A 72,089-nucleotide genomic window follows, 5' to 3' on the forward strand; every position below is an offset into this window, starting at 1 on the left:
GCAGTCTTCTTACTGAAGAAACTAACAGAAAGACAATGGACAAAGGCAGAGGAATAGCCTTAGTTGTCAGGGGAGGACCAAAGAAAAGGACACAGGTGGAAAGAGGAATCAGTCTCGTAGCAAGTCCCGCAGTGCTAAAGGCAAGAGTGACAGAATGCTACCATTGTGGCAAGAAGGGTCACATGAAAAGAGACTACAGAGAATGGAAAGCAGAAAAAGGCAAAGAGAAAGCTGAAGACCATGGTGAGAAGAACAAGTCCTCAGTGAAGATTCAAGAAATAAATGTGACAAACACTGTTGCAGAGAATGATAGTCTAGTGTCAAGAGACATCTACTTCTTGAAGAATACAATGGACTCAGCTCTTCTTACAACATCTGATGGAAATGCACTGAGTGACTGGATTATAGACTCAGGGGCATCACTTCATGTGTCTCCAAACAAGGAGTGGTTTACCTCTTATGTGACCACTAAAGATCATGTTCGGCTAGGCAATGGGCAGACATGTGAGATCTTAAGTGTTGGAGATGTTCAATTGAATTTTCAGAATGGCTCTTCTTTCACGCTGAAAAATGTGAGACATGTTCCCGCAATTACAAAGAGCTTGATCAGCACAGGTTTACTTGATGATGTTGGCTACGTCACCACTTTTGGGCAGAACATGTGGAAGATATCCAAGGGTTCTATGACAGTAGCACATGGAGTAAAGTCTGGAGGACTTTACATGATTTATGTATCAAATGTCTCTAAAAATATAATCAATGTAACCGAGCAGCCGAACGTTTCTTTGTGGCATAGCCGGTTAGGACATATGTCCAAGAAGGGAATGGAAATCTTGTCTCGTTCTGGTTATTTTCCTGGCTTTTCATTTAATGATTTTGAATTCTGTGAACATTTTTTGTATGGTAAGCAAGCACAACAGCCACATAAGCATAGAAGTAGTAGAAGAGATACACAGTTGGCACTTGTTCATAATGATTTGTGTGGACCTATGCCTAACCTATCTCTAGGGGGAGCTTCTTACTTTATGACATTTACAGATGATTACTCGAGGAAAGTATGGGTTTACTTTCTCAAGCACAAGGATGAAGCGTTTACTGTTTTCAAAACGTTTGTGACACTTGTGGAGAATCAGAGTGGCAAGAAGCTTAAATGCTTACGCACTGACAATGGTGGAGAGTATGTTTCAAAGGCCTTTCAGGACTTTTGTGAGTCAAAAGGTATAAAACGTGAACTTACTGCTCCTTACAATCCTCCTCAAAATGGTGTTGCTGAGAGGATGAATAGGACCATACAAGAGAAGGTCAGAAGTATGTTGTCTAATGCACAACTGCCAAATGGGTTTTGGACTGAAGCTGTACAGATGTTCATCTTATAAATAGATCTCCTAGAAAAATTTTGCAGAAGGATTCAGTGGCAGAGATGGTATGGTCAGGCAAAATGCCCTCATACAAGCATCTCAGAGTCTTTGGCTGTGAGGTATATACTCATGTTCCAAAGGAATTTAGGAACAAACTTGAGCCAAAGAGTAGAAAGTGCATCTTTCTAGGCTATGGTAATTATGGTGAGATGGGGTACAGACTTTGGGATCTCGAATCTAGAAAGGTTATCCGCAGCAATGATGTTCACTTTAATGAAACCAAATATCATTCTAAACCAGAGAGGGTTGAGGAGATTAGAAGAGTTGTCTTCCAAGAAGATGGACCTGCACGTGCAAGACAAAATGTCCGGGCTCAAGAGGAGCAAGGACATGATAGAGTGGAACCACAGGTTGTGGCTGAGCCTCAGCCACCTATTTTGCGTAAATCGGGACGTATCTCACGACCTCCTAATCGGTTTTTTCCATCTATGAACTATGTCATGTTGACTGATTGCAATGAGCCTTCATGTTACAAGGAAGCAGTGCAAATGAAGGACTTAGGGAATTGGCAATTGGCCATGCAGTCAGAGATGACAGCTCTGCATAAAAACTAAACATGGAAGCTAGTTAAATTACCACAGGGCAAAAAGGCTCTACCTTGTAAATGGGTTTACAGGTATAAGATCACCACTCATGATAGTCAGCCAAAGTACAAAGCAAGGCTTGTTGCCAAGGGCTTTAAGCAAGAACAAGGAATTGACTTTGATGCAGTCTTCTCTCCGGTGGTCAAGATGACTACATTGAGATGATTTCTTGCATTGGTTGCCACATTAGATTTGGTGTTGCACCAAATGGATGTCAAGACAGCATTCTTGCATGGTGATTTAGATGTGGAAATTTACATGCAGCAGCCAGAAGGGTTTGTTGAGAAAGGCAAGGAAGATTTGGTATGCCAGTTGTTAAAGAGTCTTTATGGCTTAAAACAATCACCGAGGGAATGGTACCATAAGTTCCACAAGTTTATGCTTTCTCAAGGCTACAAACGTAGTGAGTTCAATCATTGTCTATATACAAAGAAGGCTAAGGATGGCATTTGGCTGATCCTTATTTTGTATGTGGATGACATGTTGATTGCTGGCAAGCACTTGGAAGAAATTTCAGCTTTGAAGTCATAGATGGCAAAATCATTTGACATGAAAGACATGGGTGAGGCAAGTCATATTCTTGGTATGCGCATTGAGAGAGACTAATCAAAGAAGTTGATTTGGTTATCTCAAACATAGTATATCGACAAGGTTTTGCAATGTTTCAATATGGAGAAGGGAAAGGCATTGAGTGTTCCACTGCCACCATATGTGAAACTTAGCAAACAAGATTTTCATGTGTCTAGGAAGAACAGGCTGAAATGGATAAGATTCCATATGCGTCTGCAGTGGGTAGTTTGATGTATGCAATGATTGCTACTCGCCCAGACATTGCATTTGCAGTGGGAGTAGTAAGTCGATACATGTCAAACCCAGGCAAGAAACATTGGGAGGCAGTGAAAGGAATATTGAGATACCTGAAAGCTACAAAGAGTATGCGTATATGCTATGGGAGTCAGGAGCTAAATGTAAAGGGTTTTACAGACTCAGATTATGCAGGTGACTTAGACAACCGAAGGTCTACGTCAGGGTATGTCTTTACATTGGCTGGTGGAGTAGTATCATGGCGTTCTAGATTACAAGATTGTGTTACTCAGTCTACTACAAAGGCTGAATATGTTGCAGCATCAAAGGCATGCAAAGAATCAATTTGGCTTAATCGACTAGTAACACATTTGGGAATCAAAGAAGAGATGCTTGTGTTATATTGTGATAGTCAGAGTGCTATACAATTAGCTCGCAATCCAGTTTATCACTCAAAGACAAAGCATGTGGATGTGAAATATCATTTCATAAGGGAAATGATCGAGGATAAGCAAATTCAGCTTGTCAAAGTTCACACCACAGAAAATCCTGTTGATCTACTTACAAAAGGACTTCCCTCAGAGAGCTTTGCGCATTTTCGCAAGCAGTTAGGTGTAGGGTAGTACATCACTTCTCTACATCTCTTGTATATTAGCTTGTATAGTAGCTTCTCTCACACTTAAAGTGCCACATTGGACTTTAAGTGGGAGGTTGTTGGGGTATAAATCCCAATGTGGTCGCCCAGGTAAGTGGGTGGGCCGCCAGGTATGTACAGATATTCTTTTGTTAAAACCTAATAAGAACTCACTATGCTCTACACATTACAATAGAGCGAGTTCACCATATCGTCGTGCTCTTCTTCTCGCACTCTCTCTCGCGTCGCACTTTTGCTCGTACTCCTTCATAGAGCACCAAGGAAAGAATTGGGATTTGGAATTGCCTAGTGCATTATGGGCTTACCGTACTTCGGTGAAGACAGGTACAGGGTTTACTCCATTTCATTTGGTGTATGGAAAGGAAGCACTATTGCCTATGGAAGTAGAGTTGCCTACGGTAAAGATGTTAGAAAAGTTTCTTGGGCCACCTGGTGATGCATTCAAAGAGAGGCTCTTACAGTTACAAGTGGTTCAGCTAGATAGGATGAGTGCATTGGAATATTATGGGCAGATGCAGGATAAGGCTTTGGCAAAGATAAATAAAAAAGTCAAAAGTAAGGGTATCAAGAAGCATGACTTGGTTTTGTGCTACAACAGTAAGCTGGACAACACCTTCCAAAAGAAGTTTCAAATTAAGTGGGAAGGCCCTTTCAAGGTAGTGGAATGTTTTTCGAATGGTACTTATCAGTGGGCTAACCTGGATGGAATTTTACATAAGTCAAGGGTAAATGGATTGCGTCTTAAATTATATCATGCCAGGTTGATGATGGTGGAGCAAGATGAGTTGTCTGCAGTCGAATGGTACTTATCAGTGGGCTAACCTGGATGGAATTTTACATAAGTCAAGGGTAAATGGATTGCGTCTTAAATTATATCATGCCAGGTTGATGATGGTGGAGCAAGATGAGTTGTCTGCAGAACAAGGAATGTTGGTGAAGGATGAGGAGACTTGTGACGCTGCGAGTCTCGTATCGCTTTTTGTTGCTGAGTCTGTTGATCATGAATGATCTAGCAGACTAGGGGATGGGCAAATTATGTCAGGAGTTTTTTTGTGGCAAGGGATTGCGCATATGTACATACACATGCATGGTGCATCAAATAAGGAATTGCCCATTTTCCAGAGCCAGGTGGTTACGTAGGGCCCACATGTGTACAGGTAGGACAACATGTACATAGTGCATCGATTTCCACTATCACCAGTACCAGTGTGTTTTTCCTATAATAATGAGGAGTTGGTAGTGTGTAAAACTTCTCGAGGAAGCTATCTGCAGGCCGACGACATGAGGTAAGCAGGTGCGTCAGATGGCATCTAGTGGCGTCAGGAGGTCGAATGGGGTCAATACTTGCACGTGGATAAGTACGGACACAACGTGGGTGTTTTCTTGTGGTAATTATGCAGAGAGGTCATCATGAGGACCATCTTTTGAGGCCACTTCACGTGGTGGAGGGATGCATTATTGGAAAAAGTTGAGTGCCAGGTGTGCGGATGGATGCAGCAAGGTGACAACTATGCACTACGAGGTCAGTTTTTGGCATGTTCGGGGTCCGTTTGAGGTCAACTAAAAGGCCAAGGGTGCCCAACTAATAAAGCTAAGTGTGGGAACTGAAAAACCAGAGAGAAGACCAAAAAAAACGTGGAGAGAAGAGGAGGAACAACCGCAACTGTGTTTTTGCTGTTTTTGGAGCCTGTTTTGGCCATAAACTGCTCATCCGAGGTCGGATTTGAGCACTTTGACATTGGAGACTGGGGTTTTGGGCCGTTCTGGACGTGATGGCGCTGTCCATTTTGACAAATTTCTCACTATTTTTTTGTTGTTTTGGCTGTGTAAGTTTCTCCTATGAGCGAAGCTTCTGCTCCAATTTGTGATTGTATCTGGCATATTTTACCCATATTGTGTGAGCTATTTGCCCCATTGGTGTTGGCCCAAGCTCAATTGTATCTAAATATCAAAAATTATCTTCTTTTGAGCTGATTTTTTTGGGTGTGTGTGTGTGTGTGTGTGTATGTCTCTCTATGTATAGTGGGTAAATGGGTAGTCTCTCTCCTCTCACTCCATAGGTGTGTTCCCTGTCTCGGCCAGGTGGGTTGTGTAAGCCAAGTGATTCCCCATAGTGTGTGTGTATATCATCCCAAGAGTGTGTGTCGGGTCATTATAGAGGCGTTGTGTGTGTTTTCATCCCGCTCACAACATAAAACATCTAAGAGGAGAATGCATCTATACAATATTTACAAGAGAACCACAAGGCACAATCATCAAGTAGGATTGCCCATAGGGACATCCGCCTCCATATTAACAATTAATAAAACAGATTCCATATGCGTTCCTCGCTAGGGATTTTGATACATCGGCAATGACGCAAATGTCGACCAAAGCAGAGTGTCTTTGCACGAATAAACCACTCTATCCCATGCTTCAACTAGCGACTTATGATCATGGGATACGGATGCAGAAGTCCACCACCTCTCTCGTCCAAATTAGCTACATTTCCTCGAGACAGGCGAAACACGAGGTTTTGCAGTTTTCTTGGGAGTTTGTCAACCATCAGTGGAATCTGCCAGTTTGGCTTTACCTTTGGTATCAACCTTTGCAACAAGCTGCACATTAGCCAAGCTCTTACTCAAGTCTTTACCTTGTTTGGCCTGCATGCTTCCATTAGAATCCCCCATCTTCGGCGTCACAGACGAAGAGGAGGGAGAAGCAAGACAAATTCTAGCCGTAGGAATAGCAGATGGTGGCAATTTAAACAAAGACTCTTGGCATTTAGACTACATATGGCCAAATTTGCCACTTCTAAAACATGCACCTACAAACTTCCCCCATTTAAGTTTAAAAGGCCTTTTGCCTACCATTGGATCACCAGAGTCAACCGTGATACCTGATGGCGCCGGCTTGTCTGTATCCCACTGTTGGAAGCTGGACACACCCCACGGCATCTAACTATTCGGAGGATTATTATTTTTGTAATTATTCATTCATTGAGGAAAACCTGATTTTTCACCTTGTAATTAGTGGGACTTACAGAAGTTTCCGGATTGTATCCCAGTTTTGATAGTTAGATTGAGTAGATGGTTGATTTTGGAACTTTAGGGTTTGAGAAATTGTAAGGTATATATACCACTTTTTGACCTTAATGAAAGGACCTTTTGTCATTTTGAAAACAAGTTTTGAAGTCTGTCAGTGAGCGTACTGTGTACGAGAGAGAGAGAGTCTGAGCTTCATCTTGACTCTATGTGTGCTCCGGTGGTCGAAATCGAGTGCGGAGAAGTGCAACGTGTTGCCCCCGACGAGAGCTACGCGCCGATACCTACATTGCGCGTGTACAGTCTGGTTTTGCGAGCTCCTTCTTCGAGTTTCATCAGGTGTTTGGGTGAGCATACGTTGTCCGATTTTGCATTGCAGCATATCCACGCGTTCACATTGAGTAGAACTACACATTAGGTACTTTAGATTTCAAAAACGAAGACTTGCAGATTTCGGCCAGACATCCTACATGTTTCTGCACCGGGTGTTTTGGGTTGGGTTTTTGGTTCTTAGACCTTAGGGAGAGCGACCTATTGGTATTAGTAGGGTCTCCTTCAAGTTCTATGGTGTTTCGAGATTGTTGATGGGTGTTCGGCTCTAGAAAGCGTTGTAGAAAGTTCCCTCTTATGCACTCTTGAAGGCTGTGACTTAGACAATTGGTAGAGATCTCTGCAGGAATTAGTTAGGAGTCGGTCGAGTGTAGGTTGATACCTTATGCTTGCTTCCACTTGCCTGCGGGTCGAGCTTCGTCCTTAGCTGACATTACATGTTAGGTGAGTTCTCGTTGTGCTGACGTCTGTCGCGGCGTATCCGTCCAACATTGGCGCCGCTGCCGGGGACGAAAACCTTAGGTAGGTGACTGAAACTCATCCTTGAGGATTGGGATTTTTGGCTTGCCAAGAGTCTCACTTTACATTTAGATAGGATCAGAGGGTGGAGGACTCTCTAGGTCTTAGAGGGAGTCTAGGAAGCGTGTGCCTAGCCTAGATCCTTCGACTTAGGTAGATTAGGTAGACCAAGGTAATTTTAGGGAGTAGTCGAGTTCTAGAGTAGGAGTTGGAGTGGTAGAAGCGGTGAGAGGAGAGCTTGAGAGTCCGGAGAGGCCAAAAAGCAACCAAAAACACCATTATCACCATTTCACATGATAAGTAGGAGTAGAGTAAGTAGGATATTATGATTCAGGATCTAGAGCATTTCATGCATGTACACTTGCTTGGGAAAGTCATCACAAGTTTGTAAAAGACGCAAAAGTGTGTTTGAAAGCCTAATTGAAGTCCAAAAGATACTGTGAGTGTTTCTGATAGATCTACAGAGCATCATAAGCATTTTTGTCAGAAAAAATAAATAAATTAATTTCAAGTCAGGAGACATCCTACACGTAGGATGTCTACAGACTAATCTAGGAGGAATTTTGGGATTTTGAGTTGACCAGTGTGTTCAGAAGGTAGGGTTTACCCTAATTTCAACTGGAAAGTGGAAATTTGGCCATATCTTGATAGGATAAGGCCAGATAGACTGAAATTGCCAAACATCCTACCCAAATAGTGCCAAAACATTATTTTGATACCAAAACCATAAGAGGGCTGCATGAGCATGTCCTGCATGATATATTGAGTGACTGAAAGGGGGTTTCACCTCATTTGGGTGAGAAAATTGGGTTCAAAGCGGACTTTAGCACTTTTGACTGAAAAAGGCAAGAACATCTTAAATTTGGGACTTTTGACATCCAAACCAAAATCTAAGCATACCACTGGGTTACTGACATCAAAGGGAAGCTGTGGGAAAAGTCTGGGGTCAAACAGGCCAAAAAGACATCCTACGCGTAGGATGTCTTCTGAGTGATTTTGGACTCCAAACTAAATTTTGAGTATACCAAAGTGACCAGCAACTCAAGGGGAGCCTGGGCTTTGAGTTTGAAGCCATTCTGATAAAAAATACATCCTACGTGTAGGATGTCTAAAGCAAGAAATTGAAGCCAGACTTTGACAGTGAGCATAGCCAGGTGTTGTATAGCCTAAGGCAAGCCTCCTAGTCAATTTTGGTCCAAATTGGAGTTGATTAGACTGATCAATATCAGCAACAGGCTGTCGAAACAGATTTCTGACTCATTGACCAGCTAATAGGTGTCCAAATCAAAAAGTAAAAGCAGCTGTAGGCTTAGCACAACAAGGGGAAACCACAGTGCAAAAATCCATGCAAAACATAGCAAGAGACATCCTACATGTAGGATGTCTATTGGGACATACTGCAAAGAAAATTTGACTGGGCATAGACAGTGAGATTCCATTTGTCTTAAGGATTCCATAACTTCTTTCAGAAGTGAATTTGGACCTTGTTTGCCCATTTGACGAAGCAAAGACTGAAATCAGACTTTTTCGCGTAAATTGACCAACATTGAGGGTAGTACAGTTTCAGATTAGCAGACCTAATCCAGAATATCAGCAGTGTATAAAATACAGTAGTGGTTGAGATTAACTCTTCAGTTATACCAATCATTACTAAGATAACCTCTAGCAGATAAATGCTTTGACTCGATTGTCGAAATTAAAACACTTGTGTACAGGTATATTCAGCAACAAAGCAAGAAGTTATGCAGAAACTGACCCTTTGCTAGGTGAGTGGTTGGATTTGTGATAAATTGCATTGATAAGTTTGATGAATTTAAGATCACGAAGATACATTGTTAGAGACCAGAAGGTGGCAGGCGACCAAGGTAGCTTAGTGGTTGGATTTGTGATAAATTGCATTGATAAGTTTGATGAATTTAAGATCAGGAAGATACATTGTTAGAGACCAGAAGGTGGCAGGCGACCAAGGTAGCTTAGTATCCACCGAAGAGAGTGTAACTCAGGCAAGGCTAGATCCACTAGCACCGATTATTGAGGAAGGTAGTGATACTGACACTTCGTCAGACAAATCTTTCTTCATGATGGGTAGTCAACAGCCAGGAGGTTTCACCTATGATGGACCTATGCGAGGAGGAAGCACCTCCCAAAATCCTTTGAATGCTTCCAAGCTCACTGTGATCTTCTTAGAGGGAACAAACTCGAGGGGAGCCCTAGTCTATTCTGACTATCGAGGACGCAAGTGCATTTGTATCGAAGAGAGGCCAGCTCAAAGATTGGAGATAATCCGAGTCTATGATGGAGATAGATTCCGAGACGAAAAGGGGAACCACTATCTGATAGTTAGTAACCCTGAAGATTACAACAGATATGGAGATAATGTGGTGAAAGGGAAAATGGTTTCAGAAACTCAAGAACCGCCACCAAACATTGATCGGCTCGGAGCTATTTTTATGTATGATAAGAAAACAACCAGGGTTCCAACTTATAACGAGAACATGGGAATCTACAAGCATAAGAGTGAGGGTATAGTCTCTTACTTTCGCAGCAAAGAACCATATGTAAACGAATTAAGCAAAGACAAGGTTCTTTACTTATTCTCTTATGAAACTACTACGGGGAAGGGTATAGTTTTTGTTGACAAATACGGGCGAGAATACCAACGTATTCTCCCAGAGGAGGTAGAAAGGGCAACAGATCCAGGAGCATCATATGCCCCTGAGGAAGTGCCAAGAGCCACCTACACCGCGAGCAAGTCAACGAATCCTTTTTCAGATGAGTATGACGCTACCTCACATTCCACCAGACCACAAGCATTCAACAACCAAGACCAACCGACAAACCGGGCTTCATTGCAGGCATGGCTTCGACAGAGTGCAACATTGGAACAAGACCAGAACTGAGATGGTTATCAAGCCGCACGAGGGCTAAGGGATTTGCAAGAACCACCACTCTATTCAAGGTATCAGGCAGAGAGTAAGCCAAAGACTCAAGGGTCGACAGAGCCTGGAGGACCACCCATAGAACGAGTTCGAAGAGAAGAACCACCTCCAGCGAGAACCGTTAGAAATTATGGCTTAGGAGCACCACTAGGAGAGGAACCAGCCTATTACAGAAGACCTGAGGAGGTATATCGATTAGGACGGGGAGATCCAATGATGAGGTTTGTAGACCATCGAAGAATTAGGCCTTCTCAAGTGCAAAAATGTGTAAACAAGAAATACACAGGAAGCAGAGACCCAAGAGATCATGTAGCAGCCTTTGTGCGTGTAATTAGAGCCGAAGAGGTGTTAGACTTTCCTACCCAATTTGCAGGGTTTGGTCTAACCCTAGAGGATGATGCTACCACTTGGTTTGACTTTGTAGATCGTAGAGACTTTGAGTCTATGGAGGAAGTGTTTGACGAGTTTATCGAGGAATTCTCACAAAAGGGAATAGCTCATAATACCGTCTCACAGATCCATAAATTCAAACAGAAAGATGGAGAATCTGTACGAAAGTCAGCCCTAAGGCTAAAAAGATATGTTAAGTTCTGTCCTGTTGAAGAACTCCCAACTCAGTCCAGACTTATGCTGATATTCATCCAAGGACTAAGGAATGCAGATCTCCAGAAAGACTTATATATGAAGAGGAGCACGACGTTGAATGAATTGACCAAGGAAGCTCTTTACCTGGTGGACAATTGTGCGGTCTACAAAGAGGGGGAGTTCAAGGACCTTGATGACGATTCGTCTTCACAACAAAGTGGAAGCAAGTCTTCTAAGACAGCACCGAAAGGAGAAGTAGCTGTAAATCAGGAGCAGCTTGTAGATGAAGTGCTAAAAAAGATCAACTTGTACGCCAAACCCCAGGCTAAACAGCCCAAGTGGTGTGCTATTGAACAAAAATGGACAAACCATGGGACCGAGGAATGTTATTATAACAAGGGATATGTGAGAGAGAGACCTTACGCTCCCCAAGCTCCGATAGCTTCTCCTCAAGTTCCACCGATGCCTAGATATCAAGCAGGCAACCTACCAGGACCTGTAGGTGTAGAAAGACCACAACCGGTGTTGGGGCAACAACCACCCCTACCAGGATTACGACCAGTTGGTATAAGATACACACCAACAGTAATTGAATCAGAGGATAAGGCTTTGGTACCTATGCATGCATAGCATGAAGATCCCAATGGATATGTGGCAAACCCTGTCTATTATCCACCGGAAGAACCCTCGACACCAGAACCATGGAGTATGTTAGGAAATACAGGACCACCAACTGCTACACAGGCAGCAGGAGAAGGAAGATATAGCCTAGATGAACGAACATTGTTGTTCATAGCCAATGGAGGCATGGGCGGACAGAGACATGCTTACCAACAAAGAGGAGCTCAAGGAGCACCTCCACAAACCAAGGGACCCTGTTACAAGTGTTGTGGAGAACATTGGCTGAGAGACTGTCCTCATGATGAAATCATTAGAGTCAATGCGTATTGTCCAAAATGTGGAATTACTCATTTGATTCCCGATTGCCCTAAAAACCCGATCAAAGGAGCAAAAGCCACCTTGAACATGCTAGAAATAGTACCTTCCAGTGGAGGATCGGAAAATGAAACAATCATACCCATCCAGGCGGTAACACGAGCCCAAACCCAAAGAAGGACGAACGAACCCATAGTTGAAGAACCAAAAACCGATGCCCAAAGTTCAAAAACGAGAAATCAGAGAAGCACTTGGAAAGCTAGAAAGGCACGTAGGAAAGCCAGGAAGGAACGAGAGCAAACAGCCCTATCCGAGGAGTTGAAACATACAAAGGATATATTGGAGCGGTTAGAGGATCTAGCTAGCTTAAGCTCACACACCACGGCAACCATAGCACCCAAGGAAATAGCAAAGCCCAAAAGTGCAAGATCAGGATGATCTATACTGGCAGACAAGGTAAATGAGCAGTTGGATGCGCTTCTAAAAGCTTATGAAGCTCGACTTAAAAAGAACCAAACCCAGGAGCAAAGGTGGATGACTTATCCATATGCCGAAATAGAAAAACAGAGGTTGGAAATGTGTAAAAAGATGATCGAGACAGCTCAATCATTGATGGAAAACCCGCTGGGTAAACCTGCGAATTGGCATGAGGCACCAGCTCCAACCCCTATCTAACCAACTTTGGAGAAACATGTGGAAACCAAGGAAAGACTCACGCATGCCTATGAGTCCAGAGGAGAGCCTATCATAGTGCCAAATACCACAGATGAGACAAGTGACGGGTTCCAGCCTAAAATATTGGCAGAAATGGGTAAGGAATGTAACGGTCTAGACGATCTGTGGAAGCAAATCCGTGAGGCCAACGAGGTTAATAGGATGAGTAACCACATGAATAGCACGAGAAAAGAAAAGAATGTGATCTTACCTCCTATTGAAGAATTTGAGGCAAGATCACAAATGAACTTTGAGATACATTCACAAGGGGGAGACCAAGGATCAATTAGTTCGGGGCACAGCCAACCAGACCCGCTGAGAACTTTACCCTCTTACCTAGGAGAGTATGAAGCTAAGTCGGAAGTGAGAGCAATTCCATCTCAAAGACTTTCTTCTAACAAAGTGATGGATTCGCAAGGATTGATTGAGTTGTTGTCCACTCCGGTCGCATGCACAATCACATTAGCAAAACTCCTAAGGTTACGACCAAACATGTGGACCACAGTAGGTAAGTGCCTAGAAAAATTTGGAGTGAAAGACCCCACCTTGAAGCTACAGGAAGGGATCAGAGAGTTGGACAGGCCTCAACTAAACACTATGCAAGTACCATCGAACAAGGTTGGAGAGTACTGCGAAGGGGAAGATGGAAACACCACGCTACCAGTAGAATTCCAAGGAGTAGTTTCCAAAGCTATTCTTGACAATGGAGCAGAAGTTGCTATCGCCACCAAGGAAATCTGGAAAAAATGGGGAAAACCAGCTTTGAGGGCTACCAGAATGAAACTGCAATTAGCAGATGGGTTCATGGAGAAGCCATTAGGACTCTTAGAAAAAGTGATTGTCACTTCGTGCGGAATAGAGTATGAGCATACATTTGCAAAAGTCGATTTCGACAAAAAGAACAATTATGAGATCATCTTGGGACAACCATTCATGCGACAATTGAAGATGGTCCAAGATTGGGGTTATGACCACATATACCTCAGATATGGCGAGACAACAACTAAAATACACATGAAAGACCATAGTTACAAAGATGTGAACCAAACACCTGTGGAAGAGTTTGATTCGGCTACAGTAGCAGGATCAGAACTCCCAGCATGGTTAGGGCAACCAAAAGAGCTATGGATGTGCGGAGCTTCACATTGTGGAAGCTTAAGAAGAGAGGAATGCGTCTTAGAAAGAGCAATTGAGGACAAAGAGTATATTCCGGAACCTTTCCCTGAAGATGCCTTGGAACCTCTCGAATGTGTACACATACTAGCAACATTGGATGTCTGTGCCATTACCAACAATCCAACAACAAAATTTTGCGATAAGGATGGCTATGATGTATTACCCTATTACATGGTAAGCGTTATACCAGAAAAAGAGACGGTAGACTACCAAAACAAGAAGAGTTTTACAACTCCTCTGAACATTTGGAAGTAAATGATGATGCAGATAATGAGTGTTCAGACACCTCAAGTGAGTGTAGAAATGAAACCGAGAATATCAAGTTTTATGATTTTGCTAATTAACATCCTAGACGCCATGAACGCTATAGGAGGAAACGAGCAGAAAACAAAGCGAGAGAGAACCTGATGCCCAGGATTAAAGGTAAAACTCACTATTTGATGCTTGTAAAAGCAGAGGATTGTGTAAAAGATCAAATATCAGGAAGATTCTCAAAAGATCGAAAAGAAAGAACGCGAGAGAAAATAAAACAAGTACGAAAGCTAAAACTGAAACAAAATCTCAAAAATCAAAAAAAAAAAAAACAAAAGACCAAGAGTGTACCAAATTGGAGCGTAAACAGAAATACCAAGAACTGAAACAGTCTTTACGTGAGATATGGACTACTGAAGAAGATAGTGATGGTAAAGGGGAGTCAGAAAAGGGAAACATGCATGTACCATCACAGTATCGAAAATTTACTATCCAAGACAGAAAAATCATCATGACACCACCAGTAAGGGAAAGAACCAACCAAGAATCTTACGATGGACCTGAAAATGCAAAAAAAGATAGACCTCGCAGAACCAGGTGAAAAGCCTCAGCCGGTCTATATAGCTAACGATTTAGAGCCTGAAGAAGAAGAATGGCTAACACAACTTCTCAAGAAGTATAAAGATGTGTTCGCTTGGTCCTATAAAGACCTCAAAGGAGTTGATCCATCGATATGCCAACATACAATTCCTTTAAAATCAAATGCAAAACCTAGCAAACAACGTCCTTATACATATAATGACACATTTGCTAAACGAATCAAAGAAGAGATTGATAAACTGATGGAAGCTGAATTCATCTATGAAATTGAACATATAGATTGGGTGTCACCCATTGTGGTTGTTCCCAAAAAGAATGAGAAATTGCGAGTGTGTGTAAACCTCAAAAAGGTAAATGCAACCACCATAAGGGATAATTATCCCTTACCAATCACAGAACATGTACTTGAGCGAGTGACCGGGAAACGGGCTTATTCCTTTCTGGATGGGTTTTCAGGATACAACCAAGTGGCAATAGCAAGGGAGGATCAATACAAAACAGCGTTTGCCACAAAATGGGGGATTTATGCGTATCGAGTTATGCCATTTGGCTTAACTAATGCCCCAGCCACTTTCCAAAGGTTAATGACTCCCGCATTCAAGGAATACCTAAGAATATTCTTAGAAATTTACATGGATGATCTTTGTGTACACTCTCTTCTACGGGAGCATATCGACCATTTGCAAAAGGTCTTTGAAAAATGCAGGACGTATCGAATCTGTCTTAACCCGGAAAAGTGTGTATTCATGGTTAAGCAAGGCCGAATCTTAGGACACATTGTCTCAAGAAATGGCATAACCACAGACCTAGACATAGTCAAAGTCATTGTAGACCTACCCAGGCCTACTAATGCGAAACAAGTGCAATCCTTCATGGGACACTACGGATATTATCGAAGATTCATATACATATATACGGTTATCGTACAACCTCTGTATCGTTTACTAGTCAATTTCGATTGGACCGAGTGTGAAACTTCATTCCAAAAGCTGAAGGAAAACCTTATATCAGCACCTGTACTAAAAGCACCAGATTGGGAAAAGATATTCCATGTGCACATTGATGCTTCAGCATATGCCATTGGAAGTATTCTGGCTCAACCTGGAGACGGAACAATGGATTTTCCGGTTTGCTATGCAAGCCGACAGTTAAACAGTGCAGAAAAGAACTACACAACCACCGAGCGGGAAGGGTTAGGAATGATTTATGTTGTAAAGAAATTTTGGCATTATTTGCTCGCCAATAAATTTGTGTTCTTCACAGATCATCAAGCTCTTTTGTATATGGTAAATAAACCTTGCAATACAGGGAGAATCGTACGCTGGTTTATTATATTGCTAGAATTTGACTTCACAGTGGTAGTCAAAAAGAGTAAAACCCATCTACGAGCGGATCATCTTTCAAGGATACACAACGGGGAAGCTCTTGAAGGAGTAGATGATGATATACCAGATGCGTATCTTTTCAATATTGAAATGGTACCCAAATGGTCTCAGGAAATTGTTAGCATTCTTTCCTTTGGAAGTAGGTCTGATAATATGGAATGTAAATCCAAACAACAAACAATTCGACAAACAAAAAACTTCCAGTTGATAGCAGGACGGCTGTATCATCTTGGATCGGACCTAATCCTACGATTATGTATAAATCCGAAAGAATTCAAGTGCTACCTTGAAGAGGCACATGTCCAGGGTTGTGCATTTCATTGTTCAACAGTGAAAACACACTAGAGATTGAAACAGTTAGGGGTTTATTGGCCAACTATGTATGCGGACACACATTCTTATGTTACCAATTGTACTATATGTAGTGCCAAAAGACCAGTGGATCACGCAACTTTGTTTCAGATAAACATAGCACCTGCATGGAGTCAAAATAACATTGACTTCTTAACTACCAAGACGTTCCCTGGGAACATCACAAGAGCACGGAAAAAAGCTATAGAGCTGGAAGCTCGTGACTTTCACTTAATTGGGAACCAACTCTATAAGCGAGGAAAGGACAATCAACTTAGAATCTGTGCAAGTGAAAGCGAATACCTGCTGATTTTAGAACATGCACATAACAGAATAAGTGGAGGCCATTTTTCGGGCAATAAGACGGCAAAAATTATCTTAACCGCAGGAATTTGGTGGCCTACATTACACATGGATGCTGAAGAGTTTGTAAAGCGTTGTGACGCATGTCAACGCACCAAGGTGCCAATAAAAAGAGATGAGATGCCATTACGGTCAATGATGGGAGCAAGAGCATTTGCAAAATGGGGCATTGATTTTGTGGGACCTATATCACCCCCTGCATATCGCACCCATACCCAATATATCATTGTGACTATGGACTATCTCACAAAATGGGTCGAAGCCAAGGCAACACAAAAAGCTGATGCACGCACCACTGCACAATTTTTGTATGAGAATGTTTTTGTACATTACGAGTTACCAATAGAAATTGTCAGTGATCGTGGGACACATTTTCTCAATGAAGTGATTGAATACCTACTAGAGGAATTCATGGTCATACATAGAAAATCTACACCATACCATCCACAGTCCAATAGACAAGCTGAGGCCACAAATAAAACACTATGCACGGTTCTCACTAAAATAGTGTCAGAATCAAGAACGGATTGGGATCAACAGCTATACTCAACACTATGGGCATACAGGGTGGCTTACAAAACATCAATCGGAACAACACCATACAACATGGTGTTTGGCCTAAATGCTATACTACCCATAGAGTTTTTAATTCCAACTCTACGAGTAGCAAAAAGCTTAGAATGGACAGGGCATGAGCTCTCTTCAAGAATTGATGATCTTGAAAAGCTAGATGAACTCCGCTTACGAGCTGTGGCTTCAACCTATGCTAAAAACAGAAGACAAAAAGAATTTTTTGACAAACATGTGCGTACCAAAGAGTTCAAAACAGGTGATTACGTACTTGTTTATACTTTGAAGCAACATGCCAAGAAACTTAAAAAGCAAGGGATGGGACCATTTGTGATTAGTGATCTATCACAAAGTGGAGTTGTCAAGCTTGCTACATTAGCAGGTGAAGAAATGCCAAACTGGATTAGTGGATGTCGACTGAAGAGATATCATCTACCACTCACACAGGAGATGCTCCAACAAATTCATCAAGGAAAACAACGAATGAAGGAAAAACAAAGAGTACGGGAAGAAGCTCAAGCAGAAGCAAAAGAACTCATTGCAAAAAGAAGACTTCTGCGACAACAACAACAAAATGGACCACCATTGCGAATCAATGCCATTCGATTGACGAAGTTAGATGAAGAAACAGTGGAGCCAATAATTGCGGTCAAAGTGGGCAGCAATCCAGTTGAATCAACAGCCTTGCTTGACTTTGGAGCTCAAGCAAATTTGATCTCTTACGGATTATACCAACAGCTCAAAGTCACAGGTCAACTTCATCCTACTCCTCAAGTGCTGGAAAGTAGCACATCACACCCGTTGAAAACATTGGGATGGACTATATTGCATGTATAGATACATCAATATATTTACCCACACAAATTCTATGTGGTGTTGGATGAAAGCACACAACACCAATTGATGTTGGGGCAATCTTGGCAAAAAGAGTACAATGTGCAGATAGATTGGAGTGCAAAGGCAGTCAAAATCCAACATGAACATGAACAACAGGTGATAGCCTTTGCTCAGCAATACCAGAATGATCAGCTGCAAGCCATGCAATCACTGAACAGAAGCCAAAAGCAAAAATGCCATCAAAGAACCACCTGATACCCGAGACCAACAATCGTGTAAAAGCCAACCATGCTAATTACAGACATATGAAGTCACCGGCCGCAATGCAAAGATCTAGGTTACCAAAACAAAGCAAACAAGTATGGATGCAGAAGGATAGAAATGCCATGGCGGACAAACAACAATGCAACAACAAAATTCCAACAAAGCACATGGTTCAACCACAAACCAAGGGCATAAAACAGATATGGATCCCAAAGAAAATGCTTAGCCATAACCCAAATGTCACTCACATTTGGATACCAAAGCCAAAGCAAAAGGAACTCCCTTCAGTACAAGCAACAACGGAAGGCAGACAGCTGCATTTCAAAAAGGAAAACCGACTTATGTGGAGGCCAATCAACAGCAAACCAGTGGCAAACAAGAAAGTGCCAAACCGTCTACAAAAACTGGCAGCAACAAAATACCAATGGAAAGCAAAGGCCATACGGGCCATAGTCATTTCGGCCCAGCCAATTCTCTCCTTAGACACAGCTACGGCTCTATCAACAGTGTCGGCAAAGCAAGTGCCTTTTGCAAAAAAGACAATTAAACAGAGGGCAATAGAGTTACAGTTGTTACTTGCAAAGAAAACAGAAAACCTCGACGGCGAATGCCAATAAGCATCTTGCTTATTCCCTTCTCTTGCACAGCATTAATTTTTCCATGCATTGATCGAGTATGCATAAAATAGGGCCACATTAAAATTTCAGGCATTAGCACAACTTTTCAACCTATGTACGGCACATACTCCGAGGTGATACCTTGTCGTCTGGGAGGACTCCGGCTAGGAGGGGGGGAGGCATTCTCAAATGCAGAACCAATAACAGAAACGGCAAAAAAGGGCATGATTTTCGACTATTTTAAGGGTTGTTGTTTGATTGCGGAATTTTCTGGAGTAACCCAAGTATAGATGCCCTTATACAGCATGCATCTACAGGTATATGGGGCCAAACGCCAAATCAAGCCCCTAGGTGTGTGTATATAAGTAGAAATAGCCATTTTTCGGGCAAAATATTGATAAAACGGAGAAATCCGGCCATAAAAATTGCATGCGAGTGTAAATAATGTTTTGCGGTGATGTTTGTGATTTATTATGATTTTTGGGGATTTTCTGGGTTTGATTTGCTATTTTCCTTTTAATTTTGCTAATTTTCGGCAGAAAAACTTCAAAATTACAAAAAGTAGGTGAAAAACAATCGTAATGAAAAAAAAAATATGGGGATGATCAGTGACTATAGGACAACCTATGGTACAGTGGGGGTGCAATTATGAGACTGGAGCGGAAAGCGTGTTTTGGCCAGGTTTTGACCGAAATGCCAAATTTTTGGTAAACAGAGCAAATGGAGTCCAAATCAAGAAATTTTTGAGCATAAACCGCATCTCGCAAGAAGATAGGAGCACATATCAAATTTCATGAAAAATGGTTCGGGGACCTCCATTATAAGAAATTTTCACCTCATTTTTACCTCATTCTCACTATTGACTTTGTGGAGAGAGCTTCTGCCACCTAGAGCGGATCGACCTTCCAGCAGCTTCTACGACGCGCACGACTACCCGACGAGCTCCAGACATGAGAGGTAGGCTCAGCACCTTGAGCTTTTCGCGCATGTTTGTCATTATGTCGCGAAAACTAGCGTAGGGGTCACACACAAAGCAGGTGGTAGAGACCTACAAGTAGAGACGGCGGCCTAACGGCTAACCCGAAAGCAACAAGACTTCATCAGCAGCTTACCCTAGTCTAGGAGACCAGTCTTGGATGTCCAAAGGCAGTAGGAAACCATCAAGAAAAACCCTAATTCCGAGAAACCCGCAAGAGGCCACCAAATGGAAAATCGGCGAAACCGCGACCAAATGCTACCAAAATTCATGGGTAGGAGCATCTCGACATGCTCGACAAGTCTATATGACCCGCATGACCAAAAAGTGATCCGAAGCGGCACTAAACTTCAGAAACAGCATTAGACACACAAAGTGTCAAATTGCACTTGCGGCCAAACCGCAAGTCCGTTTGCCACCAAACTTCACAAGTGGCCTTCCTAGACCATCAACAACCAAGTTCTGTGGTGGTAGACCACCACAAATCATCAAAGGTATGTAAACGCAACCACGGGTGCTTCTAGAGCGACAAATTGCCAAATGGAGCTCCGGTGAAGCCAAAGTCAACAAAAACCATACGGCAAGGATCCCCAAGGGATCAGGAAGCTATGGAGACCAACATCAAGAAATTTCATCGCCAAAAAGCACTCCAAAAGTCAGAAAATGGCTCGGAGGCTCTGAAGTCCACAGAGAGAGTTATTCTCTATCCATTTGACTTTTTTGTTGAAATTAGGCTCAAAAGGGACTTAGGGGGGCCAAGGGCAAGCACTGGGAGCACCAGCAATGAAAAAATCACCAGGAGACATCCTACGCGTAGGATGTCTCAAGGGCACTTTTGGACACAAACTCCAACATTTTTCATCATGCACATTTTCTGAATGACATTTACAAGCTATCCACCAAATCTCATCACATTTGGACCAAATTTGACCTCATATGCATGGAAAAACGCAAAGTTAGGGCATAGAGGCAATAATGGGCCATAGACCTACCAAATCTTGTCCAAATCCAATGAAACTTGCACAACACATTCACCAACACATCAACAACCAATCTATGTGGTCAGAAGGAAAAAATGATGAAATAGACATCCTACGCGTAGAATGTCTATTTGACTTTTTTGACCAGCAGGGGATGTTTGATCATTCTAGATCCAATCACCTCATCATCAGGAGCTCATATATCAAGTTTGAAGCCATTCTAATCACTTTTGAACCCCAACACTATCAAGATACACTTTTTGAGCCCAAAAACACCACATAGACCCTTAGTGAAGGGGATCGGGGAGCACCACAGACGAAGAGTGAGAGAGAGAGAGAAGGAGACACACGACACATATATGGGTGGGGAGACTCCAAAGAGTGAGCAGCCCCCTATACACTTATGCTATGTATAAGGTATACAAGTCAGTGGGCGCCCAGACTTTGGGCGGCCGGGCAAGGCACAGACGCCTATACCCCAACAACCTCCCACTTAAAGGCGACTGTGCCTTTAAGCAAGAGAACCTAGTTCAAAGACTACAAAAGGCGAGAGAAAACCGCTCTACCTGTCTATCCTGCATAGAAGTATCTCGCACAACTGACTCTCCGCTTTGCTCATTCACTAGCAAAGCATGCATGTCTGACTCTGTCACCTCTCTATGTGACTGCTCAAGTCGTGCCCCAACTGTGTGCACAACGAGCTCACTACTCTGCACTCCATGCAAAGCACCCTGCAACCCATGAGCAAAAGAGACTCGCCTACTCTCTCGCTCTCTACCTAGCTGCATGATCACAGAGACAACACCGTCTCTCGCGTGATCCACATGCAATGGGTAACCTGTACCACTCCTGGCACCTCTCGCAATCACTAGCGAACCCAAATGCATCACAAAATCTTGCTCTCGTAGCAAAATTTGACATCCACTATCCCGTAACTGTCTGACTGAGATCAAATCCCGTCTCAGATCTGGCACATAACGCACATGACGCAGGGTAAATCTCATACCACTGGGCAAGGACAAACATACATCTCCTGTACCCTCAATGGCATACACAGCACCATCAGCCATGTGCACACAACCAAGTCTCCCACTAGAAAACGTGCTAAACCACTCACGATGCGACGTGACATGGAAAGTAGCATCTGAATCTAGTAACCAATGTGAAGACAATGTGCAATCCGGTATGCAATCCGTAGACATAAGATCGTCTGAAGACAAGCTAGATGTAAATGTGACATCGCCGTCACAAGCATACTCAGTAACCACCGTACTGATCTCACTAGCATCTGTCATGCCCAAATCTGCATCACACATCTGTCGCCTCCGTTGTCTCAAACACAAGAAACATCGACGCCTAATGTGCCCTTTATGTCCACAATGCCAACATGTCAAGTCTCTATGCCGTCGAGACTTGCGTGTGGGACCAATCTCTCCCATGGACATAGAAGTGGGACTAGACTCCCCTGTAGACATGGATGTCGCGTACATAGCATGTAAACTCTGCCATAAAGCATGAGTTGTAGTCTCCCTCGAGACCTGCCAGTCAACAGACTCAACCAGATGCAAACAAATCGTAGACATTGCCAACTCATCAAGATCCTGCCAATCATCATCACGCATAAACTTGGGCTTCGCCGATAAACCACGCAAGGGTTTATCCTGCCCCAAATCCGCCAATGCAACAAGCATATGTTCCTTCCAAGCAACAAAATCTACACCATCAAACTGTGTCAGACCATAACGTTGGAAGTCAAATGAAAAATCAGCCATAATGCTCGCAAAAGAGCAACCAACAATGAGTAGCAAATGTCAACCAAATCAGCCCTAAACTGGCTCGAATCGCATCAACAAAAGTCTGCAAATATGGCTGTAAAATATGGCTGCAAATCAGCCCCAAAATTCAACTCTTAAACAACTGCATAAACAAGTCACAAACGTGTCCCAGATCACAGCCTACAACTCAGCCATACATGGACACCTGCAAAGAGGAAACAATGGCTGAAAATTCAGCGCCCAAATAAGCCCTCAAACCTGCCTGTAAACTTGTAAATCTATAGTTGAAACCTGCTGAAAAACCTCAAGCCATTAGTGCTCGAATCCGGCTACCTAGCTCGTAGCCACACAAGCATACATCACAATACTCACAAATGTCAGTGTGCCAAGATAACTGTACGCTTGTCAAACCATGAGCTAATCACCAAGCCCACACTGTGCGGTATCGATGCATACACACGCACAAATCTCCCACCTACAGAGAACACCGCACGTAAATGCTGAGTGCAACCCGCAATCTCTACCTAGATCGCATAAATGATACGCATAAAACTCCTGGGGAAATTTCGCCAGAGTTTCGTCAGTAAAACGGCCACAAAACCAATAACCAAACTGACTGCACGCTCAAAACCATGAGCAACCAAAGCGCATCAAACCGCACTCCAAATGCATGCACCAATCTCCACACTTTGCATACATCATTGCAAACACCTGCAAATCTAGTAAACAAATATCTGCTCTACCTGTGACTGCCAAAAAACATGCTCGAGGCATACATTGCCGAGCTCAAAATGCAATCACATTAGTCTCCCTGAGCATCAAACCACATAAGGCATACATTGTATCCTCCCACCTGTGAGGAAACTTGTAGCAAATATCACTCTCACATCTGAGAGCAAACCATGTGTGGAATCCTCGACACACAATAAACAACTGCTGCTGCAGAAAATTCAGTGTTCAGAATTTTAAAATTCTAATATGACGAGCGCATCCGGAGCGTGCCAAAACCCCAAGGTAGACTCCTGGATCACATGTATCCGAGTCCGAGTGTGAAAGCTACGCCAAAAAACCTCCGTTTCGACCCAAAACGCAGCATAAACTGCCAAAAGAGGGCTGAAAAATGCAGCTCCTCAACCGTAGCTCGAATGAGGTTTCTGATGGCTCGAATGGGGGGTAAAACGCCAGGACGCCTGGTGGAAATGCTCTCGAAAAGCTAAATTTGCCGATGCCGAAGTCGAAACCCTGTTTGCACTCTTGAAAGTGCGCGCGAGCGGACGCGATTTCGGGAATGAAACTGGCTCTCCGCTGTCGTCGTGACTGTGCACACATGCGCTCCCTCCGCACCTACACTCCGATACCAATTGAAGGGGATCGGGGAGCACCACAGACGAAGAGTGAGAGAGAGAGAGAGAAAGAGACACACGACACATATATGGGTGGGGAGACTCCAAAGAGTGAGCAGCCCCCTATACACTTATGCTATGTATAAGGTATACAAGTCAGTGGGCGCCCAGACTCTGGGCAGCCGGGCAAGGCACAGACGCCTATACCCCAACACTTACAAGCATAAAACCTTGTCCAAATTCAAATCCAAGAACATGGCCATGTTCCATAGGCCAAGGACAACCCACAGGACAAGTTTCATGTCATTTTGATGAAAAAGACATCCTACGCGTAGGATGTCTCCAGCATAAATTTAGCCTTCTGTGCAGAGAGTGACATCATGGGAGCCAATACCATGGTGCAATGAGCCCATACACCAATTTTCAACCCATTTGGACATCAATTGCTACCTATGATGGACATTCTACCCAAATTGTGACCTAAAGCCTGAATCAGCCCAAAAATCCACTTTTTGATATCCAAATTCAAATCCAAGCACATAGCCATGTTCCATGGGCCATACACTACCAGCATATCAAGTATGAACCAATTCTGATGAAAAAGACATCCTACACGTAGGATGTCTAGATGAAATTTTTTGGCCAGATTTGCACTATGAGCACATGCACAGCTTCACAAGTTCCTTTTAAGCTTCATTTTCAATTTTCAAGTCATTTGGATAAGTAAAACTCAGTTTCACAGCTAATATGGAAAAAATGCTAACTTCGGACTACTGAGTGCAACAGGATCTATGGCAGCCTCGAAGTCACCGGCAAAGAAGAAAAGAATGACCATCAAGGATTACCTGGAAGAAGTGGAACCCTTCGTCATTCTAGAAGGAACACTAAAGCCCACCAACACATGGATACAAGAGGATCTGTTAGAGTCCAACGACCTAAAGATCTACCAAGGAGTGTTCAAAGACACTGAAGGCAATGTTATTGAGCTACCTATGCTGCCGAGAGAACTCAATGAGTTTGTACGAAGCAAGATGGCCGGATACTTGGAGAAGATTGACCTCCACAACTACTTTGAAGCAATACCAGCAGGGGTGGACATCAAGAGAGTCTGGGAGTTTGTAACAACCATCAAGGAGGATGGAGTGGCCAAAGTAACAGATCTACAAGGCAGACCAGAAACAGACATAATAATCACTGAGAGGGTTGTAGCAGATGCACTAGACCTCTCCAACGAGGGGGATAGTGTAACAAAAAGAAGGGATGAGGTCAAGGTGTACAAAGAGAAGAAGGGGAATTACACCTTTGAAGATATTGCCAACCCAAGAGTGGCAGTCATGAGCCAATTATACAACCAGTACTTCCACATGTGCACGAAGAGGCCACAAAAGTACACGATGTTTCCAGGTGCAATTGCCACGACATTCACGTGGGCAATGACGAAAGGCACCCCAAAGATAATCAACTATGCGGCATATATACATGACAGCCTAGTTAAGGTGGGCAACAAGAAGCCAACCTATATAGTGCCAGGAGAACTGATCACCAAGGTGATTTATGGAGCACTACACGCAAAAGGAAGGTGGCCTGACCCCCCGTCTCAGAATGATTTGGCTGAGGTTAAAAGAAGACAAGGAAGACGAGCCGCAACAAGCACCAAAGGTGGCAACAAGATTGAAAAGACGGCTAGAGCCAGTTCAAGAGGAGCAGCCCAAGCAGAAGAAAGGGAAGAAGGAGTTTGCTCAAGTGCCGGCCAAAGAAACAAGGTCATAGAAAGCGGCAAGACTAGAGAGGCTGATGGAGAGCTTCCGAGCAGAGAGAGTCCTCAAAGGCGACTTAAGTGAACTCTGGAAGCCTTCACTAGAGTCTATGTCAGGATCGTCCAGAAGAGTGCAAAGGGACCGATTTGAAGACTATATCAAGAATTTTGAGATTCTTGATGCTGCATCAGAGAACATTCCACATGTCCCTTTCACATAGGAAGAAGTACAACAAATACGACAGAAACTGCTAGATGAACAAGAGAGCCAGGAAAGAGAAATAAAAACAAAAGCAGACAGGGACTTAAAGGGCAAACCTGAATCTCTACCAGCCAGCCCTAAACCCAGCCCACTGCCATCACCACCGCCCTCACCACCTCCTAGCAGCCCTCCACCAAAAGATAAGGAGGCTGAGGACAAACACGAAGAAAATCAAGCAGAAGAGCAAGAACACAGACGAGAGCCGGAGCCAAAAGAAGAGGCTAACCCTCAAAGTGAGCAAAAAGAATTCGAAGATTCTTACTATGCATTTTTTGACCTGCTAGCTGCAGGATACGAAAGAAGAGGCCGCCATAGTCGCATTCGACTTGGCGAGGACAGGGCCTAAAGAACAGATGCAAGGCATCAGGCTAGTGGAGTTAAAGGAAATTGCTACAGATATAGTGGACCTGCACCCGCCCTCCAATGACTGGGACGTGGTGATGACAAAGCTAACAGGATTGAGAGCACAATCCATGGCTTCAGAGAAAGAGATGACAACTCTACAGGCCACTGAAGAAAATATCAAAATGGAAGTAGATTCTCTGCAAGCACAAAGCCAAAGGCAAAAGGAGAGAGAAGCTGACCTACAGGCCAGCTTAGCAAGGGCACTACAAAGCTGCCAGGCAATGGAGGAAGCCAATCAAGAAGCCGCAAAAAGAATGCAAGCAGTTGAAGAAGAGTGTCAGCAGCTTAGCAAGTCACTGCTAGATGCCGAGAAGGAAAGAGATAATTTGAGACTACAGCTGGCAGAAGAATCTAAAGAAGTAGAAGCCATGAGGAACGCCAAGGAAAGAGCAGAGATAGATCAAGAAGCAAGCCAGGATGAGGTCCTAGAGCTCAAAGACCAACTCAAGGTCAAAGATCAGACCATCCAGAGGCTGCGAGCATCACCTGCTAGAGTCAGAGCTACTAGCTTGACTCAAATCACGACTGAGAGTCAACTCTATGAAGAGCAAATGCAAGAACTTTAGAAAGAGCTGACTCTAGAGAAGAAGCAGAGATTGATGATGGCAAAAGGCTCTATAGTCATGCAAACGAGAATGGAAGAAGGCCAAAAAGCCCTGCAAGAAGAAGTAGAAAACATGAAGAGAAAGCTCGAGAAGGCGGAAAGAATAAACGCCGAACTTAATGACCTCCTCATGAATATGGGCGAAGAAGCTGAAATGGAAAAGCAAAAACTCCTCAGGCAAATTGAGGAGTTGAAAGGCTAGCAAGGAGGAGAGGCAGAGAGCACAGGGCCAGCCGCCACTGAGGGCATTGACCTAGAAAATGTGGTAGATCCGGTGGACACGCCTATGCAAGAGGAAATCCTAGAAGGATCCTCTCAAGAGCCACAGGATCTAACACAAGAAGAGGAAGAAAAATTGCGTAAAGCAATAGAGGTGGAGCTCAGATAAACCACAAAGGAAGCCTTGGAGTGGGAGCAGAGGGTCTTCAAGTCTATGACTATTTAGAAGATTGACGCCAGCAACCTTAGGTGCGAGTGGCTTCAACCCTCTCTCCCATATCCATTGTTGAAATATGAGACAGCTACCATAAACAAGCGGATTAGAGAAGAGCCAGCTGTACCTCTTTACAATGCAGATACCTCAAAACCAGAAGGGGTCAAGCTCATTGTGGATTCTCAGCCAAAGTGGAGGAAGGCCTGGCTTACAAAGTACCCACAATACCTAATCCACTTGGTAGAGGCACCTAAAAATATCAGAGACAACCTCAGCTTCTGTCCTCTACCAAGGATTAGGACGTGGAAAGCACAGGAAATTTTGCAAAGAAGCCAACCCACTTGGCTGAACTACCCCAAGCTGCCGGGCTTGAAGGCAGGTGAGAGAATAAGTGTCCAATACATGGTGAAAACCCTAACGGGCGCCATAAAGTTGTTCACTGGCTCACCTGACCTTACATCCATTATGATGAGGAAAATCTGCAGAACCATCTTAGCAGTGTTCGAGACCTTCAAGCCAGGCCAGGTGATTGACAACATCTTTTTCTTCCAAGATACATATAGATGCGCTTATGATCTGTCAGGTCAGCCTTCCAAGGAGGTGATACATGCGCTGTATCAAAGGATAACGTTTCTACCATCCTATCACCTCCAGGCTTTTGAAGAAGCGTTCTACACAGGCTTCTTCACCATAAATACTGACATTTTTGGCCCAACAATGCTGAACCTGCATGCCAGATACGAATCATTGCTAAAGATGCGAGAAACGATACGATAAAGAAGCAGATCAACGGCCATGTCGGGGACGACATGAGCAAGGAGGGGGGGAGTGTTAGAAGCTGGACACACCCCACGTCATCTAACTATTCGGAGCATTATTATTTTTGTAATTATTCATTCATTGAAGAAAACCTGATTTTTCACCTTGTAATTAGTGGGACTTACAGAAGTTTCCGGATTGTATCCCAGTTTTGATAGTTAGATTGAGTAGATGGTTGATTTTGGAACTTTAGGGTTTGAGAAATTGTAAGGTATATATACCACTTTTTGACCTTAATGAAAGGACCTTTTGTCATTTTTAGAACAAGTTTTGAAGTCTATGAGTGAGCGTATTGTGTACGAGAGAGAGAGTGTGAGCTTCATCTTGACGCTACGTATGCTCCGGTGGTTGGAATCGAGTGCGGAGAAGTGTAGCATGTTGCCCCCGACGAGAGCTACGCGCCGATACCTACATTGCGCGCGTACGGTCTGGTTTTGCGAGCTCCTTCTACGAGCTTCATCGGGTGTTTGGGTGAGCATACGTTGTCCGATTTTGCATTGCAGCATATCCACGCGTTCACATTGAGTAGAACTACACATTAGGCACTTTAGATTTCGAAAACGAAGACCTGCAGATTTCGGCCAGACATCCTACGTGTTTCTGCACCGGGTGTTTTGGGTTGGGTTTTTGGTTCTTAGACCTTAGGGAGAGCGATCTATTGGTATTGGTAGGGTCTCCTTCAAGTTCTATGTTGTTTCGAGATTGTTGATGGGTGTTCGGCTCTAGAAAGCGTTGTAGAAAGTTCCCTCTTATGCACTCTTGAAGGCTGTGACTTAGACAATTGGTAGAGATCTCTGCAGGAATTAGTTAGGAGTCGGTCGAGTGTAGGTTGACACCTTATGATTGCTTCCACGCGCCTGCGGGTCGAGCTTCGTCCTTAGCTGACATTACATGTTAGGTGAGTTCTCGCTGTGCTGACGTCCGTCGTGGCGTATCCATCCAACATTGGATCACCAGAGTCAACCGTGATACCTGATGGCGCCGGCTTGTCTGTATCCCACAACACACAAAATCTATTGGAATTAGTATCCAAGTTTGGGGGGCAAATCACTTTGCCCAACTGCGCAGCCAGAAGAGGCAAAAAATGCTTCCAAGCGCGCGAAAATCCGACTATTTTCACCTAGACCAGGCAGCTGTCTCATATCAAACTCTGATAGTCTTTAGTAAGCACCCATGGCAGTACATGTGTCATTTGCATGTTGAAAAACAAAGGTGACATTTCCAAAAAACGCGAACGAGCATCCATGTCTGCCAGTAGCACCTCATTAAACCCGCGGGCACCAAAATATACCCCTCGGACTGCTTGTCTTTTCAGTAGAAAATCAACCCATTGACCTACATCTTGTGCCGAGGGCATTTTTCCGGGGAAAAACAAAATAACTGCATTCAACGCATACTGTGCAACTGGATCCATCAACTGCTGAACCGGAATGACCACTTCAGTATCAGGATGTTGGCCTTACCAAGAATTTCTAGTGTCTGCAAAATCCTCCGACAAACACTCTTTAATGATGCTTGCGGCATCCATCGAGGAAAGATCTACATGTTTCATATGCTTATATACAACTTCTTCTGCCATGACCAACTGAAACCACACTTTCTACTCACAAATATGATCTTTAATTAGAGAGTAGTACTTAAAAGACACTAGACTGTCACTCACTTTTTTGTTTTTTCAAAGTATCTTTGTACAAACCACAAAACTATACATGAAATTATCTATGTTCTACAAAACTTTGAACACAATTGCAACAGGACTAACAACACAAAAATCCAGAACACTGCATAGGCAATTACTGGAGGGCTAACCAAACCTACTGAAAAACATTCTGCGCAGGCTAAAATCTGCACTCTGTTGAGCCACGCTGTGGCACTGGTTGCCTGATTGTGTTTAGATCACGCGGAGAGCAGTCTGAACAGGCAGTTCGCACGAGGTTGATGGGCGCGCAAGTGTTGAAAACTGAGCAAAGCTGAAATCCGTGCAGGTCCAAGGGCAAGCAGGACAGTATGTAGTTCTCGCTGACACACACACACACACGCACACACACGCATGCACGTTGAGCGCTGGAGAAGAACACGCAGGCACAGAGAACAACTTCTCGTGCTCGACTTTCTCTCCTCGCTACACACACCACGCACTCGCTCACTCACATACCACACACACACACACACACACACACACACACACACACACACACACACACACACACACACACACACGTGTGTGTGTGTGTGCGCGCGCGTCGCAGGTGTTAGGGGATGAGCAAGCAGGGCTGAGTGAGGGAGGATGGGTCAAACAAGGGCAGAGGGTGGGGGAAGCAGTGGCAAGGGTGGCACTGTCGCCACCGACTGGGGAAGGCAAGTGAAGGGGGGGGGGGGGGATCCAGGGCACACATGTACGTGATCTCTCTCTCTCTCTCTCCGTAGTTGCAACATTAGGTTCTCACGTGGAGAGGGGTGGGGAATATCCACGAGCATGCTACTTATTTATTGGATTTATATTTACTCGTGCCAAGTAGGGGTAACGATTTTCATAAAAGAAAGAAAGAGGAGAATCGAGGAGATGCTGTCTTCAAAAATAAAAGGTTAAAGCAGTGGCGGCAGTGTACTGCTATGAATAGGAGGTGGAAGAAATAAGAGGAGACGTGGCCTCTCTCTCTCTCTCAGAATAATATCAAAATTCTCTCTCTCTCTCTCTCTCTCCCCCTTCCTGAGAAGCTTTGAGCAGTGTCATCGCCTCTCTCTCTCTCTCTCTCTCTCTCTCTCTCTCTCTCTCTCTCTCTCTCTCTCTCTCTCTCTCTCTCTCGTTTGTGGCATCGCAAGCCTGCAAGTTACCGATTTACTTCATGGGAAGGAAAGATGTTGGCAAGGGCTATTCGAGAAATCTTGGCGATGCTGGTTTGTTGGGGAGGGGGGGGGCTGGAGCGATAGGACTGCAGACACAGAAGCTATGGGTTTTCACAGAGGCTGCTAATGTTGGAGCAAAACCTTGGAAGATAAAGGGAGGAATATTCGAAAAAAATGAATTTCTTTAAAGTAGAGCTAGTATGTGCCTACGATTTTCGAAAAAGAAAATCGTGGCGAATCTTGGTAGACGTGGGCAGAAAAAAGCCAAACTGGGGGTCTTCACTGGAGCTGGAAGGTATGAGCGCAGAGCACCTCTCTCTCTCTCTCTAATTGGGACAATTGGTGTAGAATGCAGAATGGAAACAGTCATCGCAGCTTCTTGCTCGCATCTGATGTAGGCACCAAGAGGAGGTGGAGCGTCTCATAGGCAATGGGAGAGAGCAGGGTAAGATGCAGGGCACGAGGGAACACACATTTTTTCTTTGGGGGGGAGGGGGGGGGGAGTTTGGCAGACGCCATGGACACCATCTAGTTTTGTTTGCAAGTTACTAGCATGGAAGGGAAAGCATGGCAGTCATGTAAGGGGAAGCAAGACTCGGGGAGAAGATAATGCGCAGGCGTTGAGGGAGAAGGTAAACATGGCAGAGCAATGGGGGGAGGGAGTATGGCGAATGTCGACGAGGCATTAAGAGTAGGGAGACAGACAATCTACAAAATCTTCTCACATATGATTTTTTTAAAACGTTTACCAGTATGTATGTACCAATAAGGAACAACTAGTACGGCCGGCTGCCGAAGGCGGCCACTCTCTCTCCCCCTCACTCATATAAACCGGAACTCATCGGTGGCACTTAAAAACCAGTCTCCTTAATATATAGTATAGAAGGAGAGAGGTATCAACATAACGGAAGTTTCAAGAACAAACCTATTATTTCTTTCTGAAGTCAAGACTCAAGAGGCCCTTTAAACCTTTCCCCCAATCCCGCGATTTATGATTGCTGCGCCTCGCTTCCATTGGACAACAGCACCTAATTTACCGGCAGCTCTGATTAGCTAAAACAGCAGAGCTCTCTCTCTCTCTCTCTCTCTCTCTCGATCGGTTGAAATGGTGAGCTTGTCTTCTACGCGGTCCGTTGCTTTGATGAGGGATTGAAATGGGCTGTCTTTGTTGACAGGGTTATTCCGCCTGGACCGAGAGGACCAAGGCACGATCGCACCCTACGGATGAGCAGAGGCAGGAGATTCGTGAAGCCTTTGATCTATTCGACACTGATGGTTCTGGTAGGTGCTTTGCGTTTTCTTAGTTCTTCATGGTGTGCGCATACATGGCAAACTTGTTCACAATGAAGCGAAGGGCTTTTTAGTTTCTTTGAGAAGTCGATGGACCTTACGTTTTATCAGCCTTGCCCCATTGTTTTCTTCTTACTTAGTGATCTCTGGGGCCAGGTACCATTGACGGCAGGGAGCTTGAAGTTGCCATGAGGTGGGTGAAAGTCTTCTGTCCAACTAGGATAGCACCTGGCATCTCATTTTGAGTTTGGTCATAAAAAGCTGAAAGGTGTGCAACTGTGCATTTTTCAGGGCTTTGGGTTTTGAAGCTGGTGAAGAGGTTGGTACTTGAGTTTTTTGTTCGTGTGCATTTGTTTGTGAAGAAGGCTAGACATTTACTTCGTGTTCAAATGTTTAAGAAACACGCCGAATCAAATAAGAGGAGACTGAAAGGAGTGAAGACAGAGGGATAAAATTAGTTTTGACTACCATAAACCGTGCAAATTAAATTTTTAGATACCATGCCTTGTTGCCATCTTTTAATAGTTTTAGCATACCCACTTTTTGGTAACCATGCACTCTGAGGGGATTCAAGTTAAACTTGGTGTGCCGAAGGCGTGGATGAGTATATCTACAACAAATCTCTGAAGTCAAATAGTATGTGGCGAGTATCCTGTCACAAAAGTGATGACATGGCATTAGGACCTCTAAATAGTGGTTAGAGAGAAAGTGACATTCAAATGATGATGTAACAGTTCGTTCATACCTTTGATGTGGCAATGTAAATCGCGGTGAAAATTGGCAAGCCCTATACCTATAGAGATAAAAGGAGAAGATGAGGCACCAATTTTAGTAGGTGCTTTTGAAACCTAGCGCTAGCTTTTGTATCTGTTGCTTTTTGGCCAAGTGCCTTTAAATATGAGCCTTGAGTGCATGGTTGCATAGTTGGAGAGCAACTTCCTTGGCAATTGTACTCTGCGATTACTAATATAAGACGAAGTACTAAAAGGTATGCTTGACTCTTGGACCAACGCATCTGGGAGCTTCGTGTCGCGATTACTTTGAGTTTTGAAGTTCAAGTGTTAAGTGTCCTAGTTCTTTTCATGTGTTGGTATGAGATTACTGTCTTGTCAGTCCCAAGCTGTTCACAGCGGCATTAGAGTTTCAACCGACTCTTCTTGTATTGAGGATCCGGCTTGACTTTTCATAGCACTCCATGGATTACGACAGAGAATTTGACTAAGAAGTTTTGCAAGAAGATGACTCCAATGGTAATGGAGATTCATACAACAACAAATTAACAAATGATTTGATGATTTACTCGGCGAAACTCCGAACGAGGATCCACAATATACAAATCTTTGCCGGCAATTACAATTTAGCACTTATGCGAAGCGGTTGATGAAGTTTGTGAAGGATTCAATGCAGTTGTCGGTTTGTCTTTAGGTGTAAATTCAAGTCTTCTCTTCATGACTTTATAGCCAACAATCTTTAGTCATGAGCTCTTGGATTGTGTAGACTTGCTTGGACAAACAATATGCGTGTAATGGCGAAGGTAATCCTACCGTTCATACTTGTCCTCCAAGGTGATCAGCTTGAATAAAGACACGGGGTATCTAAAAACGTATGATTGTAGTCTTCCATAGTTTTAGCGGCCAGCATTTTCAAGTTACTCCATTTTACCAGAAGTTGCTCTGCAAACAAGAAGGTCAGTAACTTCGGACAAACATATCCTTGAAAGCTTACCAAGTCCTTGGAGCGTAAGGCTTGGTACCTATAGAATTCCACCACTGCATAGCATTGCTCGAGAGATTTTGGATTCTTCTGTACAGTTTCCAAGTGTCACGTGCACATGGCTTTGTGTGCCACGTGGACATACTTCATTGACTTCCAGAGCCAATTTTCCCCTTCTTCCTAGATAGGGATGTTTATATCCTAGGAGGATTAGTCCGGCAATTTTGTGAGCCTGTTCACAGGACCTGCATGTTCGGACAAGTCCATTAGATTAGGTTTTGCAGTTTGGAACCCTGTTGCATAAATGGTTTGTATACGCGCTTTGACGGATGTTAGAGGAATCTGACGTGCCAGACAGCTCGTCGATCGGATTCCCGGGTGGGCGGATGTGCGACAGTTGCACCTAGATATGAACCCCCTGGACCTATTTTTAAAATAAATCATTTATGATTTATTTGTTGAAAAAGCTGGTGGACAATTGCCCTACCTGAAGCCTAATAAGTATTTAACGAGTGATATGCACCCATGAAGCGAGCCATCTGAAGACAAGTGCAGGAGATAACCTCAGCCTACGGGCATTTTCAGCCCTGCACAGCAGCCAGCGTTTTGGGACAGCTGCAGATCAGCAGCGTTTTAGCAAAGGAACAGCCAGTGTTTCCTCAGCAAGAGCATCTAGCGTTCTGCAGAGTTCAGCCAGCAGTCAGCGTTTCCAGAATTCTTGGTTGAGCAGGATTGATTTGAAAATCGGATATCATGAGATCAGAATGGCTCCGGGAGATGTCTACAGACAATAAGATAGCCTTTCGGATAAGCTTTGATTTATACGAATTTTTGGTGATGCCTTTTGGACTTACCAATGCTCCAACAACTTTCAACCGAATGATGGATAGGATTATCCGAGAGCATCGATCTTTTGTAGGCACTTTCTTTGATGATATTATCCTTTTCTCCAAGGATGAAGCAGAGCACGCCACCATCTGCTACAGGTCTTTCAGGCATTGCATGATCACAGATTGGTTATCAATGCCAAAAAGAGCGAGTTTTTCTTGTCAGAGATACACTTCTTGGGGCACATCGTCTTTGCAGCGAGAGTACAAATGGATGCGACCAAAAATTGCAACTATCCGCGATTGGCCGGGCTCGAAGAATGTTCATGAAGTTAGAAGCTTTTTGGGCTTGTGTTCCTACTACCGGCGGTTCATTTGGAAGTTTGCAGAGGTAGCTTCACCTTTGCACTTATTGACTTAGAAAGGAGTCCCTTTCTCGTGGGGATCGACAGAGGTGATTGCCTTTCAGACACTCAAGGAAAAATTGACTACTGGACCAGTGTTGGCTTTGCCAGGCTTGCAAAAGCCATTCGAAAGTTTATTGTGATGCATGTGGTCGTAGTCTGGGAGCGATCTTGATGCAAGAAGGCCATGTGATTACTTATGAAAGCAGAATGTTTTCAAGGCCTGAATTGGTAGCACAAGATTTATGAGAAAGAGCTATTGGGAGTGATCCATGCTCTTACTCAGTGGCGACATTATCTACTTGGAGCCAATTTCACGGTCTTTATTGATCATCAGAGTTTACACTACTTCTTGTCACAGAAGCAGCTTTCGGAAAAGCAGATGCGGTAGGCTAACATTTTGTCACAGTTTCACTTCCAGATTGTCCATGTTCAGGGACATAAAAACTTAGTGGTAGATGCATTGTCTCGGAAGCCCCTCGTCTTGGCTATTTCCGCGATCCATCATAGAAGCTTCGAAGATACGATTGACCAGTATGCCACCGATCCGGATTTTTTCGATGTTTTTACTCGGATACAGAATGGGGAGATAACTACCAGGATGTTCCATACGGGATAGCTACTTGATGAAGAAAGCAATGTTGTGTGTTACACAGCCGTTGAGGGAAAAGGTTTTGACTGAGTGTCATTGTCCACCTTATACGGGTCACCGCGGCATTAATACCACCTTCAAAAGTGTGGAGCGTTATTTCTTTTGGCCCAGACTCAAGAAGGATGTGGATGACTTTGTTCGCAGTTGTTTAGTATGCCAGAAGGTCAAGTTTGATAGGCATAAGGCACAAGGATTACTACAGCCTTTACCCATTCTCACCCGCCCCTGGGAAAGTATTGCAATGGATTTTATCTTTGATCTCCCGAAGACACAGAGTGGGCACGATGGCATTTGGACTGTCATTAACACATTTAGCAAGCAAGCTCACTTCATTCTAGTGAAGAAAATAGTCAAGACGGGCCATTTAGCGAGACTATTCATTGCACAGATATTTCGGATACATGGCATGCCTGAGACAATAGTCTCCGACAGAGTCCCTGATTCACGAGTTTGTTTCTGAGGGCTATTTGGAAGAACATTGGCACGCGGTTGCAGTTCTTGTCATCATTCCACCTGCAGACAGATGGGCAATCTGAGATCGCAAATTTAGTTGTTTTGGATTTGTTGAAGTCTTACATCGATGAGTGAACCGTGTTATTGTAGGCAAATTCCACCAAAGGCAATTTTTTTTTTTCCCATTGAGTCTTCTGATTAGAGACGGGGAAGGCGCCATTTGAGATAATTGAAGGTGCTCAGAATGTTCCACCATTTCTCAGCACTAAAGACAAGAATTTTGAAGCTTACCAGTACACGAAGGACTTGGACACTGCTTTTGCCAAGGTCCGTGAGGCTTTAGAGAGGTCTCAAGAACGACATAAGAAGGCAGCAAATCGACATCGACGAGACTTGAAACTAAAGGAAGACGATTTGGTGCTCTTACGTTTTGAGAAGGCACGCCTTAGGAAACGAAAGGGAAAGGAGCGGCTTTTTCCAAAGCTTAGCATGAAGTATTATGGCCCTTTCCAGATTAAAGAAAAGATAAACGATGTCTCCTTTCTACTCAAGTTGCTCGATACTTGGAAGATTCACAATGCATTCTATGTGAGTCTCTTGAAACCTTTCAAAGGTGAGGTGCGAGTTGATGGGAAGCTTGATAAGCAACCCGAAGTGGAAGAGAGCGAGGAGATACTCGTTCTTGAACAGATTTTGGCACACAAGGAAAGAAAGATGAAAGGTAAAGTGATTCGGTGGTTCTTGGTTAAATTTAAGAACTATTCGGCATTAGATGCGAAGTGGATGGAGGAGGACCTAGCAGATACTCCTCAGATTTTGGAACTGTACCTTGAAGCATTCGGTTTAGCATCGTCTACTCCGATAAATCCCGCAGATCAGCAAGGTTGAATCTTGTGCAGAGGGATTGCACATGTCACGTGACACATCCAACCCTATGTGTCCGTGTACAAGCTACAACATGACCAAGGTTCAGTTCAGTCAAGTCAGTCTAGAATAGGAAGTGATCTGGCACTTTTGTGAGTCTGTTCGCAGACCGTGCATGTCCAAACACTTATATTAGATGCATATCCTCTGGTTGCACACAACATGATCATCAGATTTCCATCAGTACTCATCAATAGCATTTTTATAGTGCATAGACCTATTTTTCCTATTTTTGACATTTTTCACTTATTATTTTTAAGTGACTTTTGTTGGAAAGTAGGTAGGGCAATTTTGCTAAGTTTTTATATAAGCAAACCAAAGTTAGCACTTTCTGGCAGAAGAGGCAGTAGGAGCACCTTGCTCAACAGGCAACTTCTCAGCAGGACACCCCCAGATGGCCTAGCGTTTTTGCATCCCCAGCAATGACCTAGCGTTTTGGACAAGATAAGCCTAGCGTTTTGCTTCTGCATCAGCTTGGCGACAGAACCACAGCAGCAAGACCAATCAAGAAGCCTAGCGTTTTGCATTTGCAAGACAACCGGCCGCAACAGACAGAATTCAGCCCTAGCGTTTTTGGTTTGCAGATCAACCTCAACGTTTTTGCAGATCTTTGCGACGAAGTCAGCCCTAGGACCAGCGTTTTCAGTTTTCAGCCTTTAGACACAGTAGAACAAGTCCCAAACCTCGTAGACCTCACCTTCCCGCAGCAGATCCTCGCCGCACGGTCAGATCCCGCGCAGTTTGCAGTTTCAGCCTGGAAAACGCAGATTTCAGCATCTATGTTTTTAGCGTGTCGTCGTCGCATCGTCGCCATCGACATCCTCACCGACATAGAGTCAGAATTCAAGAGATAAAGATTTGCAGATTTCAGCCCTTAGCGATTTCAGTTTTCAGGCTGTCTCGTCGTCGTCGACATCGTCGGCAAGTCCAAGCATTGTAGAGATTTGTGCAATCAATAGTAGACCGCTCTCGCTATAGAGAGTGGGGCCTTCGGAGGAGGGTTTGACAACATCTCTGGTGTCGTATTCTTCTCTCTCTATCTCTCAGTCTCATGCACTTTCACGCACATTGTCCATTCACTTTGTTTGTGTCCATTGCACTCTTTCATTAAGAACGAAAGGCTCTCCCTTCCATAAGAACAAAAGGAACCTTGAGCACAGTTCGGAGCACTCATCTTGAGCAAAGTTCAACATTCATTCCGCTGCACCTTACATTGGTATCAGAGCTTTGGCAATGTTTTGTATCACTCAAGGAAAGAACCACATAATTTTTTTTGCTTGTTGAGGTCGCACGTAACCCAAGACCTCTTGGGCGTGACGATTCCTAATTGTGTTTTTGAAGAGTGACAGGAAACCCAAGAAAGAAGGGCTTGTCTAGCCTCCCCTTGTGCCTCTTTTCACTCATTGAGAGCGGACCGTGCACTTAGCGGCCGGCCAATCGCAAGGCCGCCAAGGGGTGCGCCCGCGGAAAAGAGCAAAACACGGGTGAAGAGAAGATCCTTCTCTAACAAATCTTATGAGACCCGTTGAAGGCACGTGGATCCCCTATCACAAAGTGATGACGTGGCTACCGACAACAAATATCCTAATTTCTACCAGAAACCCTAAAATTCCTGCAAACCCTAATTTCTATCAAAAACCCTAATTTGTAGAAACCCTAATTTCTGGAAACCCTAACCCTAACTGCTCGCTGAAACCCTAGAGTGGTTGGAAACCATAAAAGCAGGCGGCAAATGCCACGTGGCAGCAGTGTACGGATTTTCGGATTTTGCGGCGAAATTTGCGGGCTGCTTTTCTGGGCGACGCAATTCTTGATGCTTTTTCCTCGCCAAGTGTGTGAGAGGGAGCATGAGAGAGAAAGAATTTTGCTTTATTTTGTATGTAAAGCCTCAAGAGGGCTTGTGAGAGTATTGTGCTTTTGAACTGGAAGCTTTTGGGGCTTTGCTTTTAGGCATCCCTTGTAACCTTTAAATTAGTGGTTTAGGGCTCACTCTGCAGAGCATCTGGATGTAGAGTTTGAGAGTGAAACCCTAACCGCTCTTTGTACTTTGACATTGATTTAATACATAAAGAAATACCGAAAGGGGCGCCAGTCTTTGGGGCCAATATCTCTAGGCACGGAACTCCGTCGGGCTAGTGCAAATCTATTGTGATTTGTGAATTGTTTTGAAGTGGTTATTTGGTGCTGTCGCGATTGATTCTTGACTTGGAGTGTCCAAGTCTTTTGCAGTGGTTATTTGGTGCTGTCGTGATTGATTCTTGACTTAGAGTGTCCAAGTCTGTTACAGAGATCCCAGATTTACGAGTTTGTTTTGGAAGGCAATTTGGGAGAACATTGGCACGCGGTTGTAGTTCTCGTCATCGTTCCACCCGCAGACTGATGGACAATCTGAGATTGCAAATTCAGTGGTTCTAGATTTATTGAAGTCTTATATCTCAGATCAGAAGACTCAATGGGAAAAGTACTTACCTTTGGTGGAATTTGCCTACAATAACACGATACACTCTTCGACGGGGAAGGCGCCATTTGAGATTGTTGAAGGTGCTGCGAAGGTTCCACCCCTCCTAAGCACGAAAGATAAGATCTTTGAAGCGGATGAATATACGCGAGATTTGGATACGGCTTTTGCCAAGGTTCGTGAGACTTTGCAGAAGTCTCAAGAACGACAGAAAAAGGCAGTGGATCGCCATCGTCGTGACTTGAAATTGAAGGAGGATGATTGGGTGCTGTTACGTTTTGAGAAGGCACGCCTAAGAAAGAAAAAGGGAAAGGAGAGGCTTTTTCCAAAGCTTAGTATGCGATACTACGGACCTTACCAGATCACTGAAAAGATAAATGATGTCTCCTTCCGATTGAAACTGCCAGATACTTAGAGGATTCACAATGCATTTCATGTGAGTCTCTTGAAACCTTGTAAGGGTGATGTGCCTGATGAGCAACCCGAAGTGGAAGAAAACGAGGAGATCCTTGTTCCTGAACAGATTTTGGCACATAAGGATACGAAGATTAAAGGTAAAGTCCGAAGGCGGTTCTTGATTAAGTTCAAGAACTACCCTGCATTGGATGCGAAGTGGATGGAGGAGGAGGACCTAGCAGATACTCCTCAGATTGTGAAACTTTACCTCGATGCTTTTGGTTTAGCATAGTCTATTCCAAACGGACCCCAAAATTCAACTTGGTCGGAGATTTGGTGCAGTGAGATGCACAAGAGGGGAGTCACTCCGCTCCTTTGTCAACAGATGCCTTGATTTAGATACTAAAGTCACTGATGTCTCTTTGAGCTTTAGGGATACTGAAAGCTGACAGTATTCTGTTGTATGACTTTAATTCCTGATTATGATACTGATTTGTTCTCGACTTCTCTCAAGTGCAAGAACTGATAGATGAAATGATTGCAGCATTTGTGGTCTAATTGATCTCGAATAGACATGGTTGCAATAGGGGTTAGTCAATCGGACATCGATGAGGTCCTGATTGGACGATGTGATTGCTAGCTACATTGCCAATAAATCATGGTCTAAGATCCGAATGAATGTTGAATGTCATGTGGTACGTAGGTACTAACAGTCAGTGTCTGCTAAGACGGTTTATGGCTTCTGTCGGTTTTGCAGGCGTAATCGCGGTCGATTACAATGCTTTCAAGAGGGGGGTATGTCACAAAGTGATGACGAGGCTATCGACAACAGAAACCCTAATTTCTGCCAAAAACCCTAAAATTCTTGCAAACCCTAATTTTTGCCAAAAACCCTAATTTGTAGAAACCCTAATTTTTGAAAACCCTAACCCTAACTGCTGGCTGAAACCCTTAAGTGGCTGGAAACCCTAAAAGCAGGCGGCAAATGCCATGTGGCAGCAGTGTACGGATTTTTGGATTTTGCGGCGGAATTTGCGGGCTGCTTGTCTGGGCGACGCAATTCTTGATGCTTTTTCCATGCCAAGTGTGTGAGAGGGAGCATGAGAGAGATTTTTGCTTTATTTTGTATGTGAGAGTACTGTGCTTTTGAACTGGAAGCTTTTGGGGCTCTGCTTTTAGTCATCCCTTGTAACCTTTAAATTAGTGGTTTAGGACTCACTTTGCAGAGCATCTGGACGCAGAGTCTGAGAGTGAAACCCTAACCGCTCTTTGTACTTTCACATTGATTTAATACATAAAGAAATACCGAAAGGGGCGCCAGTCTTTGGGGCCAATATCTCTAGGCACGGAACTCCGCCGGGCCAGTGCAAATATATTGTGATCTGTGAATTGTTTTGAAGTGGTTATTTGGTGCTGCTGCGATTGATTCTTGACTTGGAGTGTCCAAGTCTACTACATACTCTATACAGTTCGGTACCAATACCTCACTTTGAAAAGGAGGGGATGTCACGTGGCACATCCAACCCTATGTGTCCATGGACAAGCTACAACATGACCAGGGTTCAGTTCGTCAAGTCAGTCTAGAATAGGAAGTGATCTGGCACTTTTGTGAGTCTGTTCGCAGACCATGCATGTCCAGACACTTAGATTAGATGCATATCCTCTGGTTGCACACAGCATGATCATCAAATTTCCACATCAATAGCATTTTACAGTGCATAGACCTATTTTCCCTATTTTTGACATTTTTCACTTATTATTTTTAAGTGACTTTTGTTGGAAAGTAGGTAGGTCAATTTTGCTTAGTTTTTATAAAGCAAACCAAAGTTAGCACTTTCTGGCAGAAGAGGCAGTAGGAGCACCTTGCTCAACAGGCAACTTCTCAGCAGGACACCCCCAGATTGCCTAGCGTTTTTGCATCCCCAGCAATGACCTAGCGTTTTGCTTTTGCATCAGCTTGGCGACAGAACCACAGCAGCAAGACCAATCAAGAAGCCTAGCGTTTTGCATTTCCAGGACAACCAGCTGCAACAGACAAAATTCAGCCCTAGCGTTTTTGGTTTGCAGATCAACCTCAGCGTTTTTGCAGATCTTCGCGACGGAAGCAGCCCGAGGACCAGCGTTTTCAGTTTTCAGCCTTTAGACACAGCAGAACAAGTCCCAAACCTCGCAGATCTCACCTTCCCGCAGCAGATCCTCGCCACACGGTCAGATCCCGTGCAGTTTGCAGTTTCAGCCCGGAAAACGCAGATTTCAGCATCTGCGTTTTCAGCGCGTCGTCGCATTGTCGCCATCGACATCGTCACCGACATAGAGTTAGAATTCAGCAAATAAAGATTTGCAGATTTCAGCTCTTAGCGAGTTCAGCTTTCAGCCCGTCTCATCGTCGTCGACATCGTCGGCAAGTCCAAGCATTGTAGAGATTTGTGCAATCAATAGCAGACCGCTCTCACTATAGAGAGTGGGGCCTTCGGAGGAGGGTTTGACAACATCTCTGGTGTCGTATTCTTCTCTCTCTATCTCTCAGTCTCATGCACTTTCACGCACAGTGCCCATTCACTTTGTTTGTGTCCATTGCACTCTCTCATTAAGAACGGAAGGCTCTCCCTTCCATAAGAACAAAAGGAACCTTGAGCACAGTTCAGAGCACCCATCTTGAGCAAACTTCAACATTCATTCCGCTGCATCTTACAGCACAATAGCGGAGTCACTCCGCTCCTTTGTCATAGATTACCTCGATTGAATAGAGTCAATGATGTCCCCTTTGGGTTTCAGGGATACTGTTGGGTTGACAGTATTCTGCTGTATGACTTTATGAAACGAAATTGCCGAAATTGATAATTATTGAATATGATTGATTTGTACTCTCATATTTGACTTGCTTGAGTGCAAGAACTGAAAGACGAAATGATTGCAGCATTTTGGTCTCATAAATCTCTATAGACATGATTGCAATAAGGATTAGTTAATCTGGCATCAGTGAGGTCCGGGATGGATCTAGATGTGGTTACTAAATACGTTGCTGGCAGTCATGGTCTGAGATTTGGAATGAATTTTTCTGTGATTGATTTGTCATGTGATCTCCTGTGATGCCATGTGCAGTGATGTGACTGTCGTCTTTGTACAAATGCTAGATGTGTTGTGTCTAGTGTGTCGATACATAGAGTCAGTGTCTACTGAAATGATTTATGGCCTCTGTCTATTTTGCAGGCGTAATCGAGGGCGATTACAATTCTTTCAAGAGGGGGGTATGTCACAAAGTGATGACGTGGCATGACCACCTAGACACACCGGAACAGAAGGAGAGCCAACTCCTAGACAAAAGGGCAGATAAAGTTTGACCAACTTATAGAGCCTATCCGAGAGGCCTATAATTGAAGAATGTAAGTTGTTCCAACTTATTGTCAAGTGCCGAGTGGCCAAAAGGGACAGCTAGCATTAAAATAATGCGTAGAGAATGCTAATGTGGTTGCTGTACAGGTGCCCGCGATTCACATTGCTAACGTGGTAGGTTGTACGGACATCCGCGATTTATGTTGCTGATGTGGCATGATTGTACGGATTTCCGAAAGCAGTTGTGATTGCTTTTGGGCCTTTTGCTTTTGAGTTTACATGCTTTTGGGGCTTTGCTTTTGGCATCCATTGTAATGTTTATAAGTGACCAAAGGGGCTCAGTTCTCAGAGCATCTGGACGTAGAGTCTGAGAGCGAGCACTCGCGGAAGTTGTACTTTGCTCAAGGATTAATATAAAAGTAATACCGAAAGGGGCGCCAGTCTTTGGGGCCAATCTCTCTTGGCACGGAACTACGTCGGGCCATGTCAACTCTTGAATTGTGAAGTGTTTTGAAGTGAATCTCTGTTGTGTCGCGACAGAATCTAGACTTGGGGTGTCTAAGTTTGTTACATGATATGCCTATATGCTTAAGTGACTTAATTGTGCAAGTGAGGGTATGCAACTATGACCTACTTGATCATGCACATCCTTCTAGAGGCTCACAAAATGCCAAGCTAGGTCCTAAGCTAAGACTGACGCTAGAGTGTAGCAAAAGCTTGTCGATGTGGCGCAAGTGAAGTGCGCACATGACAACTACATGTCTATCCATAAGGGTCATTTCTACTTGAGGATTGTTTCGAATATAGTGAAAGGATGCCATGCAATTGTATGTGCCGGTTGCCCCTCATAGAAAACATGAATGCGTTGACATGCAACTCCGCTTCCATGATGGAAAAAATAGCAAAAGGATGTAGGTTAGCCTAATTGAAGGCTATATGATTATTCAACAGTAATAAGGGCTTGATAACAAGTAGGTTAAATGCTAAATGTATGCCAGATGTGGCTTTAAAGGGCCGACAAATGCCTTAATGATACTACAAAAGAGTATGTTTGAAGTGAGCGCGAATTTAAGATTATGGACTAGCACTGTAGTGCTCAAAGAGCCCTACATGTCTGTCTTTACGGTTCGTCAATTGGAGCTATGACGAGGAAGCTATGGCAACTTGAATCTGGGATGGTCTGCAGATCCGTATCGGATTAGGCAGCTGCTGTTGAAGGGTCAAAGTTGATATGAATGCATGGGCCTGAAGTGCTCACTTTGTGGAGCATGTCAGTCTTTTCAGATCGTCAATCGGAGTTCCGGTTGGCAAGATATTGGCAATTTAAGTTCCACCGGGGGACTAATTCCGTCATAGAAACAGGGGACGAGGGGACGTGGCTCTTTTATGCGGGGAGGGGATGGGGGACGCCGGGACGCAGACGGGGACCCGTTTTTTGGACGCGGGGACGTCCCTCACAGGGGACGGGGCCCAGGACGCGGGTCCCCGGTGACCAACTCGGATGGGACGCGGGCAGGGGACGGGGCTGTAGCCATTCAAATTTCAAAAAAGTTTTTAAGTGCCCACTTTTTGAGGGGGGGGGGGGTTTCAAATTCAAAAGCACCCTTTTGGGGGGAATTTCAAATTTCAAAATCCCACTTTTGGGGGGCCTTTCAAATTTCAAATTCAAAGTTCAAACCCCCATTTTGGGGGAAGCTCTTTCTACTTAAGAGCATCCACTTCCAAGCCTCAAGGCTCATAGCCTCATAGTATCTACTATCATACCCAAGCCTCAAGGCTCAAGGCCACTTCCTTGAAGACTTGAAGTTCCCATTGAAGTTCCTCTCTCTCTCTCTCTCTCTCTCTCTCTCTCTCTCCCATCAAGCTTTCTCCTACTCCTCTCTCTCTCTCTCTCTCTCTCTCTCTCTCTCTCTCTCCCATCAAGCTTTCCTTCTCTTCAACCCTTCTCTAATATCTATCATCAATGGCATCTCAAGATGGATCCCAAGCTTCTCTAAGCCCTCCTATGTATGCTAAACTGTACTTATCCACTCTTCACTTGTATATCATTATGTTTTGCCCCTTGGCGAGGATGATTGATGCTTGATCACCACATCAATGGTGTACTGTGTCGCGCACGCCGCATGCCCTTTGTTATATTTTGGTGTTATGTAATATGAATGCAAAAACCACTTTTTCTTTGCAATCTTGTGCTCTAAGTGTTCACTATTGTCTCAGTATTAAATTTGCAAAGAATTAGTGTTTTTTAAAGTGCGTCCCTTGTCGCGTCCCCCGTCCCCTGTTTTGCCACGTCCCCGTCCCCGGGACCCTCCACGTCCCCGAGACCCGTCCCCGTCCCCATGTGACTATGAATTCCGTACCACTTTGGTCGCCTCGGTTAGGTCATCATCTGGGAGTTTTTGAGCTTCAACGAGGTTCTGGAATATGGTAGAACAAGTGAGGAGTATCTTGTTCGGAATGTCATCTCTTGCAGTGCATTGGAAACTGGGTATGCTAGAGGACTTATGATCGGCACTATCGTGGTCGAGATTTATGTATAAAGTGGTGCTTTGGCAATGCTCGGTTGGTGATAATTGAGCTCTACAAGGTTGGTCAATAACATATTAAATATGGTGCAGTCCAAAGATCAGTAAGTGCTTGACTAGCTTCCAGGAAAAAGGGTTGACTCTTGGAGAGCATTGGATACGGGAAATGCCCAACATGGCAGTGGGTAGTCAGTTAGAATGCTGTGCTTAGCAATGCCTTGATTAATGTTTGTGGCGAATGTGGTGCCTTTACAAAAGCACGTTAAATTCTCGATAAGTTTTGTGTCTCAAATCTTGTGCTTGGTAATGCTTGGCTGATACATATGCCAAATATGGTGTAATAGGTACTAGTGTCCGCCCATAAAGCAAGGTTGGTCACCACATAATGGCCGCCCATAAGAACAATGGCAAGGGCCTCCCATAATATGAATGGGGGAAGGAAATAACAAAAGAAAGAAGCGTGTAGGCAGCGAAGGAGGCGCAGGTAGAGAGAGGGAGGCTTTTGCCGGGCTGTAGGGAGCTCGGACGAGCATGAAACGAAAAGTGGTCAGCTCGCCATGGCGCCGAAGTTTGGCCCTGCTCTCGGCAATTTTCGCGCAACCCCACCATCGACCTGCCATGTCATCGTATGCGTTCCCACACAGTGACGGCGGCGCCACTGCTAAAAATAGGAAGAGGGGTTATTTTAAAGGGGATTTTTGTATGAAGAAAAAAAGGAGGGGAGAACGTGTGAGGGGAGATATACCATAGGGTGAAGCAAGGCTGGAACGAGCAGGAACCAAGGGAGCGTCTCTCTCTCTCTCTCTCTCTCTCTCTCTACCTTGGAGAAGCCACCGAGGGAATGGCATGATGGAAGCAAGAGAAGTAAGCTTTTCTCTCTTGAGCTTGGAGGGAAGGGGATAATTAGGGGAAGAGGATCCAAAGGAGCCTCAAAGAGGAAGAAGGCCGATTCTTTTTGGCAAGGAGAGAGCTCAACGAGGGATCTCAGAAGGAGTTTTTGCCGAACTATCAAAATCTGTTTTTGAGCGCACAAGGAGAGAGAAGGGAAGAACTTCTCGTATGCAATCAAAGAGCTCAGTTTTTGACGAGCAATGTGATTTGGAAAGTTCTGAAGGGCAATTAAAGCAAAAAGAGGAGAGTGAAGCTTGTAAGCAATTGGAAGAGCTTCTTGAAGGCAATCAAAGAGAGAAACTTTGTGGAGCTCATAAGGGCAATTGAAGCCGGAAGAACGACATGGAGAAGATTTTCATCACCGTCGTCAATTTAAGCTTTGTTAATCATTTTGATAAGTCTTGGAGCCGTTAACGGCCCGTTTAATCTTGTAAAGGGAGCCTAAACTTCTCGTTTTCGATTAATCCTAGTGAAGGTGTTGTTAACAGCCCGCCTTGGCTATCGATTAAGTTGTACCTAAAGCTTTTTTTTTTTTTCCCCGAGAAAAAGATCCTTCTATTAGTTAATGAAAGCTGCCCATAGGGCTACATCCACCTCTGCAAGAGAGGGCTACAACAAGCATGATGGGGAGACTCTCCCAATGAAAAAACAGCATATATACAATGGGGCTAAATCAAGAGATGGGAGGAGGGAAAAGCCACACAGGTGGACAATAGTGCCATCTGAGCACCCCCTGGACCATGGAGTAAAACGGCCCAGGGCGCCAGAGTCGAAGGAAAGCCTCGCGGCGCTCCCGCATGTGGTCGGAGCTGCCCTGTAGTCCCTCAAGCTGTCCTCTGAGAGTATGGATCAGCTCTAGCCAAAAGTCACGAACAGTCTCTGCTGGTGGTACAAGGCGAGCCTCAAAGATGCGGAAACAACGGGCCTGCCAGATGAACCAGAGAGCTAGGCCGCTGATCAGCTCCCAACACTCCGCTCTCTCACTGCTCCACTCCTGTGGAGTAAGGTCTGTAGCAGGCTGGAGTGTAGGTCGACCCCCCTGTATCACTATCATCCTGCTGGTGGAAGATAGCTCAAACTGAAGTGCCGGGCCCGTGAGGGTGGACCAAGCCGCCGCCCCCCAAGTGTACTGTCGAGCCGTGGAGAGGGCAGGCATCAGCCGAAGAACTCGTAGCCACACCTGCTGGGCCGAGGGACAGTCCCAAAGACAGTGTCGCTGACTCTCCACCAACTGGTCACAGGCTGTACATGCGGCCGAGAGACCACTATGTACAAGCCAGCTCCCTACTGCTGTGGCTCTGTGTGCAACCAACCACTGGAACAAGGTGACGCGTCGCGGCTGTCTGGAGTCCCACAGCCTCTGCCAAAAAGCTGCCAAGAACTCAACTGTGAGACCCTCCTCCTGCCAATGACGTGCTGCAGCGGGGCGGGCCTCTCTCTGTGCTGCAAGTATATGACGTCCAAGCCGAACAGTGTACTGAAAGAAAGGGACTCCTGGGCGGTCTGCAGAAGAGAATGGGTCCCTCCATAGCCACTCACCAGGATCCCACTGTACTCGTGCCAGTGGACAGCACTCCCAAGCCCATAGCCTCCAGTGTCCTGTCTCAAGAGCTGCTGGGTCAGGGTCTATGACGCAAGTCCTCCCACAGATGCCCACAACTCGGATCCTCTGGAAACAACACTCTGCTACCTGCAGGGCCTCTACTGCAACTCTTTGTAATCGTCCCCCACCCTGAAGCTCGAAGAACAGGGCTGGGACAGTCTCTGAGCAAGCCCTGACTGAAATGAGAACCTCCAGTCGTGTGAAGGCTCCCATCCACTGGGGTGCTACTGGCTCGAGAGGCGTGAGCCAATCAGCTGGAACTGACTCTGAGATGTCTTGACACATGCTCTGAACCCCTCTCATGCCCTGTAGCTGGACAACCTGCACCTCCTCTGACAAACCTGTGAACTCTAGCCAGTCACCTAGAGAGCGCGCTGGACCTGCTGCCATGGGACCCCAAGAAACATGAGGCCTACTCCCAACCAAGTGGCCTCTCTGAGTGCTAACCATGGGGTTCCAGACGAGGGGCTGTCGTAGGCGCTCCTCCGTGCACGTCGGCTGTCGCTGCTCTAGGCCATGCCGCAATAGCTCCCAAGAACGAAGCAAACTCACAGCGAATCGGTCCTCCAGTCTCCTGCTCAAACCAACTCGGCGCAACTCTGTAAAGATCCATCTGGTCGAAGGTTGCCAAGGGCCTCCTGACTGAGGCACCCTGGCACGAAGCCTCTGCAACAAGAACTCCTTCCAGGGCTCCTCGCCTGGAAGAAGTCCTCTGACGACGAACTTCCCTTGGCTCGGGCAATCTGAGTGTCGCGACCTGACCAAAGGAAGTTCCTGATCAGCCTCTCTACCTGGCTGATGCAAGAACTCGAGAAGATCCAGCAAGAAGTGATGTACCACATAGTTGCCAACAACACTTGGTTGGCAACTACTACTCTACCAGCCAGCGAAAGTCGTGCTGAGCTCCAATGTAACAGCTTTCTCCTGATGGACAGGAGAAGAGGAGCAATCTGCTGCTCGGGGGACAAATCCAAACCAACCTGACAACCCAAGTACCGAACTGCAGTCCCTGGAGGAATCCACCTGAAACCCTCTCCTGGCATCCAATCTGGCACAGGAGCACTACCAACTGAGAAAGCCACTGTCTTTCTCCAGTTGATCAGTGCGCCTGATGCACAGCAGAAGGTCTCCAAAGCCTGCCCACATCTGTGTAAATTGGCCTCCTGGCCCTCTAAGTACAAGGCTGAGTCGTCGGCAAACTCAGCGTCCAGAAGCTCATCTCCCCGTATAGGGAGTGCTAAGCCCCTCAAACCAACCTGCTGTGACACCAAAAATCTGCTCATCGCCTCCGCATAGAACAGAAAGAGAAAGGGGGCAAGAGGACAACCCTGTCTGACCGATCGTGTGAGCAGGAAGCGCTCACCTCTACCTCCTGCCAAAAGCACCTGACTGTGAGCGTGTCTGTACAAAGCTGACACCCCTCTGATCCAAGCCTCTGAGAAGCCCATCCTGCGTAGCGTGCCCTCTAGAAAGTCCCAGTCAACTCTGTCGTATGCCTTCTCAAAATCGAGAAGAAGAATCACAAGGTCCTCCCCACGGAGCCGTGCAAGGGCAGAAGCCTCCCAAAAAGTGAAGATGTTGTCAAGGATACTGCGTTCCTTGACAAAACCTGTCTGAGTCCCATGTATAAGGCTCTCCAAAAGTGGCTGAATCCTCAAACTCAGAGCCTTGGCAAGAATTTTGTAGGATGAGTTGAGAATGGTGATGGGGCGCCACTGTCGAATCTCATCCAAGGAGCCACCCTCCTTTGGAATGAGGTAAATCAGGCCCTCACTCATGCTATCCGGCATCACTCCTGTGTGCAGAATGTACTGAAAGGCACTACAAAGATCTGGGCCAAGCAGGTCCCAGCTCTCCAAGAAGAAGCTGAAAGTCAGCCCATCCTCACCTGGACAGCTACCACGAGGGAGGGCCCTAAGAGCCGTGTGCAGCTCCTCAAGCTGAAGAGGTAACTCAAGCCTCTGCCGCATCTCCTCAGTCACAAGACAAGGCATCTGTGCCCAAACCTGCTCCCTGCATGCATCCTGTCTCTTTGACTCGGGCTCAGCCGACAGTAGCTCACGATAAAAGTCAGTAGCAACTGCACGCATATCCTCTTGCTCACAAACCACTGACCCATCGGGTCTCCTCAACTGATTGACCTTGGCATGCGAGTGCCGAGGTCCCACTGTCTCAAAAAAACACCTGTCACTCTGTCACCCACCTGAGTCCACTGAGATGCCTGTCGGTGAAAGGCAAACTCATGGCGCCACTCCTCTGTGCAAGCAAGCTCCTGTCGAGCCTGTTGTAACTGCTCCTCCAACCATGGACTGTCTGGATGCTGCTCCTGCATCCTCTGTAGTGAAGCAATGCCTCGTCTGAGACGTTGCTTCTCCTCTCTCGCTGCAGCCCGTCGAGCCAGAGACTCCTGGAGAAAGAAGTGGCTAAGCTGAGCTAGGCCTGAGGCCACTCTGTCTGCAGGTGGAGCCTGGCTGTCCATGCCCTCTGTCCATAGAGCCTCGACCCTCTCTCTGAGTGCTGAGTCCAACAAGACCCGCTCTGGGATGCGAAGCATCGTGCTCCCACTCCTCTGCCTGTCTGCCACTGTGAGGATCACTGGTGCATGGTCCGAGAAGGATGTCCCTGCCAGGATGCCCACTGATCCCCCCAAGTCACTGAAGTGGTCACTAGTGTAGAAGCGATCTATGCACGATAGATTCACTCCTCCCACTCTGCGGTCCGATCTAGAGAAGGCAAGACTCTCTGGAGGCCTCACAAAGCTAGAATGCTGCCATGTATCCGAGACCCTCAACGTCATACAAAACCCCTCCCAAGCTGCTAACTCGACTCCATGCAAAGTAGCATGGCTGCCTCCGATCTTGTCAGAAGGGTCCTCCAACATGTTGAAGTCCCCTCCTACACACCACTGGTCAACCTGTGGCAAAGACTCAACAATCTGTGACCAAAACTCTGCACGAGCACTCGCCACATTGGGCGCATAGATGTTCAAGAAACCCACAAGGCTACCCTGAACCTGCATAGTAATCCACTGAGCCCTGCCTGGTACAATAATCCCTCTGCCCACAATGGCTTGCTGTAATGAGTCCGCAATGGTCATACATACCCCACCCTGGATGCCTCCAGGTCCAAAAGCAGCTGACCAAAAGGTATCATAGCGTCCACGCAAAATCTGACCACATCGCCGAATGCGGCTCTCAGACAAATGGTGCTCCTGAAGCATAAGGAGATCAATCTCTCCTCCCACAAGGCAACGTTGAAGCTCCTGACGCAATCGGCCCCGCTATCGCTGAAACTGGGGCCCACCTAGTCCCTGCACGTTCCACGAGACGATCCTCATGGGGAGCGAGAGAGAAAAGATGCTGCCGCAGCAGCAAGACGAGCTATCTTCGAAGCAGGCTTGGATGGGGAGGAATCCGCATCCGAGCGTCCTCTAGATAGGCGAGACTGCAGTGAGTACCTGGTCCAAGCCCAAGTAGAGCGAGCAGTGCGTAAAGCAGCCTCCTCTGTCCAGGAGTCCTCATGAATGAATACATAGCAAGGCAAACACTGCGTATCAACAAAAAAGTACACCACAATGTGTCTACATCCTGCTGAATCTGGGGGTGTCACCGCAAACTTGGCCAGTGGCCACAAAGTCTGTAGCAAATCTGTAACGCCAAGTTCTCCCATGTGGTGAGAGAACTCGAGAACCTGTGTATGCAACCATCCCACCACTGAGTCGAGGGACCACTCTGTCTCAGTCCTGCCACAGAGGGGGAAGGAGAAACCAACTGCTGAGTCCAAGGCCTCTGTCCCCCTAGCGGCGAGGAACAAAGCGTGGACTCTGAAGCAGGCTGCCTCGTGGTCTGCTGCAATCGCCAAGAAAACCCGTAATCGAAGAAATCCCAGCGGCGTCGGAGGTCAATGCTCGTCAAACCACGAGGGATAGCTGCAAGAGGAGATGTCTGAATCTGCAGAGGGGGCCGCATGAAGGGCTGACCCTCTCTCGCTAGGCGACTCGTGGCGAAGGCGCTGCCAAGAGATCTCCTAGCCGCCGGCGAGGGTCCAGTCTCGTGAGCCGACTGTGGTACTGAAGCAGGAGGAGGGGGAGAAGGGGCTGGGGGGGGCGGGGGAGAGGAGAAGCGGGGTGGGGCGGTAGAGACATGGGGGGGGCGAGGTGGGGAGTGAGCGGTAGCAGAGGGCGGGGGAGGGCATGAGGAGGAGGAGGGGAGATCGGAAGGCGGAGCGGTTGGCGAGGGTGAAGCGGAGGTGGTGGCTGGCGTAGGGGGCTCCTCCTGCTCAAGAGGACCAAAGCGGTTCCCCGTGGGAACCCACTGCTGCTAAGTAGGCACCTGGGGGCCACTCTGAGTGCCAGGCTGTTGCTGTGGCCCCTGGCGTCGACGGCCACGGGCCTGCTGCCACCCCTCCTCCGTTGGAGCCCTAGGCTCGGAGGGTGGCGCTGAATCTGTGCTCTGTGTCGCTGGCTGTGGCTGCAGCCCAGCCTTGGCAGGCTGGGGCTGAGGCTGGGGTGCGGGTCGTGGTCTCCTTCGTGGGCAGGCCTTCGCTAGGTGGCCCATCTGTCTGCAAATGAAGCACTGGTTCGGGAGACCCGAGTACTCCACACTCTGTCTAAACCAACCCCCACTCACCCGAGGCAGAAGGATGACCTTCGGGAGCGTGTGGGTATCTCTGACCAAAACTCGAACTGAAGGGATGCCAGCCGCCTTGGCAGCTACTGATGCTGCCGTACGAGGTGTCTCCAGGACAGTTCCGATGGCGGAGCCAATCTTGGAGAGAAGTGGAAGGTACTCCCTCCATAAACTTGGAAAGCAGACTGAGATGGGGATGTCCGCCTCCTCTACTAGCACATCCGAAGACGGGTCAAAACCATGTCGCCACTGTCGAAAGTGGGCGCGTGATGCTCGGATGGCCAATGGACTCATAGCTATGACCTTGGAGGCCATCTCGGAAGTCTCGAACTCAATCTGGTAGTACCCCCGTCCGAGAATCTGGACATCCAAGATCTTGCCCACCTCTGCGAGGAGGCGGGCCTGGAGAAGGTCTCGCAGCTCTCCTCTGCTGGGACGAGTGCCGAGAACCTTGCAGATGACAGAAGTCGCCTGCAAGCGTTCTACCTCTGTGGCAAGGCTCGCTTGCTCTGCCGGCGTAAGAGCAAGTCGAATGGTGGGCTCAGCGGGGTCGGGCGAGGGGGCTTCAGGCGAGTCCCTCTGAGGTGAAGCTGGAGCCTCCATCTGTGTCTACTGCTGAGTCGAAGAAGCGGGCGGCGAAGAAGAAACCTGCAAACAAGTCAGCCAGGCACTTTTCGGAAGAGAAAGTGCTGCCGAGCCAGGTGCAGAGGGCCTTCGGGGCGAAGAGGATGGGGGGGGGGGGGGGGGGGGGTGTGATGAGGAGACAGCGAGGGCGAAGAGGGAAGCCGTGCAATGTGCGGGTGCACAAGCAGCAGCGAGCGGGGGGGATGGAGCGGGGAAGGCAGAGCGAGAGGAGGGCAGCGGGCTGCGGCAGCTAAGGGGCAGCGCGCAGACAGGGGGGGGCAGTGGGCTGCGGCAGCTAATGGGGCAGCGCGCGCAGATAGGGGGGGGCAGCGCAGCGAAGGGGCAGCGGGGGGAGGGAGGGGGGGGGAGGAGAGCGATGGCGCAACAGCAAAGGGGGGGGGGGGGCGAGCAGCAGTAGCGGGCCTTTCTGTTGTACCTAAAGCTTTACTCACTTTATTGATGATTATGGTGATTGTCGGAGCTGTCAGTGTCTGCTGTTCTCTCTCTCTCTCTCTCTCTCTCTCTCACACCTCTCACAGCCAGAGGCCCCGCGCCTTCCCGGCTCACGTTTCGACCACAAACCCCCCCGACAGCGTCACAGTGTCACGAGTGTGCAATGCAAAAAAGCTATTCATAGAACCCCCTCACTGTCGGAAATCTCTTCCACAAGATCTTTGCTAAAGGTCACTGGCGAAGGAGGAAGATACAGTGCAGCCTCCTTGTGAAGAAAAGGATGCAAGGCTTATTAGTGAAGCCTGCAAAGGCACGAAATGCCTCTGTTGTATCGATTGAAGCATGTAGAACATCATGATTCTGAAGCAAGGCTTTTAGCATGGTCGTGTAGCATGTAGCAGGGATTTTGCAAACTCCAAAACAGATTCCCACGTCTTCTTCTGGCTCACCTTTATCATTTTTGATAAACTAAGGACAATGCACAATCTCAAGGAGAAAAATCGCAGCATCCGTAGGTGTCTCATCGGTGTGGGTTACTTATGCTTGTGATTTTGTATTCTTTGAAGCATCGGCAAAGATTGAGGTGTCATCCTTCATTTGCTTGATGACACAATCACCGTTTGATCTTGTTCATCACCCACATTGGTATCTGGCTCTGTCACATCAACGATGTTTGAGAGAAAGCTTGTATCCCGAAGGCATCGAAGCAAAACGCCCCTTTCTCTCTCTCATTTTTTTTCAAAAATCGAGTATCAAAAATCAACACTTGCAAGCCCTAAATCAGCACCTTTAAACCCCAAATCAGCACCTGCCAAGCTAAAGCAGCAGCAAAAAACCCTACAACAATAGTGGAACATTCAAAAACAGTCCAAAATGCAGCAAAATACATGCCTATAAACAACAAAACAGCACTATGTAGTGGCAAGAAATAGATTGCGAAACCCTAAAACAATACACTGGGAATTAACGCAAATTCAGAAAAAGCCAAAAACCCTTGATGCATAAATCTCTCTCCCCCCCCTGTACCTCCGCATAATTGATTCAGGTTTCTCTATGTCTTTCATTGATTCCATGGGACAACACGATGATGGGTGAAGTTTCAAATTTCGCAATATTCAGGTGCATGCATGTCTAACAATCTGGGCTCTTGTTCACAATGGGGTAGTCAGTTAAATTCTCACATGCGCATGGATCTGTACATATTGGCATTGCGGTCAGATTTTCCCTAAAGCCTTCATTGAAGACATAGGTGTAGAGTGGAATTAGTTCAGTAGTGTTTTCTAACATCACCCATGTAACAGCTACATGTCTGCTAGCTTTTCAGTTGCATAATTGCTGACATAAACTTGGACTTATCAAATTTTTCTCTATGATCTCAGGAAGTGAAACAAATGATTGCAGATGTTGACAAGGATAAAAATGGCTCTATTGATTTCGATGAGTTTCTTCACATGATGACAAATAAGATGGGGGAGCGGGATTCACGGGGGGAGATACGAAAGGCATATAGTCTTTTTGTTCCTGAGAAGAAAGTAAGTATGATTATCTTGTGCTCTATTATCTTTTACATGATTTCTTCTGACATGTAGCTGCCTGTGCAGGGTAGAATAACATTTGAAAGACTCAAGCAGCTTGCGAGGGAAGTCGGCGAAAATTTCTCTGACGAGGAGTTATGGGAAATGATTCAGATTGCAGATCAAAACGGTAAGAAGTTTAGAAGGATGTTGATCATGAGGGATTCTTTTTTTCCTGCGCAATAGAGTATTATTCTATAAAAGCACCATAGTTTTTTCCATATGTTTCCATACGGCAGAGGGTATGGGAAGTATGATTGGAGTATATTTCAACCCTTGAGCTTGAAACATGTGTGATCTAAATTAATTTGGAAAAACAAAATGATTATACATGGTATGCACTCATAGCACCATAACTATTCACATCTTCCTTTAGATTTGAAACCACTATGAATTTTAATCATCATTAACGCCCGCATAGACCTCATTACCTTGAATTTTTCTTGCTCATTTAGCCATGATATTTCTTTTCATAAGGGTATGAAAACAGTACTAATGCCCGCATGAACCTTATTATGAAACTACTTTGAATTTCAATCATAATTACTGCCTGCATAATATGGGTACCATTATGAAACCTCATATATGAAGCTGCTACTATTATGGGTACTAGAATTTCAATCATCATTAATGCCACATAAATCCTTAGCTTGAATTTTTCTTGCCAATTTTGGCCATGATATCATTCTCCATATGGGTATGAAAACAGTATTCCATATGGATATATGGTTTAGCTAGCCATGTGGGCATGGTTGCAGTTATGAAAAGCACTGCAGTCATGAGAGATTGTTTCATAATCAATGAAATGAAAGACATGGCATGGGCTAGACCCCCCCGCCCCCCACCTTAAAAAAAAAAAGATTTGAGATGTATTGAAGTTCTGCTTGTTTCAATTGAAGGTGACAACCAGGTAGATGAGGATGAATTTGTTGAGGTCATGAAGAAAACCAAATTATTTTAAGTGTGAAACAACATGAATACCACTTGCGGTCAGCCATGTTGCAGTGAGCTGGATTGAGCTTTGATATGGGCAAAATAGAACAACAGAGCTCATAAGGAGCCATAGAGCGATATTTGAAATACATTTTGTTGATGCTGTTGTACTTATAAATTAATCAACACCCTGACATACATTTTGTTAATGCTGTTGGTACTTATAAATGAATCAACGGCCTGAAAAGTGTCTCTTTGTGGAGCTTTTGGCATCGAGCACCCAAGATAGGTGGTTATTTTCAATGGTTTGTGAACACATTGTTGCATCAAGCCTTCTTGAGGGATTGGCCTACCAAGAGGTTCAACTAATTGTATATGAAAACTTGTTCATGTAAATTTTGCCAAATGATGGACGCCAACTTACATTGCAAATTTGCATGGGGCCTAACACGCGTGCATACGTGTATGCACTCTTTCTCTCTCTCTCTCTCTCTCTCTCTCTCAAGTGTGGGTGTGTGTGTATGCTAATAATAAGAGGAAAATGGTATAACCTTTCTATCACTCAAGTGTGGTAGATTGGTTATGCCATTTCCCTCTAAAATAACAGGTCTTGAGTTCAACTCTCCTCCTCATCAGATAGATCTTTAAGGTCTCTTGGGATGGTTTCCTACCACGTTAAAACAATCTTCTGGAAATCAATCAAGCTCTCTCTCTCTCTCTCTCTCTCTCTCTCTCTCTCTCTCTTCCAAAGGCAAACAAATTTGAGGTCCAAAATTGGGTGCCCCTAGCCCACCTTGCTTCGTTGATGTTGCTCGTGGGAACATTGGCCAATTTGCCAATACACCTTCCGGCACACACCATCACCATCCTTGGCCCCTTGGGAGAAGCTACCCCATATCAATGCCAGGCCTCCCGTGTATGTTGATGAGTGTTGGACAATAGGTCCATCGCTATTTGGTGTTGGACTTATTACTATTTAGGGAAGGGAGTTATCCCTATTGAAGGACTTCGAGGTGCACAACGTACTAAAATAAAATGGAACAAGAAGATACTTCAACTCTTTTATGGTAAAAGATATCAAATCCCTCCTATCCTCTACCATGCTCAACTATTGGAGAAGGCTCTCTTGACACCGATATCTCTAGATTGCAACCATGCCAATGAAGATAGCGATGTCCTATGATATGTAAATTTTCTCGAGTGCGAGAGGAGGGCTTGATTGAAGACCCTAAGAAGGTTATCCTAGCTCTCATCCGTTTCTGAACCGCATCGTGTGCAGGTCATACCGCATCGTGAGCAGGTCATTGAGCCATGATTGATTCTATTCATTGGCACTTATGATGAATGAGGATCGGACCTTCCAACTATGTACCTGACCACATTGTCTTGCATGGAATTTGATTTTTATCTTATATCACCTTTCAAAATGGACAAATGAAAATCTAAAATGAAGGAACTTGGAAAGACATGAAAAAAGTGCTTAGGGAGGCTACAAAGTAATTGTACACAAGTCCCTTCGGAATGATGAGAACAATGCCATTGCCCATCTCATATTGTGCAGTTAGCAAGTACAATTCCTTTGGAAGCATTTCAATAACGATGGTCCAATAAGCTGTGTGGAGAATGCTAAGGAGATGTTAGGCTTGACAGACTGTATATGTCTTCAATTTACTCCAAGAGCATTGACAGATTGGTTGTTAGACTGACTCCTCTCTTCTTCTCCTTGATCTGAAACCTGTGTTATTTGAGTTACGCAGATCTGGGTTCAATTTCAAGCCAATCCCACTTAGATCAATCTGTTTTTGGTCTTAATGCTCTTAGGAAAAAAGGTCAAGGTATTTTAGAAGAGTCCTTCAATTCCGGTGCTTTTGGTTTCAATGCTGGAAGAAAATTCAAAAGACCCTAATTGATTTTAAGAGAATAGCTAAAGCCATTAGAGCTCATAGAAGGATGATGATAAGTGGGAAGACTTTACATATATAGGAATCTTTCTCTAGCCTAGATCCTCCCCTTCAAGAGCTCATTGACCCCGGAGAGTCATTAAGGTAGGAAGAAATTCAAATGTTAGTAGTGTCCTTTCTTTACTAGATAGATTTTTGGACAGGTAAGATTGATAGACCTAACAAGAATATGTTTGATTTCTCAGAAAGAAAAAGTGTAAGTATTTTGTTCCTTTTCTTAAAAATAAACAAGCTACTATGGCTATTTCTCTGAAGGAAAACTTGATTATAGCTCAAGAGTTCTTTTTATATATTTTTAATGGGCCCCCAAGAGGTCTAAGGAAATTCAAGAAGCTAGAGCTAAAATAGCTCAAGAGAGAAAGAAAATTGTGGCTCCCAACATAGCCCTCAGCCTCTCTTTGCTTGGGAGCTTGAAGAAACTATCTGTAAGCTCAAAGCTAGTAAGAGTCCTCGTTTGAATGGTATTCCTAATGAATTCTATGCTACTTAAAAGGATTTTTTAATTCCTTATCTCTCAAAAAGTATGGCAAGAAGTTGCTAGAGTAGGATATCTTCTTGCCCATGTCAATATTGGGGTCATTGAACAGGTCCATACAAGGGGGCTCAAAGAGGATATAGGCAATTGGAGACCCATTACATGTCTGACTTCAATTTATAAAATATTTGCTATGGCTTTAGCTAGAAGAATGAGCACCTTGATGGATCAACTCATCCGATTCACTAAAGGGAGATTCATTCTAGATGCTATAATCTCATTATGGGAAGACATGGAATATGCTAAAGAATCTCGCCTAAAGTTCTTCTTTTTCAATGTTGATGTTGACAAGGCATATGACTAGATGGAATGAGATTTTGTTCTACAATCTTTATTCTATATGGATTTTGGAAAAAAAAATCATTAGATATATTCATGTTCTATTTGGTAATGCTTTTGCCAGAGTCTCTATTAATGGTGAACTTTCAAAATAATTCCTTTTATGAGATCAATCGGACAGGGCTATCCCATTGCCCCCCAAACTTCTTGAGCTATTTGGTCAAAGCTTGTACGTATGCAGGACATGTTCAAGGTATTGTCATCCAAGGGTCTATTGATGATATGTGTTTACAATATTTTGTAAAAAATGATACTAAAGATTGATTCTTCTTCAATCGATCATTTTCTTGACTACCTTAACTTGTTTTGCGTTGCCAGTGGCTTTGTCATCAATCATCATATAACATGTTTTTTCAAGTAGTAGGTTGCCAAATTATTGAGGATGGTCAAATCCTCAGACTTTTGGGGATACCTATGGAATTCAAGGTCTCCTTTACTCAAAGATGATAGTGGATCCTAGATAAATTTGGAAAGAAAGTCTCCAATTTGCAAAACATGTGGTTCACATTGGCGGCCGGATCCTTTATGCTTAACCACTATTTCTTACCTTTAGTGATTTACTTCATGTCTTGTTGGAAGCCTTCAAAAACTCAGCTAAATCGGATTATAACTCTACTAAGGATGTTTCTCTGGGGGAACAATGAGGAGATCAACAAAATCCCTAAAGTAGTATGGGGTATTTGCTGTCAACCTAAGGAAAGAGGTGGGCTTGGTATCTTGAATATTGAGGAAATGGTCATCACGATGAGAACTAAATGGATTAAGATGTCTGTTTCTATTGATTATTGGGCTTATCTCATAAAAAAGAACATTCTTAATTTTCATTTGAAATCATACAGACCTTTCCTTATGGAGTGTTAGCACTTCTCCTTTTGTGATTGTACCTAATACAAGCTCCCCTCTCATCTAGAGATTTTGGACCTCATGGTTTATTGTGAAAGCTACTTGGAGGGTTCCTAATCCATATTTTGCTCCAGTTCTTTCCTCTTCAGGATTCTATTTGGACACGCTTTGTCCGCTTTTCCAAAAACCTTACTCCCTTTATCAGATCTTACAAATGCTTTAAGAACAAGTGATAAAATCACAAGGCCTGCCTCCAAGGAGATATAGAAGAAAGAATAAAGTGGCCACTTTTCTAACTAAGATACACGCCCCCCCATGGAAAGGCCGTAAGACGTAAGGTGAGATTGAAAAGACATTTGATGAGACACCTGTTTGCACACGTGAATGGACTTGCAGAGCGAAATCCACAGCTGCATTGAGGTCTCTAAGGATGATGCCTATTATATTTCAAAATGAGGTTAATTGGTTTCAACTTTCAAGGTACCCCCTCCTCCCTGTAAAAAGGTGTGGCTAGATTTGCAAAAGTTACCTCCCTCCCATTCCATTTTATGTGTGTGTATAACCTGGTGGCAAGCGGATGATAGCTATGGTCGCCAAAGTAGGCTCATGTTTGCATAGTCTTTTGCAGAAGACAATAGATGATGCGGTCAAGAAAGGTTTGAACTTTGGGGCTTGGGTAGAAGCAACAAGTGCATTTCATCTCATAACCATCATCCTATCCTCGACTTGATTGTCGACATCAAACATAGAAGTTTTTTATATTTGTCTAATGACTAATGAGTTATCGAGGAATAGTACTGATTCGAGGTTCTCAATGTCTCAATTGACCCTTATACTAGAATGGCATATAAGACACGCAACATCACACACTGTTGTCAATATTCATTTTGAGTAAATTGATCCCTATTCAGATCACCTCATGAAGGATAAACCACAATAAGTCTTAGCGGGAACGCTTGGGGCCTCCTATTGAACCTGCCAAGTTGAGAGCAGATGCTTGGAGTGGGGGCTTCGTCCGAGTCTGAAGCCCCCCCCCCCCCCCCCCCCTTCTTACCTTAAGACTTTGAGAGAGAGAGAGAGAGAGAGAGAGAGAGAGAGAGAGAGAGAGACCCCGAACAATTATAACAAATCAATAGGGAATAAACTGCATCAATCCTGCTTCTAAGATGCTAAATTTGTTATAGCTTTAGATGAAAATGTTGTGGAAAGGTGTCCTAGGTTAGAGGGCCATGAACAACAATAAAATCCAAGATACCCCTGTTGTGAAGTCTCGGGACCACCATATAGCTAGATCGACTCTGGTCAGAGTTTGATTGTCGATGTGGGAAGACCATTTTAATCTCAATTTTGTGTTTATGTAAGCGCCTTGGCTGCCAAACAGAGTTTAATAACTAAGAGCCATAAGAGGTGATCATATATACTGAAGAAGATAGCCTAACCTAGTGGGGAAGGGGAGCTGAGTACTACTCAATGTTGCAATTGACCCTTGGCCACCAACGTCTATAGGTGTTCTTGCCAAGGAAAGAGGAGCTGGTTTAACTTGTGCAACTTGATGCAGTTCAAGATTCTCAAGATCTACAGACCAATCCCCCCATGATCAATCCCCTTGCGGAAATCACCATTGCTCTACTTTGCTTGTCTCTCTTTCTCCGATGATAGATCTCTCAAACCTCCCTCCCACCCTCCCCTAATTCTAAGCTCGCAAGCCAATTATACCCAGGCACTTGCATTTTCCCGAAATTTTGGGATGTGTTAATATTGATACAAGATGATAGATGTGTTAATATTGCTCGTCTCCCTTTCTCAGATGATAGATCTCTCAAACCTCCCTCCCTCCCCTAATTCTAAGCTCGCAAGCCAAGTATACCCAGGCACTTGCATTTTCCCCAAATTTTGGGATGTGTTAATATTGATAAATTTTGTCGCTTATGACTGTGCTGAAGTAGAGGATGATGCTATTACTGATAACATTTGAGTGAGCTCGAGCTACCCAATACTGAGAGCGGTAGCAACACACCCGAAGCCACATGAGCAACAACACACAATAGTATAAGGGGAGAAGGGGTTGGCAGGAAGCCCGAGGAGTTGGGATGCAACACCTCCACTACTGTGCATCCCATTGACCCGATGTTCGAGGTGACGTGGGCACTACTCCAGACCTTACACAACCTCATGGGTCATTTACAGAGGGCTCACAAAGGGGTGCCAGGTCAGCGGATGCTAAAGGGAGAATTGAGGCATCTAAGGACTTGGAGCTTATTGAGGTTCTGGGGGAGGAGCAGAGGAGGAAGGCTGATAGCGTTTTGTTGGTGACAAGGTAGTGCCTTAGGAGATTGAGTGCGAGGAGACAAGGTCGAAGGACTCAAAACTCAAGAGCTCGACCCCAACTTCCTAAGCTGGCCACCCTAAGCCCAACTCTCTGGTCGGGGCAGATTGCAATCAGACAACGACAAGCAGACGCACGTGCAAAGCCGAGCTAGAGCAACAGATGGCAACGACCCTGCATTCTTGCATCCCTACATTCTGGCTTGTCGCAGCATGGATAACGCAGCTCTCTTCGCATCCCTGCATTCTGACTTGTCGCAGCATAGATAAGTACGCATCCCTGCAGTCTGACGTGTCTCAGCATGCATCCCTACATTCTGGCTTGTCGCATCCCTGCATTCTGACTTGTCGCAGCATGGATAAGTACGCATCTCTGCAGTCTGACGTGTCCCAGCATGCATCTCTACATTCTGGCTTGTCGCATCCCTGCATTCTGACTTGTCGCAGCATGGATAACGCAGCTCTCTTCGTCCTCATCTGTTGCTAATCTGGCGCATGGCTACAGGGCATAGCAGAGGGGTTAGCCTGGGACACGGAGTCGAGGAACCTGTGGCAACACACAGCCTCATCCGATGGCAGTGATGAGACGATCCACAGCACATACTCTGGGAATCATCGTGTTCGAGGGAAAAGTTGGCACACGAAAAGGGTGGCCCCTTCACAAGGCGTAGGTGGGGCTGCCCAGAATGGAGGTGAGGCCGGCTATGGCAGCTCAAGGACAAAGGCACAACATGGATGAAGACCATGAGAGAGCAATAGGCATGGGAGGTGTGGTGTCAGGTAGTTTTCTCAGGGAGAGAGAGACAGATGATGAGAATAAGCAAGGAAGCATGCACGAACGAGAGCAAGCGAGCGCGCGCGCGCGCGCGAGAGAGAGAGAGAGGAATAGTCTATGTATTGAGTGATAATAGAGGTTTTAGCTTTTGAGAGTATCGAATCTTCCATGATGGCAAGAAGTTGGATACGTAAAGAATTTGAATCATGATTGTAGGTGTCTTTGTAATGAGTGATTTTTTGGTCTGCACCAACCAATCAACATTTTTTGCCTGTCAAAAATGCTTGGAAATACAACTCGATTTTTTTTTCCTATTTTAGTCTGGCAAAAAGAGAGGCATCACTATAGCCTTTGCCCTTTGGGCAGGCCAAAAATATATAAGGATATGGAAGGATGCATGTAAGGATGGCCAACTCATGACTTAGAGCATATTTCTAACACACATAATATTTGTAGTGGATGTCTAGACCTTTTGCATTGTAGGATTGAAGGTATGAAGAAGATCACATCCAAATATTATTCAACACACGAAAGTATTAATAATCTGATTTTCAAAGCTTTAGTGGGCTAAAAACCACCTAAAGAAGAAACTAAACAGAAGATGGGGCCTTCAATGGAGCCCTAAACAATGGATATGTCTTCTTTGATGCTCAATGCATATTCTCATCTAAGACGATTGAACTCTGTAAAGCCTTGTAACCTCATGATTGGGATTGCCCCTTTCCTTTTCTAAGTTCTTTGAGCCCAGTGTTGTATTTTCTTTCTTTGTTTAAACTTAGCACTTCTGTCTTCTTCTTCTTCAAAAAACGTTTTTTTTTTTTTCTCAACACTATTCTTGTATCTTGCTTTGGCCACTAAAGTAAGTTTTTAGTAAAATTTTTCAAAACTTTCGTCTATTGTTTGATACAAAAAATTGAATGACACTCCTTGAGTATGAGTATGAGTATGAGTGTTCAAGATGTAAATAAGACTTTTAAAGTCAATGTTGACTTGGGCTTTATAACGTTTTCAATGCTAGAAATTATAATATTTTGCAAGAAAGATCATTATTTCTTAAGTTAGTGCTTAATATATATTTGTTAAGGTCCTTAGAGTCGTACACTTTTTGAGCCAAAATTTCTACCTACAACCATCGGATGCATGCCAAGTTAGCACTGAGAATTTTGGGACGCAATCATTTTCTTCCAACACTAAAAAATTATACACCCTATGACCTGTGACCAGCCAATCATTGGCCTTGACGGCTAGAAAAGGACCAACAATGTCCTTTCCCTTGAGAAAAACGCTCCCCGACATGGCTTCCAACCTCCGTTGGTCACCATGGTAGGGTTGCCTTTTTCTGGGGAGAGATGTTGCTCATCATTACCTTTGGTCAGTTGTTGGCTTTGAATCCCAAGCTACGAGAGACAATGGTCTACGAGGGTTAGCACGAGATCTCTACTCCTTAATTTGGAAAGTTGTGATCTTATCCGGTTAACATTACGTACATGTAGTTAAAATGGATCCTTGCAGGCGTTCAGAGATTTCTCATAAATGATCTTCAAGCGAATAACTAAAGTCCAAGCTAGAATTGGTGCCAAAAAGAATTTGTAATGATTTTGTCCAAGCTGATCAATGTTTACAAGAAACTACACATGATACCCCATAATATGTCCAATCGTGCTCACCCTCTTTTTAAGCAAGAGGACTCGGTAAACCTCCAAGCTGCTTGGCTCCATTCTAACCATCGACTATTAATTGATCCAACGGTAGAGAACTTATTCGCTTGCGTTGAGCATGAAAAGCTCTCATGCATGCAGAAGGGCGACGACGATGGGCTTATAGCTTTAGGGGTTTGTTCTACGTTTTAAAAACGAGGCAAAGGCTTAAATTCCATTCCGCGGGGCTTCTTATACTGCGTCCTATGTTTGCTTGGAGATCACAACTAGACTACGGGGCAGGGTATGGCTTTTCCTTATAATTTCTAGGGAGACACAATGCCAACTCTTCACCATACTTTTGCATGACATGCAGTAGGGGGTACCGGTTGGGGTAAATTCAATAAACCAGGGGAATCTCAAATGATGCGGGAATGGGGTGAAGAGGCGCGTGGAAGCAGAAGGCGAGAGGGGGCAAAGACCATGCAAGCAGGAGGCGGAAGAGGAGGAGGCGGAGGGGACAGAGACTCGGGGGTCGCGCAAGCAGGATGAGGGGAAAGTAGCCATCATAGTGGTTTTTTTTAAATAATGTGGAAGCCTCGCAGCGTACCGCCGCAATGGACCTTGTGGTGTAGAGTAGCGGCGGTAAGATCCTCGTCCCCTGTACCCGAGTTCCAACTCTTTTGGTTGAGTATGTGCCTACGATTTTCAGAAAATCATCTTAGAGGGGAATCATACGGCGAATCTTTCAAAGTCCTGTTCTCGAGAGGCAAGGTAGTCTGGAAATGGGCGACGAGCTCGCGATCCGCTGACTGAATCCTGGCAATGAGGAGGGCAGCACACGACGCCACGAGGGGGCAGGAGGGAGGGGGGACCTGCTTCATGAGTTTTTTTTAAAATTTATTCAGTGCAGTTCATACCACAGACGCCATTCACCCGCATGGCTTAGAGCAGTAACTATCGTTGCTAGTCGTCTGCGTTCGAGCCCTACATTCATACTCCTTTTACAAAGGGCCTTCAGATGAGATGAAGAGGTAAGTACCTTTGTGTGGAGATGGAATATTCTTGACTGTTGAATAAGTTGAAGAAGCTACCAGTATATAAGTTAACACTTAACACTGAGGAGGAATCTTTGGAGGTTTCATCGTAATAAGTTGAGAACCTGCCAGTAGGTGATACGGTTAGTGACATGCAATATATGGTTTGCACGTTGTGTTATTTCCTCTTTGCATGACAAAAAGTTTAACTAGTCACATGCTTTTCTTATAGTTTGACAAAACGAGGACAAAACAACATTCTCTGCTTTGCATACTCGTATGAGAAACCTACTTGGTTACCAGGTCAGTAGTCTTCTACTTTGAGACCACATCCTCATTAATTTGTAGGTCTTCTCAATTGTTTCTCTGTCATAAAAATGACTTTCATTTATTATCTCTTAAAGTGTATCTTAATTATTAAATGCCTCATCAATGGCCATCTGAGGACCATTTCTATACACTACACTCCACCATATATGTAGACATACTTTTTTTTTATTCACAAGAATGGACAAATATCAAGACTAATCGCTTCAACTACTACTTGGTCTACACTCTAATTAAGCCGAATCTCGGTAGATCCACGCTGCCCTCGCCAAGGAAAAGAGCTAAAATAGCCCATCCCTGTCCTCTCTCTTCGATTTGTCCTCTCTATTCCTGCGCATGCTCCGCAGCTCCATCGCGACTGAGGACCGACCCCCCCCCCCCGCCCCCAACCCCCGGCTTGCTTCTGAACAACATGTCCTCCAGCTCTGCGCATCCGCTTCAATTCCGTGCAACCCAGAGCAAGGCCATTTCCTGCACAAGAGCTTGGGCTTTTCACCATCGCTTTGTTTTGACAATGATACTCTTGCTTCTTTTCGCTCACTGGCCCATAATGCCGAGCGCATAGACCTCCGTCCCCTGCCGAATCTACACAGTGCACCCCTCTCCACGGAGACGATAGAAGACCAGCCAAAAAAATCCCTGCTGCCTTGCCTTCGCTGCCGACATGGCAAAAATATAATCCTCTCTCTCTCTCTCTGTCTCTCTCTACACGTGTCCTCCCTCCCTCTTTTCTCCTCAAAGATATGAAGAGCATCTCATCAAATTCTCCCATTTGCAAAATTGGGCCCGCCTACTCTCTCTGTCTCTCTCTACACGTGTCCTCCCTCCCTCTTTTCTCCTCAAAGATATGAAGAGCATCTCATCAAATTCTCCCATTTGCAAAATTGGGCCCGCCTACTCGCATCAACAAATTTCTATAGCAAGGCCAACCAAGCAAGACTTTTTGTCTAGTGGAGACACAAGAACAAAAGCAAGTACTACTTTCTTAGCGTGAGCAAAAAAGAGCCACTCCATATTTGGGAGAGTTGGAAACCTTTTGTTATGAAAATCAAGGAAACACTCCAAGTTCCAACAACTCACTCTCAACCTAAGGGCCAGCAGGTCCAAAGATATACTTGTAGGGTTGCCTAACACATGGACTCCTTGTGCGCAAATAGGATAGATAGATATGTGAAAAACAACTAGCCATTACAACGTTAAGGCTCCAAAAATCTTAGCTTGTAGGTGTGTATGCATAAAGCCAACAATGAGGACAAACAATGAGGACAAAGCGAAAGGCATGACCACGACTTCATAACAGTCATTGACTTGTTAAGACTTGGATTCATGGAGGCGTGTCACTAAGGATGCCAAGACTCAAAAGAGTGATAGCAAGCCAAAACGATAAGACCGGTGAACAAGATATGACTTGCGAGGAGGTGGTTAGAGAGACCGTCTCCCCGCGAAGAGATGCATGAGAAACCAGATTCTCGTGTCAAACCCTCCGTGGAGGCTCAAGAGACCATTGAAACCTCCCAGCCCAACGGTACATTCGTAGACCGTAAGGACCAGAAGCAGGACCTCCTTATCGGGACATATGATCAGTACTGCTGGGATTAAAAAGAAGAAGGAAAAGACAAAACAGTATTATCGTGCTGGTATAGCAAGCCTCTGGCTGTATGGGTTGCTTGGTCAGAGCTAGCAGGGCTTGATTACCTTCATGATATCATTTTGGCGTTGTTGGTCGCATTTTTGACACCCCGTTTTTTATAAATTTCTATATATAGACATGACGCCCGATGTCAAAATGGCGTGTGGGCTTTCCTTTTGTGGGATTTTTACCTTGCTTTAGCAAACACATCTTTAGCAAGCACATTTACATGCAGGGAAAGTTGCTAGGGTAGCACCAACTGTCGGGTTACTGTAAGTGTCCGTAAGTGAGTTTTTTTGAAGTGAGACTTGTATATAACTAAAACTCATGTACAAACTTAAAAAAGTTCAACTGAATTTCAAAAATTTGTAGGTTTTAACTCGTTGTCCTCGTCTTGCCGTCTCTACGTGTAGTCATATCGGGACAACTCTCTGTTCTAGTCAATTTTGTGCATAGCGGGGTGTAGAATCAATTTTAATCATCTTCATCTTTTTGTCAGTTATTTTTTAAGATTTCTTTTAAGCTTTAAAGTGTCCCAATTGGAGTTGTGCTCTTCAGGTTGTTCTCTGCAGGGTTATGGCTATAACAATTGAGTGGCAAATTGTGTGCAGACAAATTGGGAGGGCATGTATCTATGAATTGTGGAGTTGAGGTTGAAATTGTGGGTTAGTGATGTTCAACTGTGAAAGGGGAGACCCTTGTCTTCATATGCATTGGTTGGAGTGTGCTGTAATCCGTGCTTTGACGGGGTTTTGCTCCTATGGTGCTATGGTCCTTTGGGTGGACACGTGTTTGTAAATTCCCAAGGGAGCATAGGCCTTTTGGTTGGGGATTACTAAGAGTGATTTTGATATACTTTTTGGTGCTGAGATTGAAGTTTGAGTGCTCTTGGGCTAAGCTATAGAGGCATCCCACTTTTTCTTTTTCCCAACAATGTTGTGGTGCCCGCCACCGAGGAATCGCTTCAAGCTACCTTCAGTTTATAGGTTTTGCAAGACATGGAATTTAGTTTTCCAGAGTTTAGTGGGAAATAAATGAAAGTGCCAAAGGGTTCATTGAGGAAATAGAGTTTCCTTGCCTTCTTGCTGACAAGCAAGACCCATCATTGGTGTTACGAATCTTCTACTTCTGTTTGAAGGGATATGCTAGGGAATGGTTGGAAGGCTTCAAAAAGGAGCTAAAATCAACCCAGCCTCCTCAAGTTATGACTTATGAAATGGTAAGGCATGCTTTTCTTACACACTTTCAATGGATGAAAGACCCACAAAAGGTATGGCAGTCTATTTAAGGCTTGGTATAGAGTGAAGGCAAGATCATAAAAGACATTGTGAAGGCATTCAATGCATTATGGAAAAAGTGATGTACTTTTTTGGGGGCTGAAATTCCTCCAGCCATGTTGAAGAAGGATAGGTTTCTTGGAAGTATGAGGAGTAGTCTGTTCTTGAAGGTGGAGGTTAAGCAACCAAGGACCTTTGAGAAGGCATTTGAAATTACAAAGAATGAAGAGTGAAAAGTGGAGCGTCTTCATCAACTTGGAATCAATGTCGAGTCAAAGGTTGAAGTGGAAGTTGTAGAGAAACCAAGGGTCCTCATAATCCATTTGGAGAAGAATGAGGATGATTCAGGAGCTATGGTCATGCCTGTAGGTAAGAGGGTTACAAGAGATCATGACATGAGCGATGCAAGTCCTAGTCATAAAAGAGGAAAATAGGTTGAAACAGGTGCAAGTAAAGAGAAGAAGAAGAGAAAACCCAAGCAACATTACATTGCATCCAACTTTCCTTTAGGAGAATGACAACTAAAGTGTAGTTTAAGGACTGAATTGGTGAGTAGAAAAGTTGATGTTACCTTTGGGCAACTCATGGAGATGTGTACTAAGTTAAAGAGGAAATGGAAGTATGTAGTCAACCCCATGAAGAAGGAGCTTGCAAGGGGGTTTGTGAGAGTCCTGTCTTTGAATGAGCTATATGATATATGCCCTACTATGGATGCATGGAATAAGAGGAAGTGCATTGAAGAGGTATATTATGATGGAGGTGCATATGTATGTATTATTACTCAAGCTTGTGTATCAAAGTTGAAACTCAACATGATGAAGAATTAAGGTTTCCTCATAAAGCTTGCCAACCCAAAAAAAGGGTGAAGTGTTTGGGAGTTATAAAGGACTTGGAGGTGGATGTATTTGACGTTTAAAGTGCTGGACAATTGTCATGTCATACCCACAGGTATTGGTGCTTTCCCTCTCATCCTTGGAAGAACATGATTACAAGTCACCAAAATTCTACAGGATTGGGGACATGGTACCATCACTCTCTACAATAGAAGGGGTGATAAGAAGAGGTTTGACATGGCTAGCAAGAAATCTTTGGATGCTGATTTTGATGAGCAAAGTGATAAAGAAGAGTACTCAAGTGAAGAAGAAGACAATGGGGATGATGGCAGTGAGGTGGAAGATATAAGCGATAGTGATCTAGATGTTTCCTTCTTATTTCTTGAAGAAGAACATGATGAAAAAAAAGTCTTCTTTGTCTTATGGAAAATGAGGATATCTTTGGTCCTTATGAGCAAATTGAAGAGCTGATGCAACCCAAAGTTCAACCTAATGTCAAACAGGGGCTGATACAAGGTATGTTGTCTATGATATTACTAAAAATTCTCAATTTATTCATCACTTCTTATGAGGAAATTAGAGGCTTCAAAGGAGAGGAAATCCACATTCCAATCAAGAAAGGAGCTCAGCCCATACGCCAAAAGCTAAGGAGAATGGGACATGTTCAACTTAATGCTTTAAAGGAAGAGGTAGACAACAAGCTTCTCAAAGCAGGTTTTATATGTCATGTGAGTACTACAGAATGGGTGATTCATGTTGTTGTCACGCCCAAGAAGGATGGAAAGTGGAGGATTTGTGTTGTTTTTAAGCCTCTAAATGCAGCCATCAAGAGAGATCCATACCCTCTTCCTTTCATAGATGACATACTTGATTCTATTGCAGGGCATGAGAGGTATAGTGTATGTGATGGATTATCTGGATATTTTCAGCTCACCTTGGCTTTAGAAGATCAAAAGAAAACCACATTTATCACACCATGGGGATGCTTTTCTTCAAAGGAAGAGGTAGACAAGCTTCTCAAAGCAGGTTTTATATGTCCTGTGAGTACTACAAAGTGGAGAATTTTGGTTGATTTTAAGCCTCTAAACGCATCCATGAAGAGAGATCCATACCGTCCTCCTTCCATAGATGAAATACTTGATTCTATTGCAGGACATGAGAGGTATAGTGTATGTGATGGATTCTCTGAATATTTTCAGCTCACCATGGCTTTAAAAGATCAAAAGAAGACCACATTTATCACACCATGGAGATGCTTTCATTATTGTGTGCTTTGGTTTGGTCTTATAAATGGCTGTGTGTGGTACCAAAAGTGCATCAATAAGGTGTTCTCTTCCTTTCTTAGCAACTTTGTGAAGAATCTTATTGATGACTTTTGTGTTTATAGCTCTAGAAAGGATCACTGTGCAAAGCTTGGGATGACATTGAAGCACTATGATGAAAGTAGAGGTCAACTCAACCCAAAGAAGTGTCATCTTGCTCAACCAAGAGTGAATTTTCTGGAACATATGATCTGTGAGAATGGGATTGAAGCGGATCTTGAAAAAGTAAAGGCTTAGTGCTCCTCCCATCACCTAGGATACACAGCAACTTGCTAATTTCATTCAAAAGGTGAAGTATATGTCAAGGTTCATTCATTTTTCCTCTCAACTTCTTTATCCTCTACAACAAGTAGCAAGGTTGGATACTCTACAATGGACAAATGAATGTGAAGAGGTTTTTTAAGGTATCAAAGAGGTTCTAGGTTCTCTTTCTGCTATGCAAGCT

At 44.7% G+C, this 72,089-nt stretch overlaps 1 protein-coding gene across 1 annotated transcript; it reads left to right on the top strand.

The window, feature by feature from the left end:
- The first annotated feature begins 32,084 nt into the window (after positions 1 to 32,084).
- LOC147426319 (caltractin-like) lies at positions 32,085 to 57,065 on the top strand. Its single transcript, XM_086498582.1, has 7 exons — positions 32,085 to 32,230; positions 32,298 to 32,403; positions 32,569 to 32,605; positions 32,704 to 32,731; positions 55,676 to 55,828; positions 55,898 to 56,000; positions 56,770 to 57,065. Exons 1-7 carry the CDS (start codon positions 32,228 to 32,230, stop codon positions 56,829 to 56,831), a joined length of 492 nt encoding a protein of 163 aa, XP_086354708.1. The 5' UTR covers positions 32,085 to 32,227; the 3' UTR covers positions 56,832 to 57,065.
- The last annotated feature ends 15,024 nt before the right edge of the window (positions 57,066 to 72,089 follow it).

Source organism: Adiantum capillus-veneris, chromosome 24 (assembly GCF_014529385.1).
Source record: "Adiantum capillus-veneris isolate H3 chromosome 24, ASM1452938v2, whole genome shotgun sequence".
Taxonomy (NCBI): Eukaryota; Viridiplantae; Streptophyta; class Polypodiopsida; order Polypodiales; family Pteridaceae; genus Adiantum; species Adiantum capillus-veneris.

Coding starts and splice junctions, on each gene's coding strand:
- LOC147426319 (XM_086498582.1), top strand. Junction 32,606..32,703: donor GAGCTTGAAGTTGCCATGAG/GTGGGTGAAAGT, acceptor TGCATTTTTCAG/GGCTTTGGGTTTTGAAGCTG. Junction 55,829..55,897: donor TTTTTGTTCCTGAGAAGAAA/GTAAGTATGATT, acceptor CTGCCTGTGCAG/GGTAGAATAACATTTGAAAG.